The following is a 72,089-nucleotide window of genomic DNA, read 5'->3' as shown; positions in this document are numbered from 1 at the left end:
GATTACTCAATCTTCTTCGACCTTGTGTAACTGACGTATTACGAACATAAAATACATTTCTTCCGGATTTTCGAAGGGCCAACGACAGGAATTCTACACGTGACTCCTTGCATTATATGAAATGGCTTCATTATCCTGTTCATCACATTTTGCTAGAACAAATTTTAATAATCCACCCGCCTACACAAGCTTAATTAACAACTTAAAAATAAACTTCAATAATTCCCACGTGTTTTCCCACTGTTTAATTATCCTTCAAAGTTAGTACAATGCTTTTCACTTGTTTCCAACCAGCTTTGTGATCCAAAAGGTCAATATAAAGTTACATCGCGTTCATGTTAATAAAGCTGGCCCATTTCGTGCAGCTTCGCTACTAGGACATAGACGTGTGAAAGACACGAAGGCAAGAGCTCTCCGCCGAAGGCTCTTAAGATAGATGCAATTTGCTGCCAGCCTCTATACCACTTAGCTCATGCTTGGGCTAATCTGAATATACTCTAAAGCACGCTTCACATCGTGATGTGAACTGCCCTTTATAAATAAGTAACGTTACAGTTATTCGGACTTAAAATAACGGAGTCTATACTTACCTAGTGTAACTAGAAAACTCTAGTCGTTTTACAGACTGTACGAGTATAATAGAGTAAGTTCTGTACCTCAGTTGGGAGAAACAGAAACATTATAGGTTTACATTGCTATCTGTCTGTCTGTCCGTACGTCAGTCAAGACCCTTTTTCTCAGGAACGCGTGAAGCTATTTTAAATTTACCTTATCTCGTGGTTACCCTACTTCTTACGTTGTACGATCATAGACTCTTTGTATTTGCTGGATGAAAACAGTACAAATCCGAGTACTTTAATTTACCGAACTTGTCATGTAGAAAAGGGTGACCATTAGATTGGTAACAATAATTAATACAAGTTAATCAATATTAACCAATATTAATCAATTCAATTATCAATTATTAATCAATTACAGCTAACGCACTCAATTTGCCTATAAATGCGTTAGAAACTATAACCTGTGTTTACCTCTTAGGAGTCAGTACGTATAACCATTTCAATAATTTCATGTAAGCAATAGTGATGGGAAAGTACTTCATGAAGTTAGAGCACTGATCGTGCTTCAACCAGCCCCGTCGTGAAAGTGCATTGTAATAATAAATTAATGACTGATCCATCGATACGCAAAGTGACACGTCGTGCACGGACACGCGACAGACCGACGCGAGCCACGATTTATGGCCACCATTTAGTGCACGTCACGTGGACTGACTAGCGAGTGATTTTTACTTTTTTTTTTACAGAAAATGGAGACTATGGTATTTGTACTGAGGCTACGTTGCAGAACCGCATGTAGGTATTTTAAAATAGGACATACCTATGTTATACCTATGTTGGAAAAAATGTTTCTGATCTCAAGTGATATTTGATGTTCCTTTATTAAGTTAAGTTATTGTAAGATTAATGAATTAATATAGGCACAGAAATTAGATATTGTAAAATAAAAGATTTTAAAATAGTAAATAGATAATAACAATTATAACAACAAATGCTATACCCTACCAGGGTTCATGTTAACTTTAAGAGCTTATGTTACATGTATGCTATGCAATAAATAAACCCTACTAATATTGTACATGCGAAAATTTGAATGTGTGTGTGATTATTGATCTTTCGTGCTATAATAGCTGAATCGATTTCAATGAAATTAGGTATGTTGCTAGTTGATCTCTGGAATATTAAACCCTCGTATGCGGGAACTAAAAAAATACCATTCAAGTCTCACTCTGTTTTTAATAAGCACAAATTCTGCTGATTTAAATACTTAATCAAAACAAAAAAAAAGATAGCCTTGAATTTGGCATGGATCTGCGTCCTAAGCATACTTGCTAGTCAGTTTAATGACAATATTGTTGACGTCTGTACTGTACAAGACGTACATCAAACAAACTGTCAATCTGACAGTTGCACGCTATACGCCGATGCGAGCGGTCATACGAACCTATTTGTATTATTTAGTGGAATACAGACATTTAAAAATAATAATTAACATATGTTTTATTGTGCCGAAACATATAATGGTCCTTCGAGCATTTTTGTGGGCCCTCGCGGAAGTTCAGTGCAGTGCTTTGGACTAAGTATATCGGTAGTGGCAAGACGGACAAGCGCCATATTGGATGCTACGTTTTCGTTTCGCAGAAGTGTGCAACTCATTTACAAACTTTTATAAACTTTGCACGTTGCAAGGAACTGATTACTGCGCAGTGCGTGTTAGTGTCAATTACACTAGTGATCAACAAATAAAACTTATTTTTCCGTGTGTGTGCAGTGCTCCGCCGGACTTTTTTTTTCTATTCAGTGAATAGGATTCTTCGACTTTTCTAGTATTTCTGACTAATTCTGACACCCGTGGTGTCAGGACTTTATTTACTCGCGTTTGCAGTGCTTACGTGCGTAAACATTTATTACAATTCAGTGGACTTTATTTATCCCGCAAAAACTATCCTTTCGCTGCAAGTTGTAGCATTAATTTTACCCTAATTACCTATGAGCATACAATAGGTAAGGTGAGCCGTGCTCCCTCCTCGACGTTCGGGTGCCAAAATCATTATCAATATTACTTGATTTGTTTTATAACATCGACTTTAAACAGAAAAACAACAACATCCTAAACACTGCTGTATTCAGTGATTGCAGCATCAAGACATTTCATCGACGCATTCAACTGTGATCTATAGCTACCACATTTTTTTTTGTGCTATTCGCAATTTATTTTGTAAAAAATAATAATAAAATATACCTACAATTTCTCATTTGTGATAAAAGCTGTGGTGCAAGCCAGGAAATCATTCAACGATTTTACTTCGGTCAATAGTTCATTCATTGCGTTTTGGTATTATCTTTACTTCATTTAGTACTCTTGTTGTTTGCAAATGCAAAACGCACACGAAACGTCATCTTACGCCGTGCAAGAACGAAACGTCATCGAAGCGCGCAGGCGAGCTGTACATTTGGAGAAACGAAACGCCAGACCAACTTCAAGTCGCTGTCGCTACATCGGCGAATAAGCAAAGCGGACGGAACGTCTTTGACGGAACGGAACGGAACGGAACTGCGCTGCGAGCTGCGATTGCGATCCAAGGCGGCGAGTCACTTCATTCGTTCGTTCTTCGCTTCTCTCCGCCCGCTCCGCCATTTTGTTTGCGCATACGACCATAGAAAGAAACGTGTCTTGTTAAATTAGCTTGTTTATTTTGTTTGTGTGCTTACGGATAATTTTGTTGTTGAAACGATACAAAGGTTGTTTCTGTTTATTAAGTCATCAATTGCATAAAGAATATAACATAATTGCGTATAAATTTATGTTGGAGTGTACCGCATACGCATACGGTGCATGTTGCATCATCCATATAATATTGAAGGATATTTTGAATTGTTACAGTGTGATACAGGTATCGTAAATGCCAAGTTTTATTAGAGAAAGTGAAAGTAATTAAGTTATTTACAAATTGTACATCGCTTCCATTTATTTTTATAGGTGACACGCATTTGCCGTGCAATTGTTTTCACTACCTAATTTCACAAAATGGACGAGGACTTGAAACGACTAGTAGCAGCCAGGGGGCAACTCAAAGCGTCTATAACGCGCATGATTAATTACAAACGAAGCTTGGGTGATGGGCCGGAGGCAGGTACAGTGGACCCTATAATTATCAAACAAAAAAGAGATCGACTCGCAAAAATTTTTACCGACTACAATGAGTCTAACTTAGAAATTATGATGTTAGATCCAGCTGACACCGAAAACATCCAAGAAATCGAGGACAAGGTGGATGAACTCAATGGGTTCTTCTCAAGCATCATTGATAACGCGATGTCGAACTCTTCGCCGCGTTTTTCCGATTCTGTGCCTTCCTCTCGTGATTCTGCTCCATCTGCCCGAAATGGAGTAGGATTTCGCCTTCCGCGCATCCAATTGCACAAATTTAATGGCGAGGTAGGTGGTTACCAGAGCTTTATTTCACTTTTTATCAGTGTCATTGATACTGACAAAAATTTAAGCAGTTGTGAAAAGCTTTATTATTTAAAGGCACATTTAGAAGGTGAAGCCTTAACGCTCATTAACTATTTGCCACTTACGGCAGAGAGCTATTCTATCGCCCTTGATCTTTTAAAGCAACGCTATGATAATAAAAGGCAATTGATAAATCATCACATTTCCTCGATCATTGAATCACCTCCCATGCAAAGAACTTCTGCTGCTTGCATCCGCAATCTGGTTTCTAGCGTTAAACAGCATCTGGGTGCTTTGACAAATTTAGGTGCTCCAACTTCGCACTGGGATTTAGTTATTATTGCAATTTTAAGTAAAAAGATTGACCAGTACACACTGAGAGCTTACCATTTGGAGAACCAGAATAATAGTGAATTGCCTCAACTTAATGACTTCTTAACCTTTTTAGAAAACCGTGCCGCAGCTCTGGAAGCCTTGGGAGAGAGTTCACCTGTAAAGCGTCGTTCTAGTTTAGTTTCAATTAACAATCCTAAGCCTGTCAAAACTATTAAATGTAAGTACTGTCAATCTCAGCAGCATAAGCTGCATCAATGCTCAAGTTTTAAGCTTGCTGACCCACAAAAAAGGCAACAATTTGTAATTACAAATAGTTTATGTAACATTTGTTTAAATGAGCACTCTGGACGAAAATGCCTCTTCTCATTTAAGTGTTCAATATGCAAAGGTAAACATAATACTCTGCTACATGAGGAAGTTCCTCAAGAAAAGGTGACTGTGTCATCTGAAGAATCGGGTCACAGTAAAAGTGCTGGGCAAATTAGCCTCTTAACAAATAGCAGCGACAATGTGCTGTTGCCTACCATAAAGGCAAAATTATATGATAAGAATGGACAGGTTTTCTATGTACGCTGTCTCTTAGACTCGGGAAGCCAGGTTTCTTTTGTACTGTCTGAAATTGCAGACCGCCTGGGTTGTAAGTTACATAATAGTGAGTCTATAATCACCGGTGTGTGTGATGGCGTTAAAATGACAACACAAAAGACTACATTGAATATACATGCTACTGCTACCAATTTTAGCATCCCTGTGACCTGCCATGTTGTGAAAAACATCACTTGTAATATGCCACAGTTTTATGTGAAAAATGAAGTTATAAATTTCCCTTCAAATATTGAGTTAGCTGACAACAACTTTTATGTGTGTGACCAGATAGGTATACTCCTAGGTGCCGATGTATTCTTCCAGGTCTTGCTTCGCGAGCAACTGCCGGTATCACCAGGCGGGCTCGTCCTACAAAACACCCGTTTCGGGTACATAGCTGCCGGGAAGCTTCCTGACAGTGGAAGCAGAGCGTCCGCACTTCTAGCTTCAAACTTCTGTTGTGAACAACAAATTCAAAATGACGGTATAAGTCGTTTGGAGCAGGATGTCACACAGTTTTGGCAGGTGGAAAAGGTACCTGAGGTTTATACAGAAGCAAATACTGAACAAGAACTTGCTGAAAAAATATTTCAAGAAACGGTAATATTGGAGGACAATAAATTTCAGGTGTCTTTACCTCTTAAACAGAATATAGAAGCCTTGCATTTAGGAAATTCCTTAGCATGTGCATTAAAGCGATTCTTAAACTTAGAATCTAGATTCAAAAAAGACAAAGAGTTATTCTTAAAATATAAGGCATTCATTGATGAATATGTTCAATTGGGCCATGCTAAGTATGTTGATATTTCTGAATATAAACTTGAAAAGGCAGTGTTCTTCTTGCCTCATCACCCTGTTTTCAATGAGAACAGTCAGACAACTGGTTTAAGAGTAGTGTTTGATGGTAGCATGCGAACATTAGAAAAAATTTCATTAAATGACGTTTTATTGAATGGGTCTGTTGTCCAAAATGATTTATTTAGTATATTGATACTGTTTAGGTTATTTCGGTATATTTTAAATTGCGACATTCGCAAGATGTTTAGATGCATTGATTTAACGCCATCACACCGCCCTTTGCAAAATATTTTGTGGAGACCGGCTCCAAACGCTGACATTCAATGTCTTCAACTTCAAACAGTGACGTATGGCCTTCGAAGCTCCTCCTTTTTGGCAACACGTTGTTTGCTCGAGTTAGTAAAAAGGTATGGACAAAGTTTTCCCCTGGCAGCTGATGCGTTATTGCACCACACTTATGTTGATGATGTAAATTTAGTAAATAATAATGCTAGTGACCTGTTAGAAGCAAAAAACCAGTTAATAAATTTATTGAACATGGGTGGATTTCAGTTGCACAAATGGTGCACAAATCTTAAACAATTGTTGGAAGGCATACCAAATGAGCATCAGGCAAAAGGCATTGTACATTTTACAGATAATAAAGATTCTGTTGTAAAAACTTTAGGCATAAAATGTGACCTTGAATCAGATACACTAATAATTAGTGCTCCTCAGCAATCACTTCGAGATGTTTACACAAAGAGAGATATATTGTCATTTGTGAGCAAAATTTTTGATCCGTTAGGATTGGTCGGACCTGTGGTTGTTAGCGCAAAATTATTAGTGCAAGGCGCTTGGTTGGAAAAAACCAGTTGGGATAATCCTTTGTCACCAGACCTCAATAACAAGTTCAAAAGGTTTGCTCAAAGTCTGAATGATATGAAAAATATTGTCATTAAACGAAATTTAGACACTTATAGAGCCAAGTCTATCGATATTATTGGCTATGCCGATGCCAGTAGTAAAGCTCATGGATGTTGTGTGTATCTAAGAATTATTGATGACAAAGATAATATAAGTGTTGACTTATTGTGTTCAAAGTCGCGTGTTAATCCAACAACGCAGTTAACGACGCCTCGTTTAGAGTTAAACAGTGCATTGCTGTTAGCCAAGTTAGTGAGGAGAGTGTCGAAATTATTATGCCAAAGTTTGATGTGAAGGTTTACTTATTCCTCGACTCACAAGTAGTACTTGCTTGGCTGACAACAAATCCACTAAAGCTCAGTGTATATGTAGCTAATAGAATAAAATGTATTAGTGAATTAACACGGGAATTCTCTTGGCATTATGTGAACACCTCTGAAAATCCAGCCGACTGCCTATCGCGTGGCGTCGAGCCACATTTATTGCAGAGTAATAAACTATGGTTCCATGGACCAGCAGGCCTAAAGAGCCTAGATTTTCAGCCCATAGATGGCTTCAAGATGCCAAGTGAAATACCTGAATTAAAATCTCATGTTGTGATAAATGAGCCTGAGGAGCTGGCATTGTTTACTCAGTGTTCCAACATTAATAAAATGAAACGTGTAGTTGCATATATTTACAGATTTCTGCACAATTGTAAACGTAGTTTGCAAAACAGACGCCTTGGAAATTTAATGCCTGAAGAACTGGATTATTCTTTAAAGATTATATTGAGATGTGAACAAATTAAATTCTTCAGTCAAGAAATTAAGTGCTTAAATTCAAAATTGCCTATAAAGTCAAATCTTCAGGCGTTGAATCCATTCTTGGACGTCATGGGTATTATGCGCGTAGGTGGTCGTTTGCAGCATGCTGATATTCCATATGCTACTAAGCACCCTATTATTCTGCCTAAGGGCTCAAAAATAGTTCACTACTTGATAGAGAAAGAGCATAGGGCATTAATGCATGCTGGCGCAAAGCTAGTACTATCTAATTTAAGTCAGACATACCATATTATGAATGGTATTAGAGAAGTTAAACACGTTTTATATAAATGTATTATTTGTTTTAAGTTAAAGAAAAAACATACAGAACAATTAATGGGTTCGCTCCCTTATGACAGAATCACCCCTTGTCGTGTATTCGAAAAAGTGGGCATGGATTATGGTGGGCCTTTTAATGTTAAAATGTTAAGAGTCAGAAAGCCTGTCATACAAAAGGCATACATTTTACTATTTGTTTGTTTCACGACAAAGGCTGTTCATATCGAACTAGTCACTGATCTAACTACTGAATGTTTTTTAAATGCCTTAAAGAGGTTTATAGCTCGCAGAAACAAACCTTCGGTGATTTATTGTGATAATGCAAGTACTTATAAGGGAGCCCATAATCAGTTAAATAAATTGTATCAATTACAGTCTACCACTGACCATCAGAATGCTGTTGAATATTTCACTGCTGATGTGGGAATAACTTTTAAATTCATACCAAGTTATTCTGCTGTATTCGCTGGTTTGTGGGAGGCCGGGATTAAGAGCGTAAAACACCACTTAAAAAGAGTTGTGGGTGAAACTGTCATGACATATGAGGAATTGAACACGGTTCTAGTTCAAATTGAGGGAATTTTAAACTCACGGCCTTTGACAGCTTTACCGACAACAGATAATCATGAGATGCCATATTTAACCCCAGGACATTTTTTAACAGGTGCACCTCTCACATCTTACCCTGAGAAGGATTGTATAAATGCACCAATTAGTCGTATTAAATTTTGGGATCAGTGTAATAAAATGGTCCAACTGTTCTGGAAACAGTGGCATAAGCAATACCTCGTTCAATTGCAAAATAGACCGAAGTGGCGCTATTCTCATGAAAATGTTAAAGTAGGAACTTTAGTTCTTCTTAAGAATGACAATGTTACACCTTTGAGGTGGCCTATGGCTCGCGTTGTAGAAGTTTTTCCGGGGGCAGATGGCAAAGTAAGAGCACTTTCCATCAGGACACCTAAAGGGTCTATCATTAGAACAAGTATTCATAAAATATGTGTACTACCAATAGATATTAATTAAGTTCAGTACTTAATGTACTTTTTTTTTGCGTTTTGTTTGTTTATTTTTTTGTTTTTTCCCTGGTTGGGAATATGTACAAGACGTACATCAAACAAACTGTCAATCTGACAGTTGCACGCTATACGCCGATGCGAGCGGTCATACGAACCTATTTGTATTATTTAGTGGAATACAGACATTTAAAAATAATAATTAACATATGTTTTATTGTGCCGAAACATGTACTTCGAGTATGTATTCGTATCACTCGGCTAATTTATTTTTCTTTAGTGACAATGACTTGACATTCCCGTAGTGGTGGTGATACAGTTACTTTACTACGTAAAATAATGAAAAACCGGTAGTCAAAAAAAAAACAAGGAATCTAGAAAATTGACAAAATAAAGCTTAAATACATTATAAATATTCTAATTTATTTACCAGAAAACCTTATGTTCATGGACAGTAACTGTCTAAAAAAAATTATATAAAGCAGTTGGCTTATCCACATAATAACTAGTAAACTCATTTCTCCGGTTTGTTATTTAACGGTCTCAAGCATTTAATCACTGGCTAATATAAACAACTCTGCCAGCGGAAACTCCCAGGATTAAGAGAAGATAAATAAATGAGGACACACGTTCCTTTTTTAACGAAATCTAAAAGCGGACCCATCTCGCCGCAAAAAATACATACTATAATATGAGTTACCAGATATTTGGGAACCTGGTGAGTAGTATTTTAGTTAAAAGTTGCAGTTTAAAGTAACATATAAAAGGTTTTTAGGCTATTTGCATTGTATAAAAACATTTGTTTTTTGTGAATTTTATAAATGCGAAAGTTTGTACATAAGTGCACTTGCGTGCGGTTTGGTACTCCTTAACGCTAAACGGCTGGACGGATTTGGATGAAATTTGGTATGTAGATAGCTGCACATCTCGATTAACATAGAAACTACTTTTTATTCCAATATTTTCACAGGATAGGGATAAAATTCCGCCTTTGTACTTAACACTTTACTTTTATTTATGTAACCTTTTTGTTTTTCCTTTTTGTACAATAAAGAGTATAAACAAACAAACAAACAAAATGCCAAAATCCCAACTCCTGGCATTAGAGACATGAAATTAGGTGAGGTTGATTTTTATGCAACATCAACGAAATCCTTGATGTAATTTTTGGAAATTCCTACTTGTATAAAATTCCGGATTTTTTTTTAACTGCTCAACGAAAGCTCAACGTAATGATTTACTCGTGCAAAGCCGCGGGTGAAGGGTAGTGTATAATAATATATGGGAATAATATGTGGAATTGCTAAAGGGAAGCAAAAATTATGAAAGAGTCAGCCGTGAAATCAGCCCACATCCACCCACTGCTGAGTAAAATACGGAAAAATAATGGCCAACAAAAAGCACATGCAAAAGCTAGCCTCACCGATCGTGTATCTCTGACTCTCTAATTTAAGTCCTCGCTCTTACCATTCACTTCTCATAAATCTCTTCCAATCATTCTATATCCAAATTGGGTATCAAAAATATACATATAAATAAACAGCGTCGCTAGCAATTTACACGTCTGTCCCCTAAAGTGCTCGAATCTACATGGGCGACCCTATACAAACACCGTAGAAAGAGAAAATCAAATCTCATAATACTTTTTTTACCTGACAGACGTTAAAAAAACACGAATTAGCTCTCAGGAGTCTGAATTTCTCGAGGAAACAATTATTATTCTGAAATAAAATAAACCGCCACCGCCACTTTATTTATGCATAAATTAATAAGAATGAAGCCAGTAAATAGACTGGCTAAAGCAACTAACTCAATTCTTCATTGAATACGAATTGACAACACCCTAAAAATAGTCCTCACTTCTGCGTCATTAATGTGAAATTTTCATTTATTTTCATTGTCGCGATATCAATCGACGCAGAGATATTGAAAGCGAGTTAATTCAAGATTGTTTCGAGGCCGCCATGCCCGGTCGAGAGGAGGCAATTCTGTTATCGCGAGCGATCACAAAGCAAGTCGTTTTTGAGCGAGTAGCCGAACGACGCCTCCACTGACCCCGGATTTTTGGCACAGTACCGAGAAAAGGAACAGTATAACATCTTCATCATAAAAGCCGTGGTGGCCTAGTGGTTTGACCTATCGCCTCTCAAGCAGAGGGTCGTGGGTTCAAACCCCGGCTCGCACCTCTGAGTTTTTCGAAATTCATGTGCGGAAATTACATTTGAAATTTACCACGAGCTTTGCGGTGAAGGAAAACATCGTGAGGAAACCTGCACAAACCTGCGAAGCAATTCAATGGTGTGTGTGAAGTTCCCAATCCGCACTGGGCCCGCTTGGGAACTATGGCCGAAGCCCTCTTGTTCTGAGAGGAGGCCTGTGCCCAGCAGTGGGACGTATATAGGCTGGGATGATGATGATGATAACATCTTCATATAAACGGCCGGAACGCGAGTTATACCTACCTACGCGCCACGAATTCTCAGCATATGTACCTCAGCAACCATAAGTCGCGAGTGCTCCGCGGTTACGTACGGACTCACGCGCATTTATTACATACTTACCTAAATATGTCACGACGATATTAAACAGTATTGTTCGGTGTACGGATGTTTAAATTCATCTAATATAAAGTCAAAAGTCAAAGTCAAAATATCTTTATTCAATATAGACTTGTAACATGGCAAACCTCCGCGGTGCGCAACTGGCCGCTTACAGAAGAAAAAAAAATCTAAATTCTAAATTATTGATACTCTTTTGTTTTTTTCCTGTCATTGGCTCTACTATTTGGCAAGGCGTAAGCCGAAATTTGATTTTCTTTACAAGAAAATATTAATTATTTACTCGGTGATAGCTATTTCACTGACTACTACTTGTAATATAAGGGCTGCCACTATTGCAGGTATTGTAAATATTATTATATCTACTTCTAACATTTATTTCTTGTGTACATTTTGTAAAACCTAATCCAAGTCTCGTTTAGCTCTCTTTCGCTGGTCCGACACTAAAACGAGGCTTGGATGGGTGCTGCAAGCAAGCAGTAAAGCAGGGTGTTTCATTCCAGCCCTTCCTTTTCCTGCTGAATCCGAACCATCATCTCCACTTCCTCTCCGTTCTGCTGCCTCGGAGCAGATCGCCGGCGCGACTGGACGCTTCGAGGCTACCTCAACACCCTGTTTTCCTACCTGTCCTACAAGTCTCAGGCCAGTGTTTTTTTAAATTTACCTACAAGAGCAGTGCTGACTGAAATAATTGTATATATTTTTCTTTTGTATTATATTTTATTTTGTAACCACACGCCTTTCATTTCTCCGACCGGCTAGCCGGTTACAGACTATAATAAAAACGTATCTAATGAAGTTATTTATCAGAATGCGAATTTTTATACTCTTAAATCCATATTCATACTTATATTATAAATGCGAAAGTGTGTGTATGTTTGTATGTTTGTCCGTCTTTCACGTCGAAACGGAGCGATGGATCGACGTGATTTTTGACATAGAGATAGTTTATGGGCCAGAGAGTGACATAGGCTCCTTTTAATCCCGGAAAAATGCAAAGTTCTCGAGGGAACAGCAGGCGATAACCGAATTCCACGCGGGCAAAGCCGCGGGCAAAAGCTAGTTCAACAATAAAGCTTTTCGCACATACCAGAAGAGGCGCAAATACTTCTCCGTCATGGGTAATTTGTAGGTAGGTAACAAATATACGTAGTGATGAAGCTAAGTGAAACCATTTTTCTACTCCTATACTGTAATCTGTGATTTACTCGTACTTAATCACGAACAGTAATATAACAGCATACATAACAAGATTCTGGAAAAGTCTATATTGTCTATTCCCCATAACAGCACTGTATCTTAATGTTGCTTAAACTATACTGCAACCACTTACTTTTTTTTTTCTTAATTGGTACGTTCGGACCGGCTAAGGTGCAGCCAGTTACATATTTTTACGGTTTTTATACAGAATAAAAACTTTCCGAACATAATCCATAGCCTGCTAACATAAGTAACGCGTATTTTTAATATCGTCACAAGCAAGTAAACGTTAATCAAAAACAAAATTTCACATTGACAATTTTTTTTTTTTAAGACAAATTTTGTCATTTTCATATTTCTCACCTGTTTATTGTTGTTTACCTTCTCTTTGAGTTTGCCATACTTTTTACTAATGCATGGAAACGTTTAAAGTTTACTAATTATCTAATTTTGTATTGTAATTAATAAGTACCCAGTCGAAGAAAAAGTGTTGTATGCTCCTAATCCTTTCCCTACTTTAAATTTCATGTTTCATTATCAAATCAAATACATAACTGAAGAGTGACAGTTAGTAGGCAGACCTATCGCGCGCGCGTTTGTGTACCGAGCCGTCGTAGGTAATAATATCAAGGACGCAGCCGAGACATTATACTGTTACTTTTTTATGTACTGTGTTTTTGGTGACATAAAAGAAGCTGTTGCTGCAGTGCGGCTGATGAAATTTCGTATGCCGATAAGTCAGCCATAATGACGTTTGGGATAAAAAGTGCTTATTTATACAATACCGTTGAACCTTCAATCATCGTCATCATCATGTCAGCCGAAAGACGTCCACTGCTGAACAGAGGCCTCACCCAAGTCTCTCCACTTAGACCGGTCTTGTGTGCTTACCGCATCCACCGCGATCCCGCAATCTTAACCAGGTCGTCGCTGCATCTTGTTGGAGGCCTACCAAAACCTTCAATAACTGCGTGTAAATACATTTTGAGATCAGGAAAACAGCTGCTAGATATTATTTACTCACATTTATTCAAAAGTTTAAACAAGCTAAACTTTGCTTGAGAATTATTAGTAGTTTTACTCATAGCAGCCTAAGGTATAAAATATACCTAAACTTGTACGAAATCCTTAGAAAAATATTACTTAATTTTTTCGTAATGGCTACGGAACCCTATTTTGGGCGTGTCCGACACGCTCTTGGCCGGTTTTTTTCTGGTTTACAAACACTAAGCGTTTGCTCGGTTGCCAAGGTAGGTAGGTACTGTAGCATTATAAAAGTAAACATTTATTAATAAATTGTGATTAGTACATAAGTAGGTATAAATCCTGGGTGCGTAGTATGCGAACAGCGGTACGAGTAGCTATCTATTGATACATAGTTAATACGTACCTATAGTAGATCTATGCGTAGGTTCGTTCGAGCTTCCATCACGTGGAATAATTAAAAGCAAACAAACTGCCACGTCCACGGGCGATTCGAATAGTTAAATTCATTTTTTATATTTTCCTATACCTTCAATCAATTTTGTTTTATGAGAATTGAAAAATTATAATGTAATGCTATCATGACACATATTTTTATTTTAACATTTGTATTAGGAGTCGATTTTTTTTATCTGTAATAGGCAATTTTGCCTTTTTTTAAGTCATCATAACTAAGTATGTAAGAAAGAAAGAAAGAAGATCACATGAAAATAGTAAAATATGCACAATATAAAATGTAAGTTAAATACATATTACTTTTTTAAATAAAATACAAATAATGTAGGTAATAAAGTAGGGTTTTTTTCGTTTACTTCGCGAACGAAGTTGCAAGCAAAAGTATTGATTCGATTAAATTATGAACTAGCAGCCATCCAATTAGCTTTAACCGTAAGTCTATTATTGTTTCAAATTTAGATATTGTTTGCATTATAGCGGGTGTCCGTAGCTTAATTAAATGAGTATTTGGCGCCCGGGCCAACAGTAACGGGTAACAGCACATTGTCACCACTTGCCACCGACCACACTGTTATTAGATTTTACTGGTAGTGAAACTAACGCAACTTAACAAGAGGCTATGCACTAATAGTATACTGTAAACAAAGATAATAACCGCGCCCTGCCAATTCTGTCTAGTTAACATCGCTGAGACAAAATCCTTTAGTTTTGGAGCAAGCTAGAGAATTGGGCAAAAGTTAAACCTGGCGGGGTGTGCCCGTCGTATCGCATAATGTTGATTGTCCTAAAAAATGTTGGCCGAGAATGTTTGGTATAATGCCGAATGATATAATATTCATTTATGCTGTTTATTTTTCGCGTACTTACATAGGTATTTAAAAGTCCTAAGGCATGTTTGTGCTAATATTGATAACATGAACATCAACATTTCTAATACTTATTATCCAATTATAATAAAAAAAATTGCATGTGATTAAAATGACTACAATTACAGCACCTCTAAACTATTTTATTCCTAAATTTCTAATTAAAAATTTAATTAGTTTAGGTTAGGGGAGCTAGAAAAGGGGGGACGGAGAAGGCAAAGTCCTCCACAAGGAGGGCTCACGGGGTGGATGCCCCCCTCAGTAAAAAAAAACAAATAATCGTTAATAACTATGAAACAACTTATTTTGACGTAACGATTCGTTATGTCAAAACAAGTACGTTTTAAGAAATGAAATTTTATTTTGTGTAAATGTAGTACTTACATTATAGTTATATGATGTTATAGGTTTTAGGTATTTATACGTAATGAAATTAATGCCGTCAAAAGATTTTTGGAATATTAGGACAAACAATATAATTAGGAACAACAATTTCGGCAAAAAAAGTTTGCTACAAAGTCAATGCCATACATTATTAAGAGTTAAGTAGTTATGTAACAAAAACATTAAAAGTCCTCCTAAGTCCCGACTATTACTAAGTGATGGATATTTATTACTCCATATCCACATTTATAAAATAAACACGTCATGTCAGGTAATTATAAAAAATACACAAAAGGATCGTCATTTGTATAGAAAGAAAGAAAAAAAGCCGTGGTGGCCTAGTGGTTTGACCTATCGCCTCTCAAACAGAAGGTCGTGGGTTCAAACCCCGGCTCGCACCTCTGAGTTTTTCGAAATTCATGTGCGGAATTACATTTGAAATTTACCACGAGCTTTGCGGTGAAGGAAAACATCGTGAGGAAACCTGCACTAACCTGCGAAGCAATTCAATGGTGCGTGTGAAGTTCCCAATCCGCACTGGGCCCGCGTGGGAACTATGGCCCAAGCCCTCTTGTTCTGAGAGGAGGCCTGTGCCCAGCAGTGGGACGTATTTAGGCTGGGATGATGATGATGATGTATAGAAATAAAATGATGTAGGTATAAAAGTCGAAATACAATAAAATTTAGCCATAATAAATTAAAAAAAAAGGAACTATTGGCTGTGTGGTGAAAATCCAGATGAAAATCATAAGTTTTGCATTTTTGGAAATTAGTTAAGCATTGTTTAAAGTTCCATTATTCATTAAATAGGTGAATACTTAATATGGAACTTCAATAGTCCATTTATTCTTATACTAGCTTATGCCCGCGACTTCGTCTGTGCGGATCTAGGTTATCGCGCGGTGGCGCCTTCTACCGGAATAAAAGGTATCCTATGTTGATCCTTGGGGTTCAAACTACCTCTAATCAAATTCAAAGCTTACTAACTAAAAGCGTCGTTGATCATTTAAATTCCAAAGCGCTAAATTGGGTTGCAACTGTATACTGATCATTGCAAAATAGTAATTCCGTTCTGTATAATTTATTTCCTTTCATCAGATACTTACAAATTCATAGTCCACTATTTCATGCCCGTTGTCTATTTGGCTCATATTTTACCATAATCCCTGGCTTAACCCTTATAAAAGAAAGCGCTACGAAAAGTATTTGTTTTAACAACACAAGTGGAAAGGATAAATTCTATCTTATTTTCACTGCTGCAGGATTTACAGTAACGGACGAATTTTCACTGAAAGAGATCCCGCAGTTAACCCTTCATACTTTTCAAATGCAAATAAGCGTAGTATTTTTAAAAGGGTACGGGGACCCTCCTGTCCTATTTCGCTCAATACAGGAAATTTTAAATAAATCATTTATTATAAATAACATGTGTGCTTATGTAACTGGTTTTAAATTTTAAATAGCTTTAGAATGTAGTTAGTGGTAGTTATAAGTCAAAAAGCTTTTAAAATTAAGCTTTTATATTCGTATTCAGGATACCTACAAAATGTACCGACAAAAAAAACAGACAGCTAACCTTGTTTTTCTTTTTAGTTTTTACTAGCTTTTGCCTGCGGCTTCGCCCGCATGGAATTCGGTTATCGCGCGCTGTTCCCTCGGGAACTGTGCATTTTTCCGGGATAAAAAGTAGCCTATGTCACTCTCGGGCCCATAGACTATCTCTATGCCAAAAATGACGTCGATCCGTCGCTCCGTTTCGACGTGATAGACGGACAAACATGCAAACACACAAACACACACACTTTCGCATTTATAATATTAGTATGTACTTTAGTTGGTATGAACAAGTTTTATTTGGTTTGTAGTTTCCTCGGACATTGCTTCGGCTCTACTAATATTCAGTGTAGCATATTAGCCCCGTAATGCGGTTGCCGGTCACCGACGACCCGAGCTTTCCCAAGTGCTCCACCGCTTATTCAAAACATGCAGATTTTCTCGTTATTTCCGAGCCACACAGCTTCATTCATCCTTTCAAATCTATCTCACTTGGCGTGTATCTAACGTGTCCTTGGTATTTTCTGTCTGCCTTCAATGTATTTTTTTGCTGAAAATAAACGAAACATTTTGCTAAAATAAATGAAAACCCCTACACAAGTGCTTTCATTTCTGTAACAGATACTCATCACAATATTAAAGGGACGACCCTTCTTCGGTCATTAGTGTCTCGAAAAAGCAGAAAAGAGAAGGTGCCTTTTCAGGGAAGTGTTACCTTACACACTTACACTACCGTGAAGACAGTCCGGGTGCGCTATCTGCAAGTACCCACGTTTATTCTTAAGTGGCGGGTTGTTCTAGTTTTCTTATTATAAATTTACCACAGCACATTCCGCGGCCTGCTATACGAAAATGGCTTAGCGTTCATTTTAGAAAACAGGTTCTCCGAGGGCATATATAGAATCTAACCGACTTCATAAGCTTCGCTTTGAATTTTAAACTGAAAACTACATTGAATATGAGCAGAAAGGCGAGCGCTGTGTAAACACTGCGCTGCCGCTGTTTCCGCGAGTAATATCTGAAAAAAGTGACTCTGAAAGGACGCTACTCTGAATGTGGAAATAAAATGGTTGTGTATTAGATTGTACTCACCTCGGCCTCGCTGCACTATCGGTATTACCTGGTTGGATACTGTCTAACCTCAATAATTGATTAGCTATTCAAAGTTAAATTAACCTGCATGCTCTGAAACGTTTGTTAAGCTTACATAATATATTAACTTAACACTTGTTTGTTGTCATTGCCGCCTTTGATATTTGCTTTTGCTAGACACAAGTGAAACGTAAATTTGCTATAGGTAATAGGTGAATTGAGTAATTTATTGAATCAGCCGTTACTTTGCAGAAGTCCACATTATCAATGAACTGAAACAAGTACTTTAAGCCGTAACGTTTCGTGTGCTCTGCCTACCCCATTTGAGAATACAGGCGTGATGTTTGTGTGTGTGTGTGTGTGTGTGTGTGTGTGTGTGTGTGTGTGTGTGTGTGTGTGTGTGTGTGTTCTTTATATAAGTGGGTTTGGTCTGTAGTTTTCATGCAGACCAAGTGTGGGATAGGAGTGTTCGATAGGGAAGTTGATACGGAGTATGCTCCGTATCATTGAACTGCATTGCAGGTGTGTATAAATATGCTTATTGCTTGCAATGTTTGCCATCGTCAAAAAAACTCAGATGTCCAAGCCCGTGTTCAATCCCACGCCTACCCGCTAAACCTTCTATACTACCAAGGCTATTCAAATTAGAATTCATATAAAATACTAGCCGTTGCCCGCGACTGCGTCCGCGTAGTATTCGTTTATCGCTATCCCGCGGGAACTACGCAATTTTTTCGGGATAAAAACTATCCCATGTCCTTCCCCGGGACTCAAACTATATCGAATTATATCGAATTTCATCTAAATCGGTTCAGCAGTTTAGGCGTGATGAAGTAACAATCACACAGACTTACAAACTTTCGCATTTATAATATTATAAGTGAGATTAGTGGCATTCATTGAAATATAAAATATTCATTGAAATATTCAAAATACAAACATTCCTCCTCCGTTGTTTTTGCGGCGTTTAGCTACAGGCGGTAGGTATCGCTAAAGGGACGGCTACTGATAAGAAAATTGCCGTAGGCTCCATCGGACCACCAGCGACAAAGGGCTTACCTATATAGTTGTTTGTCCGCAAAACCAGAGCCAACCGTACCTAAGCAAAGTACACAATACATATAGGTAAGTCGCTGAAAAAACACAAATTACATCAAAGCGATATTCCTTCTACAACCCCAAATTATCCCCGAAAAGGAAGGTCCTCCTATATTAAGAATCGTACTTATTTTGCTGTAATAAACAGCAGCGTTTGTATTGCACAAACGGTCGGAAACAAGTATACTTTCTTAAGCGGGTTTCACTGGGAGCAATTTATCTTACCCCGTATCCGCAGTTATTTATTATAAATTATCATTTTTAAACCGCTGCATGATTAATGTGTTGTCTATCTCCGATTGCGAATGATCGATTTTCTTTTTCCTTGGTTAATAATATCTTCTTGCGTGTAATGTTGGGTAATTTATATAATTTCCTTTAGCAGTCAAAGTCAGTCAAATGTGACTTCTTGCGTATACAAGGGGTTCTTTAGTGAAAATAATGTCCTAACAACTTGGCCCGGCACTCCGGCTATCGCTGTTTTATTGCAAGGGCTTTTCCTCAATTCCTCCTAAACGCGGAAAAGGTTGTATCACTATACTTCGCCGATGCGATCATCAAAGTTTTCTTATCGCCGAATTATCTGTGGCGGGTTTGAAATATTGATGCCACCTTTTTTACTGTTCACAAAATCTATAATGTATATTGCGTGCCGTATCTGAGCATAACATGCCGTTTTTTGAGTGAATTTGTAACAAAAGAATTTCAAGCATTTTCCTTTGTCCTTGCTTCAAAAATAACTTTATTGTTGTCTGATTTTCAAGACACATTTAACGTAAAATACTCATAAAAGGATTGTTAATCAGTTTCCAGCACTTTTAAGAAGTCGCGATCTGTCTTCGTGCGGTAAGTTTCTCACAGGGGTATGCAGCACTCCTCGATACCTAGCAGTTGTATTTAAAACATGGATCTAGATTTATTCGACCACGTTATAAAAGTTTCATTACTATGAAACCTGCGACTCTTTGCAAACGGCTCGTTATCATTATTAAGCGCAGAGTTTTACCTCAGACATAATTACGTGTTTTAATAGCCGTAATCCAACGGAGATTGTAACAGCCATTCCTGCGCATTTTAAGAAATTGAGATTGTTAATTTCCCTTCAGATGTTTTTGTGCCAAGGAAGTGTTATTTTTTTCTTATTTATTTTATGGCTTTGCGTTGCTGATGGGAACAGCCGTTTTTTTTTGCATTGTATTTATGTTATTTTTATTTCAGTGTCGCAAAAGATGCGACACAGTTATTGTCACACTTCTACTCGACCTATATACGTCCACACCGGCCTCCTCTCGGAACGTGAGAGCTAGAGCTTTAGTTCCCACGCGAGCCCATTTCAGATTGAGAACTTCATACACACCCCTGAATTTCTTAGAAGGTGTACGCAGGCTTCCATGTTTTCCTTTACCATATTATTTTCATGTTAAATTTCAATTAGTATAATAATTTGCACATAAATTCCGAAAAACTCAGAAGTTTGAGAGGCCATAAGTCAAATTTCTAGGCTACCACGACTGTCGCACTTAGGGTCGTTAAATAGGTATGTACCTAATCGTATATTACCAACGACAGAAAACAAAAAGGAACGAGTTTAATACCTAATACAGATAATTAACATCTCTGAGTCTGATTGTGACAGATGCGATGTTAAAATAAATGAAATGTTTTCTACTTTTCGAATAAGCTAGTCTCAGAATACGCATTGCATTACATGTCGTGTTTATGATTGTTTTTATAAAATAGTAAACTACCATGAAACTAATTAACATAATACGACAAATCAAAACTGTCATGCGATTATTTGATATATCAAATAATATATTAATAGGTGAGTGGTACATAGTATTGCATTAATTATATTTTATACAATTTATGCAACTTGATACAGCTTGAGTATGTCTGTAAACAATAATTCCTGATCGCGGCAAGTTTTATTTAAAAAGTTCCTGTTTGCCAAACATTGCTTCTCTGATTTATGCCAATTACGCTATAGCAAGGAAATAAATAAGAAAAGATCAAATAACAGTTTATCCTATTGCAGAACAATTTCCTGTAAATAAGTGGAGATTACGAACAACAGAGAAACCTTGCAATTCTCTACTCGGATCCCACACTAGCCGATACCCCATGTAGACACAGCTTTTAATGACCGTGGCTTAAAAAAAATATAGCCATGTCAATAATTATGTACGTGTACTTTGCACGTTAATTGTAACGAATATTTTACGGCAAGTTACGAATTTAGGTTGATGGCTAAGTATATTATCTTGATGTCCACGGCATGTCTTTTGACCAAGCTAGATTAAAGAAAACAGGCTTGTATTAACGTCATAACGGTAGCATATTAGTTATTCTGTGGTCATAACATCATTCGTACCTACACCTTATTAAGCAATTTCCAAAAATGTGTTTTAATTAAACAAATAAATACCATGACTTTAAAGGGCTTTGTTACACCGCTATGAGTAGGTACAAGTAACATGTCTCATGTATTGATTTTATTACTCTTAAAAGTAAATAGCCACATAACAGTACACCTGTCTATTTCTGCGTAGTTGTATGAAGCTTTGCCTCGGTAAATATTTACTTATGTGTCCAATACGGCAAACTTGTTTTATTTATTAAGGGAGGTATATACGTCTTAGCCGCTACTAAGGGAATTGGGTGGATACTTGTGTCTTCTAATTTCATTGTTATTGCTAGCGCTAAAATGGAGCAGTTAAGCATTATACTGGATACAAAATTTAGAAGGGTAGTTCTACGGTCGTCTCAACCACTATCAGTATCCTGCGCATATACAACGTGTATCTACCCTCTGGACAAAGACGAAGAGAACATATTGACTAGGTTATTTCTAACCTGTGTCCAAAGCCTCATATCAAACGCCATAATAATAATGGAGAAATTACTGATTAACGATTTAATACTTCGGAACAGCCTACTATGTATGTAGATACATAACAAAAAAAAAATTATTTCTCTAATGAAATAGTTTACAACAAACATGTGAAGGAACTCTACCCGGGATTTCAGTCATTGTCCAGAGAGTAATGACTAGTGTAGGGTTGCTATACGTCCCGGTACGCCGGGACATGTCCCGGTGTGAAGCATGGTGTCCCGGCGTCCCGGCCGATAAGCAAATTGTCCCGGTTTGAAAATCATAGATATTTAGTAGGGGACTGGACTTGGTAAATAATAATACCTACAATATATAACTATCCAATCTATAACATAGCCGATAACGTGCATTTTCCACTTTCTAGCGAAAAGCAAGTACGAACAGAGAACCCACCCGTTGTTTTGTGTTTAGGCAAGAACTAAACCTTTAAAGTTACCTATTGTTGTAATAAAATATCTCTTTTTTCTACCTTTACTATTTTTCTTCAAATGTCCCGGTCTGCGTCTCCACACTTATGGCAACCCTAGACTAGTGTTGTAAATATACCGTATAAAGGTGCGACCAAACCGCTGCTTAAAAAACGGTGACGGCACGGAATCGCAGTGACGCACCGTATGCGCACCGTTTTTATCGCGTGCTCTCCACACCGCTGCTTATATAAAATACGGAATCGCAGTGACGTGTCGTAAACTTCAGGTCTTTACCGAACAAAAGTCGTGACGTGTACGACACGTCACTGCAATTCCGCACCGTTTGCGTATTTTAAGCAGCGGTGTGGAAAGCATGCAAAAAAACGGTGCGCATACGATGCGTCAGTGCGATTCCGTATCGTCACCGTTTTTTAAGCAGCGGTTTGGCTGCACCTTAATAGAGTAAAATACCAAAAGATCATGTATTATACTGGTATTATACAATGACCTACAGCATTTCTCGTATTTTATGTTTTAATACATAAATAAAATTTTCTTCGATTTTCACACGTCATTGGTGACTTTTAACTAAATTGACAAAAATGGAAAAACATACTGTAGGTGATGGTGATCAATATTATGCTTCAATATTAATAAAAACAATCTTTATTTATTACACTAGCGACCCGGTAGCAATGCACGGCAAGATCACACGAAGCACAAAGTAGCATAAACGCGCATGGCACACAGAAATTTTAAATAACATCCCGTAATAATATTAGGGCTTGTCAAGTACGTAAAAATAGTATTCCGCTTTTTTTAAACACATGACATTTCCTTTTGTTGATAAAAATCGATTATAATAATAAGGAACGATACATTTAAAACCAAAATAATATGTCAATAAGTAAAATGAAATAAAATGTAAAAAAGATTAAGTAATTAATAATACATACGAACAAACCATGAAGGTGCTTTTACCTTGTAGTTTAGGAAATCGTTATTGATTTCTGACCGAAAAATGATGACTGTAAAAAATTGTTTGTCAAATGTCCTGTTTGTCGAAGTTTCTCGTTATTGCCGTGGCTGCGTATTCTTCGCTGATGTTGTTTTAAAAAGATAGGTAAGTATGTAGGTATAACTAGAGTTTGGCTAATGAAAGATGAACCCAGCTATTATTTGAGTGGCAACATTATTCAAATGTCATGGGCAAACAGACCAAAGAGTATAAGAAAACAGTGTGTTACAATAGAGTTTTTTGGAAATTTACTGCTGAAACATGGGTGGAACAATCAAAATTGGTGTGCGACAGATTATTTTTACCATGATAAGCAAATTCAAACAAAAACAAGCATAGAGGGAAGCATTGTACAAACATAAAAAAATTTAGCTTACTAGGCATGGCAAAATATTTTGATACTAATCCCTTTCAGAACTTAACTGTAATTCCTATAAGATTCACTTTTTCTCAAAAATTCGTATTAACCTTTTTATGTACAACATATCGTTTTCAATTGGCATGCGATAGACAGAGAAACTTCTTTATTGCTTGTGGCTAATTACACCTGATTGCCTTGGTCTTAGACGAAGATTTTACTTTATGCACTAGAACGTAAAAAGTTATTTTATGTCGCCTAGATCCAGCATAAACACTTAGTTTACGAGCATGAGAAGTGAAAAAGCTTTTAAATTTGCCGCGAGTCATAAATACTAAAACTTTAAAAGGACCCGTTTTCATTTTTCATGAAAAAATAGAACATGATTAACCTTTAAGTAATCATTAGATGAGTAGGAGTTATTGGAATTCCATTTTTAATTACAGCGAGACTAATTTTGCTTATATTAAACAACCACCTACTTTTTATTTTGAGCCAGTTTTTAAAATTGTCATTTACGGGCGCAAAATAATTTGTCACCGGATTGTTTATTTCAGTTTAATTACAGAAAACTGTTTGCTTTTCCTGCTCAAGTGTTGAATAAAATTTAGTTACAAAGATAACACTTTAAGCGCATGTGCACAGCGCGCATCAAACAAGCAAAAGTCCGTTTTCCGCCAAAACGGTGACCGCCACAGTCGCTCTACGAGCCCGCGCGCGCTCGCACGTAGCACCGCTACGAGCCTGGCTACGAACTTCCCAAACGCTACGAGCGCTACGCCCTGTACTATGTCACACCGAAAGTGAACTTTCCCTCGCTACGCTGCGATGTGACTTGAATAATGTTGTTGGGAAAACTTTTGTTCTGTATACACTTTGGACTCGTCTTCCATGTTGTGATTTGTTTTAAGGATACCGCTGGTAAGTATGGAGTGGCATTGTGCGAGATAACCGACTCTTTGTTTACGACACGGCTCGACGATTGCTAACCGAAATTGTGTAATGAATTTTCGTTTACAAAGTATTTAAACAATAAAATATACGTAATACATCTTCTGCTATATAAAATTCTCGTGTCACAGTGTTTGGAATCAAACTACTCCGGAACGGCTTGACTGATTTCTATGATTTTTTTTGTCTATATTCGGTAGGTCTGAGAATAGGACGTAAACTATTTTTAATACTTCTACACGGACGGAGTTGCCGGCAACAGCTAGTCTAATATATAAAATTCTCGTGTCACAATTTTTATGACCAAACTCCTCCGAACGGCTTGATTTTTATCAAATATTTTGTGTATATTCGGTAGGACGTAAACTATTTTTCGTTCTTCTACGCGGACGGAATCGCAGTTAATAGCTAGTTTTATATAAATTCAAGTTGGGATATTGAAATACATTTATTGTTACACTTCAATTTGTTTGTCCCGTTGTTGAATACGAGTAAATTTTTTGGTATTAATTAAATACATTAAATGAATACTTCCTAATCCAGTAAGTCTAAATTACTCGTAATGTATGAATAGAACTTAAAGTATGCGTGTACGTTTTATGTATATATTATTTTATTTAACATAAAGAATATATTGTAATAACCATGAAAGCCCAATGTTTTCACTAATTATGTCCGAAATTGAATCTGAAAATTATTTCGACGAGCTTTTTATTAAGCTTTTTCATTTTGAGAGAAAGCCTGCTACCGGTAACAGCACGTAAATAGGCTGAAAATTAAATATAATTGCTTAACGGTAAGCAATCCATTTTTCACTTGAAGCTCCCTAAACTATATTCAAGTATGATATCAGAAAAAAAGGTTTTTCAAAGCACTGAATACGAGTAACTGTTCTAAGAAAATAAAATGCTCAACCCTATATTTTTGCAGGAAGTCGTTTGTTATCCGGTAGAACATTGCATGTAAATTGGCGCAGTAAATTTGCATACTAAGATTTACCTTTAGCCATACAAATTAGTATATGAGACTGCAATGAATCCTTCAATTACTGGTTTAGTACATACCTACTATAGTTACCTGGCCCCTTGTTTCTACATTTTTTTATTTAATTTCTACACAGGAATAAAAACAACCGTTTATCTAATGGTCATATGGCATTTTTTCAGAACACAAACGTTCTCTTATAATAGTCCAAAGTCATGTATTAGGCAATAGCCAATAGGCCTTACTTGCATCAAAATAAATAGTCGCTGCATACACGTCTTCGAATAACTTCGCAAACATCTCTCATAAAGTTTTCCTTCCGCTAAATGCTAATGATAAACTTGAAATTACATTCCACATAGTCATCTCCCAAACACGTCGAAACCAATTATTAATGGATATATGTACATTCCGCATAATAACATAACTTCCTGCTTTGGCAGTCCCTGGAAACAACGCTAAATTAATTTCTAATTTTAGTTCATGAATGAATTCAATTTATAATGGAATAAGTGTATAAGAGAAACTCATGTCCAATATTACAAAAGCAACTCTCGGCAACAATAAAAGAAATAAGACAAACATTTCTCAAACTCTCAAAAAAGCAAGGTCGTTGTCTTCTGTAATTACTTCAATTACTATCAAAATAATAGTCTATTTCAATTTCTGACTCAATAAAATGTAGTAATTGAAACGATTAAAATGACAAGTTTATAATTAAGTTCACTGTTATACAATATAAAACACGATCGCTACCCATATTCTGACAGAAACAATAGGAAATAGCATTGAAATAATACCCTCATCAAAGAAAAACCCTAGCAATCTCAGATCTTAGCCCTATTACCTTTCAACACACACACACTCGAATAATTAAGTTCCTAAAAGTAATTACGTACCTCCGCCCAGCATACGCCTGATCAATGCGAATTACAAAATCAGCCTGTATCGGTGTATCACAATAAAATAGTTGGGTAATAACATTAAATTTGATTGATTTATCTATATCGAAAATACAAACTGAGACATGGATGCACAGAAAAACCAGAAAAAGAGACTCATCAAGCGAGAGACGTCACATTCTTTCGGAACCAACCGGAATTCTTTCGGAACATAGATGTCGCTAGTGCTGCTGCATAAGTAGCGTAGTAGAAATAAGCAACCTGAGATATGTACGCATAGGAAAAATTCGTGTCTAGATTCCTGTCCAGCGGTGGTGTAGGGGTTATAGCACGCAGCACGGATTGCTGAGGACCTGGGTTCGATTCCCAGCGCTGGTCTCTTTTTCTGGTTTTTCTGTGCATCCATGTCTCAGTTTGTATTTTCGATATGGTTTCACGGGATACCCGTAAAAGTAACCAATTTGGAGTTGAAATAAAAAACTACAAAAATACTCCAAAAAACCAATCATGATTAATCTATGTTTAGTTTTTGTTACATATTTTATATTGTTAGATAAACAGCTGTGATACACAAAATATAATGAAGATAAAACCGCTTTATTTTTCGAAGTTGATCAAAAATATTTTATCATACTTCCTGGCGGTGACATGGTGTCGCATGGAATTTAAACTTACATCTTTACAATTATACACAATTATACAAGTTCATAATGAACTTCGCAATCATGAATCATTTCGGTCCGACTATCAATAAAAAAAAAAGTAAAATTGGTTCTGTTGGTAGGACGAAGATCCATACACCCACTTACATATAGACAAGCCGAGAAACGTAGGTTTTAAACTTAAAACACAATTTGCGTCGGGACAAAAAACGCTCTTTACCTTTTTAAAGGAAAATTATTCTGAAGTTAAAAGTTATACGAAACAAACTCACTGCCGCATTTATGACATTAGTAAAAGACCGAACAAACATACTTTTACGATAAATTTCCGAGCGCCCCCGATACATATAGCATCTATCACCATGACAAATTATTATCCTGTATATATTAATATCCTTCCCCGATCGAGAGAAGAATGGATGAAGGAACATTCTTCTTTAGACCGCGATTGGGAAAACAAAAACAGGCAAACAGCCTATGTTTTATAACCGCAGTCATCAACATCATCTCGGCCTATATAAGTCTCACTACAGGAGCCAGCTCCTCTTAAAATTGAGAGGATCACAGGATGAATCACATAAATCTTCAACCTTAAATTCTATCATCTCATAATTATTGACTGTAGCGCTCTTTTTTGTACTTGTAAAAGAATAACGTGAGTGACAGACAATGCACAGACTAAATAAACCACCGGAGCTGGAGAATTTAAATTTCGTAGATATATTCCTTGATATCATAGAGATCAATCCTCACGGAAAAAGCTGTTTTTTTTTACTCATTCATTACTACCGGCGAAGTTAGTTAAAAATATTATATCATATTCTTTGTCATCGGCGCTACACATGCCATCACAATAAGCGAATTTTGATTCAAGTCTATTCGGACTTGCAAGGTTTCGCTAGAAGGTACAAATAAATTACTAAGCTCATGGACTCTGGTGCTTTGAATGAACGCTAGTAAAACATTAACACCATTTACTTCTACACTGTTTCTTCACGTCTACTCATGCACTCTCCACTCTCTAATTTTATCAACATGAACAATATCTACGTATCTCTCTTTTGGCTACCACCGTACTAAACGCGTTGACTCATCAGTCAGTCAAATGAATATAAACATCGAAGAAAGAAAAGTAAATTGTACGCTGGCACTGTTGATATCTATTCTAATATATTAAAATTGTCCACGTTTTTGTTGTTTTGATCTCTTCAATCAAGTAAGCAATTTCAAAATCTTTTCACTGATAGAAAGTTAGACTGTTCCAGATTAACATACTTTTTGCCCTGCAAAAATAATAAAAAATACTGTGGGACACTTCGAATTCGCGGGCAATATCTGTACTAATAATGTACCCATTATGACAATATTATATTATGTCAAATATCATTGAAAGTTTCAAAATATAAAGTAACATTATTTTTTTGATTTGAATACGGGTTTTGTTCCGCGTACCTTGATTTTCTTTTGTCGTCTCGTGATCATGGCGCATGCAACTGTGCCGAAATATCGAGCTTCTCTAAAATCAAGGTACGCGGAACAAAACCCGAATTTAAATCATAGAATTAGTAATGACCACGATAGTCTAAAACAATGTGTTATTATGTAATATGTTTTTTCCTAAAGGCAATTTCTAAGAAATTCTTTCTTGCTAATATAAATTTTCGCTAGCTATCGTATCCAGTAATAGTTCATGCTACATCACAAAACGTAGCCTTGGCCGTCCACGAACATACGGCTATAATCAAATTGTCACTCCGAATACAATGTAAACCTGACCTACGGAGTAAGTCGTCTACTTCATATACTTACCTAATGTCGTTCACCTACTTAAACTAACACTGGAAGCCTTCTTTCGTTTTATTACGAAACTCCGTTTTACTGTTCTCAGTTAAAACACCTGGGTACAATTTTCTCTGAGATTAACCCTCTGAGGCCGTCTTACCCTATAATCCTAGAGAAAGAGATGAGATCTTATGAATATAAAATAGTTTGATTGTAGTATATATCATTTTTGCACCCGTTTGCTGGTTTTGGTGAAGCCAGCTTGGACCATAATTAAGGTACCAGTTTTTTCGTCATATAATTTTAAACAGAACTCGGCTAAATTCGACATATGTCATTTCGTCAAGGAAACTGACGTTAATATGCTTAATTAAGACAGTAGGTACCTACAAGATTTTAGCAAACCACCCTGGAGTATATTTGTATTTTAAATCTCTGCAAGTGACTTTAAGCTATCATCGTATTCATCGTGTTTTCTGTCTTTTCATTATGAAAATACACGTGTAAAGTATTTTACAAGAATGTTTCATTGTTTATAGCTTAAATAAACCGCGAAGGTTAACAATTATATTTTTTTTATTCGACTGGATGGCACACGAGCAAGTGGATCACCTGATGGTAAGAGATTACCACCGCCCATAGACACCTGCAACACCACGGGGATTGCAGATGCGTTGCCAACCTAGAGGCCTAAGATGGGATACCTCAAGTGCCAGTAATTTCACCGGCTGTCTTACTCTCCACGCCGAAACACAACAATGCAAGCACTGCTATTTCACGGCAGGATTAGCGAGCAAGATGGTGGTAACTACGTAATAAATATTAATAATGTCAAAGATTATGATAGATTCACGTTAGAGTTTGTTATAATAGTAGATTGTGCTTCAAGTCCACAAAACGCGTTATTTTACTCGTCACTTTGTATCTGTTGGCGGCCGATCGTAAAATCCACCAGATCACGAAATTCCTAGGCATATCATGAAATGGCGCCATTTCAAGCCAGGAGTGATTAGTATGAATTGTTACCACAACGCACGAGCCGAGCAAGCGAAGCGAGCGTGCCGCGGCAGCGGCCGGCGAAGTGGCAGAACCGATATGAAAGCGTTTCATGATATGCCTAGGAATTTCATGATCTGCCTTAACGTCACTAGGCAAATCGGTAAAAGGTGAGTTTTTAACGATATGCCGGATGTCTGTTAGCCAATTCATGAAATGGGGCCATTTCACGATATGCGTAGAAATATCGTGATTTGGCGAATTTTACGATAGGCCGCCGACATATCCACTCGAGCCCGCGAGGGAGGGTTGATGAGAAGTCGAGGGTAAAATGGGTTTTATGAATACATTCTATATTTTGTTTTTCACTTCAACTGCAAAACAGCGACATTGCAAGTAAATGTTCAGTTCCAAAATTTTATTTTCCATATATGACTGTTTCTATAATAACTCATTAGAATCACTTACTTTTATTAACTCCGCAGTTTAAAATACTGATTATAATAAAAACTACTAAAATAAAATAGAAACTTTATATATAGGTATCTGCTGACGCTCGATTGCCATGGTTTTAGACAAAGATTTAACTTTATGCACTAGAGCATAAAAAGTAATTTTATCGTACATTCAGCGTAAATACGAATTTTACGAACATAAAACGCAAAATATTTTTGACAATTTTAAATTATTTTTTCTTACAACACATATAAACATTTGTTTCGTTTTTAATAAACATACTAAATTAAGCTTTAGATTGTTAATTAATGTCTAACAGCCTTATTCATAAAAAATCCTTAATTGAGGTTTGATCGGCCTGTTACTTAGCAGACTGATTAAGCTTGTTAGACGGTTGTCAAGAAGTATGATTCATAAACGCTTGCTAGCAGTCTGCTAGTTGTTGAGCTGCTGATAGACGGATTAGACGCGTTATGTTGGCCACCTTGACAAATCAAAGACAAAAAATGGCCTAATCGATAATTAAAAAAAAAATTGACAGCAGTGGCAGCAAATTACCAGGAAAAAAAATAAAAAGCGAGATGTTTGTTTTCCCGCCATTTCGGATCCGCATGTTTATGTTGTGCAAAAAGCCATAATTATGTTAATCATCCTTATTTTTTTTTTTCATATTTATTGTTAATTTATTGTTGCTAATTTAGAGGATTTTTAAATACAAATTCCTGAAAATAATTTTTCCTGTTTTTTTTTTAATCTGCGTTGCCCTGCCTTCACTATAAATATCTTCGGTACCTATGGTTTTTTGCTCTAGTCAAAGTCAGCTGTTCAAACTTGTGGCGGCCATTTTGTGACTTAGCAGAGAGATAAAGGAGGGTCTACGGTCCTCTAACTTTAGCAGAGCCTTGATCGACTGATTAGCGCTAACAGACGTTTATGAATCATGTTTTTTAGCATCGGGCCTTCAAGGAGCCTTCAAGGAGGCTCTAACTTTTTATGAATAAGGCTGTATGTTTTTATGTAAAGAGGTGAAAACTGTTTTTTTATGAAAGTTTAATTATTTCATGGATATATTGAGCTGATAAAAGAAAAATAATTAATAGAAAGTTACACTAAATAGGTCAAATTGCCAAAGGCTACTTTTAACTTTGGCAAAGTACAAAGTTCCCGCGAGGTCGTCCCTAGTAAGAAATAACGTAAATTTTTCTTTGAATTCATTAATGTAACAAACGAATCAGAAACTTTATTAAAATATTTTTTCGCCCAAGTTATGACAGAAGCCAGAAGTTTCATTAAGTATAGGGAAATCTGTTTATTAAGTTAAACTATTCAGCGTGAGGAAAGTGATTAAACAAAACAGTTTTGTGCTCTGTATCCCGCCCTGCGGTATAGCCCAAGGCATGCAGGGTCCCGAGGGACACTTTATTTTCCCCTTTATAAGAGCATCTGTTATTTTAGGCTTCCATTTATCTCATGTATCTGTGTCGAGGCTTATTAAAGAGTTCTAATTATGAGAATGTTTTCTTAAATTACCACACACATTAATAAGACTGGAAATACACATGCCTGAAATACACATGTCAATCTTCATACAAATATATGACACGCGTGCAAGCTACTTGCATGAAAATGTACCTACGAGCTACAGGAATGTGTATTCCCGGCTTAAATTAAATCACGCGTTATGCTCTAAAACGACGTTTGACATTGCCCGAGTTATCTTAAATCAAATCTTCTTTTTGATCAATTAAAATCATAGTTTAAGCGAGCGCTCTTGATTATTTAACGGTTGAAAACAGTATTCATTAAAATTTTGCTCTATCAAAAAGAATCCCTAAATAGGTAAATCGGTTCTTTTATTAGTTTTTGTTTAAGTTTATTTGCAAAAAAAAGATAATGACATTTAAATAGAAGATTGTACAACAAGAGCATAAAACGAGCTATTTTACCCGAAATGTTCATATAGCCACCGAATTGTTCACTTACCTACTAGGTATATTTTATTTTTCATGCATCGCTATAAGTAGGTATAATTATAGATTTTTAGTTTTATTGATTTATGTCACGGGTGAGCAAAGGTATTGTTTCAGTTCATTGACATGGACCTCCACAAAGTAACGCCTGATTCAATAAATGATTTATTTTGATTGATTATTGATTTTCAATTTTATGTAAATTAAAAATTATTAAAAAATTATACATTTACCTATAGAAATTTTTGTTTTGTGGCTGTTGACATGATTGCCTTTAGACAAAGATTTTACTTTATGGACTTGAGCATAAAACGTCATTTTGTGTTGCCTAGATCCAATATAAATATGAGAAGTGTGTCACCATGAGAAGTGAAAAGCATATAATAACGATAAACTGCCTCAAAATACCAATTTTTAAATAAAATCTATCAATATCATTGCGCGGGTGGGAGAGTTCTCTGTGAACATTTCTCCGTCCGTATAACTTGAAGTCTGACACACTCAGAATCCTAATCGACTTCACCATTTCTTTCTATCACACGTTATGCGTGTAGAAAGAGATGGTGAATGCGATCGCGAGCACCTGCGTGTTAGACAACACGGCCTCTGTAGCCGAAATGTGTTAAAACTGTTGTGGTATAAAAGCGGTTATCATAGGTAGTTTTATGTCACAGCGAATAATGAAGATTGCTGTCAACTTACTATCACAAAGAAAGGATACCTACGTGCTTGCTGCACAAAAACATGATAGGCCTAGCCACTTGCGTGTAAAGTGTTTAAGTGTGTGCGTGCTTTGCGTTTATGTAACAAATGCGAAGATTTGTGTGTGTGTGTGTGTGTGTGTGTGTTCTTTTAATTTAAAAAATACATTATATGGTAAAACTAGCTGTTGCACGCGGCTCCGCGAACTATGAAATTTTTCGGGAATAGACCTATCCTTATCCTTTTCCGGGACTCAATCTAGATAGGTACACAGATGTGTAGCTACCGAATTTCATCTAAATCGGTTCAGTAGATCCCGAGATTTCCCCCTACAACCTTACAAACTTTACCACTTTATAATCAAAATGTTCTAGTCCTTACCTTTTCAAATTTCGAACTCTACGTCTCAATGAGGCCGTAACCTAAAATTGCATAACTTCTCTAAAGCTTAGAAACCTTCAAATCCGGTTTTAATGGTGATTTTGGAGATATTCCAATTTTAAAGAGTATTTGCATTGCTCCAAGCTTTTATGTGAGTTCAAACTTTTTTGAATAAAATCTAATTGAGTTTTCAAACATATGTCAAAATAAATTGTAATTTCTGTAATTTAAATCAAAAGCACTAAGGAGTATTGATATCAACCTCGAAGCAAATCACCACCAAAATAACTTTCTACCCCCTTTTAACCGCGTTAGGGGATGAATTTCAATAAAAATCGAAACACGTCTTCCATCAGTTCTCTTAATGAATGTTTATGCAAAATTTGAAGTAGATTGGACCAAGGAATCACGGTGTCTCATACAAACTTTGCCCCCCTTTTTAAGGGGGTGGGATTTCGGAAAATCCTTTCTTATCGGTTGCCTACGTTATACAAAGATCACACCCTCCAAGTTCCAAGGTCTCTACGATCTGCGGTTTAGGTTGTGCGTTGATCCATCAGTCAGTCATTCAGGACATAACATTTTATATGTATAGAAGATGATATTCGGAAGATTTTTTAGAAGAAAAGCAAGTTTACAATTTTCTGTATCTTTTTGTAAGGAAATGGAGGGCATCCCGCGCGTTTTTCGCTTTGATTTTAGATAGGTACTGTCACGGTATGCAAATATCGCAACGTGGCTTCTGGGTTATTCTTTGTATACAAAAAAGCTACTATACATCTATGGAACGAAGGATAGAGTACTTTTGTTATGTACGTTAAAAAGACCTTTGCTAAGCCAGTATGAGAGCATTAACAGACTAACCATTGTCTGATATTTTAATTCCTCTAGTTCATTGTCTTCACTTTCATCTATTGTGTACTTATCAAAGTCTCATAAACCAACGAACTTTGCAACTAGCGCCATAACACTTCTAACGCTGCTTTCTCATCAAAAGAAGGCCGTCGTTTTTTGACAAGATAAAACAAAAGCTGTTTCTCTGTATTACCATAATCACCGTTAAAGTCTAAACCGCTCATAATTTTGATCATACAAAGTGCGGCCGGGAGGTAAATCGTTATATTCAGCCTATTTTTTTCTTGAAAGAGATACGAGAACATATCTCCCGTTTTCTTTGGCCTTCTGACCACAAACTAGGCAGTTTATCTTCATGAAACGGATAGTTTACCATTCGCAAAAGGTGCTATTTTCGACGCCTATTGTAACTCAAAGAGCGTGACGTGGCTGTTAGAGCGAAAGGAATATCGTACAACTTTCTAACGCAAACAGAAACAAAACGCACACGCTAGAAATTACAACTTTTGTATGTAATGGAGCATTGAATATTTTAGCATAATCTTGATGTACGAAAGCATTGATGAAATGTTTACAGTAAATGAAGGTATTTTAAAAGGTTTTATTTGTGTGTGTCGTGCCGTGTGGTGTCGGGTTAGAATTACACCTCTCCATTTCTTCCGTGGATGTCGTAAGAAGCGACTGTGGATTATAGGTTAAGGGGCTACCCGAGGTTTTCATCGATTTTTGAGAAGTTTTGAATCGTATCTCCTACTTTTGCACTACAGATAGAATTATAAGTCATACGGTTATCGGTTCTCCATTTTTGACTACCGGATTTTGAAAAAAATTAATACTTAATTTTGTATGATTTTTTTAAACATTGTCTAAAAAAACACTTATTTCATATCTCTATTGACGTGAAAGATCTAACATATACGAATTCTACATATTTGGGTTCGTCTTTGACGTCTCTAAAAACTGGTCGAGGGTTTTCATTTGAAACTAATTAACACAAAAGTTATGGCCAGAAAACCAGTTATTTGGCCTAAAATTGTTCAACTTTGATGCCAAATATCTCGAAAACAATGAACTTTGAAGTAAATATGGGATACTATATTGCTTAAAGCCGTTGTTGTTAATATAATAAGCTACAAAAACATTAGAAAACTAAGGAATTCAGATCGAAGCTCATTGGGGCAAGGGATCCCTTTAAGGTATACCATAGGCGACAGGCTAGCAACCTGTCACTATTGTACCGTTTTTGCCAAACTTAAAACCTAAAATTCCTTGGTCGCAGGCTGCTAGATTTGTATACGTATTTTAGATAAGTAAGTAGACAGATTTGTGGTAGACATTTGTTTCGAGTTCTGTGTAAGAGAATCCGTGCGCAGGTTTGCCACCCTGTGTGTGGCAGGGGATCCGGTGGTATGGTTTGGAGGACATGTCATGTCCCTCTTGTCATCATTTAAATCGTATGGCTGTTGTGGTGTTTAATTATAGTTGAGGCTTTTGGGAACTAATAAATAAAGATTAAAAAAAAAAACCTTAAAGTCTGAAAGTGGCTCCGAAGCGGTAACGTTTCGTGTGCTCTGCCTATCACATTTGGGAATACAGGCGTGATATTTGTGTCTGTGTGTGTGTGTGTGTGTGTGTGTGTGTGTGTGTGTGTGTGTGTGTGTGTGTGTGTGTGTGTGTGTGTGTGTGTGTGTGTTATTTTTAAAACAAACAAAAGTTTAGAGATAATTCTAAACTTTCCTTTTTATGTTTTATTTTTACAGGTAACTATTATTTTACTGCTTACTAAAATATTTTTGGTAGCCGCTGTTGAATTTTATTGATCTACAGCCTACACGTAGATCTCGCAGCTTGTGAGTGGGCTTAATATTTGATACTGGGAACAGATTTAAGTAGGTACCTATCTATTTACTTAAAAAAAAGTAAAGTTAAGAAGGTAAGTAAATGAAATTCGAGTTGCTAATTTGAAGAGAATTTATGTATACCTATACCTATATATACAGGGTCATTCGACGTATTCCCGTTAGGAAGTGATAGAGGTGACTATTTGCGATAACATTAACCCCCATATGCATTACACAAAAGTGAACCATTTTTGAGTTATCATGTTTTTTAGCTTTTTCAAAATAAGTCAAAAATGCAACATCAAAAATGTATTAAAAAAAACTATCACTTAAATTTATTTTTTTCTTTGGATTTATAAAAACGATTAAACACTGGTTATTAATCAATATTAAAACGACAATTATCGATTCAAATTAAAAAATGCGAGATCTCTCGTAGATCGTCCGCGTCAAACTGAACAACATTAGTTCAGCTACTTTTAAAAATAATGGACTCTTTTAATTTTCCTTTTTTCATACAAATTAAATACTGCTATCAATGTACGCCATCCTAGAACACAGCTGACGTCGCCTGTCACGCTACAAACATCAAGCAGTTTGCTTTACATTGCTTCTTCGAATAAACTTAAAAGTGTAATAAAAAATAAAAAAATAATTATTTTTGAAAGTCGCTGAACTAATGTTGTTCAGTTTGACGAGTATGATCCATGTTTTAATTATTTGCTCATATTACAGGCCACACCCGTTATATATTTTTTTTCGTGTATCAGTTTTTTTTGTATTGTTTCCTATATGTCATGCAATCAAGAGTCATTGTGTAACAGCACATACATAAGGTTATTCATGTAACATAGATCTCATAAAAATATGCTAAGTATAACCCTAAGAAGGTAATTGCCACTGGGCCGTCTAGCTTTTTGGCCATAAAATAAGCACTTTACGAAAACCACCCGCGAATGTTGTTTAAGGTATCTAGATGACAATGTCGTGTCGTGACATTTATATTCTGGCATTGCCCTTGAAGTCCTCCCGGCTACTATAAAACGTTTTAGTTCTAAATAAAGGCCGAATTGTTGGAATATAGCTTGTAAAATTATTAAGAAAGACGTTACGGTTACAGGTTAATAATAAAAATTACGTCGTAGTTTGTTGACGCTTAATTATGTTGTATGTACGCAACCGTTTATGATGTCATAAGACTAAGATAATTTTATTTTTACTTTAGTTTTTCCTTTTGAGGTACAAAGAGAAAATAATTATCTTCTGTTTTTGTAATACGAGGACCTACTATGTACTCGTATACACGTAGGTATACCTATCATACCTTACTTACTTCATACGTTACTTCATCACGTCTAAACCACTGAACCGATTTAGATGAAATTCTGTATACTTACAGATAGTTTGAATCCCGGAGACGGACATTTTACCCCGGAAAATTGCATAGTTCCCGCGGGATAGCAATAAACGAATTTTGGGTGGACGGAGTCGCGGGTAACAGCTAGTCTCGTATATAATTTTGTCTAATAAACGATGTCGAATAAACTTTTGAAACGGGAACGTACAAATTGGTTACGGAAGAAGACGTGGATTATGTGTCTCATTCATTAGTACAATTATGTAACCAAAAGCATGCATTATTATAATGAAGCATCTTGTATTTATGATATAGGTGATAGAAATGTTGACATCGTAAATAAATTATTATTTTTTCTTTAAAAAAATATTCTGATCGCCATGACGTCATGAAAAAATATATATCAAATCAAATCATTTATTTCGTGTTACAAAGACACATATGAATTAACAATGCATGAAGCTCGACAACCTGTTTGATTATAACTAGCACAGTTAAATACAATACTATTATTGCTACTACTTTGATTGCTAACTATTTCTGGTGTACAATAAATAAATAGTCTTTATATTGTATTGTATTGTACAATGGCTCTTTACTGAACCATAGTAGAGCAATACAGGAAACAAGTACAGAGAAAACTCACAAAATAAACAATATGCGTCATCGATCTCTTCCAGGCAGGCTCGTGCTGAGGCACTGACTTCAAACTGGTAAAAAAATATTCCCAATTTATTTCAATCGGTTAAAATTTTTAACAACCTTTTGATATAGGCATTCAGAATACACGTTACGAGACTGTTGACCCATGAAATGGTTTATTACCTAATGACAATATTTACCATGAGAACGTAATACTTGGCGGTTGTGATGGTATCTAAGTTCGTACGTAAGTACGTATCCTAAATGTAACTTGTGACCTAAGTTTACATATATTCTGCGTACCTTCATAAATAGTGTAATGCTAGGCCTCTCGTTAATACATTTCCAACCAGGTATGATCCCGGTCCTGGCCGTACAATTGTTTTCGCAGCCGAGTAGTCGGTTGTTACGAGCAGAGACAGGGTGACGAGTATCTGCGAATTGTTGTTGCAAACCCGCCGCCCGACTAAGCCGGCTTAGCAGCTTGAGCCGCCATGCACATGCCTCGTCTCACCTCGTACAGGGTACACAGCGATTTAGAAAAGCCCTGTAACTGAAAACAACTGAACAAAATACCTCCTAACCGTTCAATGCTCGAACAAAGGGAACGCGAGCTACTCTTTTAATATTGATGACTATTTGTGGTTTAGCTTTTCTGATGTATATCCGAATAAACAAATGAGACATGGTAAATTGTGGAGGAATCTTTGCAATTTTAATGTAGATATGAGAATACTGGAACTGGCTTAATTCATATGGGAATTGCCGGATAATCGTAAACAAAATGTACCTACTTTTTACTGTTCATATTTTAATGTCATAAAAGTTATTCTTTCGAATTTTATCTCGACGGCATATGTCTTCGACAATAACAACATCAACGCTAAGTGTGTGATGGGATAAACAATGGCAACTCTTGACATGTGCTCAAGAAGTTTGTAAGTTCCCCACATGGTTGGATCTTATTAATAATTGGATAATAATTGTACGGAAGGAGCGGCCCCTCCCATCCGGTCACGTCCCCAAAACTTCCGGCTAGCCATTAAATTAAGAGCAACTAAACTTCATTTATCTCGGCTTGTTACTTCTACGGGCGATAAGGTTCGGAAACACGGCTGAAAAGTTGCCGCAACTTGCGGCTAACTTGCGCGAAAAGTTGCGAATCACGCCGATCGCTCGCAAATTTGTTACTTACTCAATATTTTAAATAGTCCGCTTCACGTCACGTCTTATCTGAACAACTTTCTTAACGGAAATCACTTACTCATGTACTTAAGACGCAGTCAGTAGAAAACGAATGCAACCTTCCAGCAGGGATCTGCTAAATTTTGTAGCCTATTTAAGTATATATAAACTAATTTTGTAGTGCTACTCAGACAATGTCCCAATTTTCGGTTATTCTGCACTTTATAATTGGTTTTTAATTTTGGAGTAAATTATTTCTGGGTTATATTTTGCAGAAAAGGCATCGATCGAGGCATAGGAGGCATTGGAGGAATAAACTTCTTACACTGAGCCGGGAGGTCGCGTGACGCGCGCTGAGAGGCAGCCGCGTCGCGATACGCTAATATTTATTTCACCCTCGGCACAAGTCATTGCCTGAAAGCGTTGCCTTGTTGTACTGTCATTGTAAAGAGAAAATATTGCCCGCCCATATAATTCCCCGCGGAGTCACGGAAATTGTTCGCGATGCAGCGCCTTCGAAGGGTATTGCCTTAATAAATTGAGATTAATCGTAACAGAATCGGTACGATCACGATATCTGGATGTACTACAAGCTCGGCAACATCAATCAATCGACGGAGTCTCAACTTTGAATTTGTGTATCAAATTTAATTTACGTAAACGTAATTGCTTGTGATTTTCAGTGTAATTCATGGGGCGTAATTGATTGTCTAAGACTTGCTCACCCCTCTATTATAACAAGTTAAGACGAACACTCCATTATTCGCTAGATCCAAATAAGCTAGCACTCTCCGTTACTTGAAACTTATTGTATCTGCATAGAGTAGGTAGGTACTTACCAAGAAATAGGACGCTGCTAATAATGGGCAAATTTACTTAGCATTATCGCTAGGCAAGTAAAATAAAATCGCAAGAATGTTTATTCGAGTACAAATATGTCCATGAATATGTTTTATTCATTTCCACGCTCAAGCAAAAAATATGTGTTGCATGTAAAATATTGTTGAGCTTTTCTTTGCAGGATTTTATTTAGCTGATAGATAGGGCTTCAAGAAATCTATAGAGACGTTCACATACTAGCGCGACAGGTTGACAGGCCAGCCGTGCTCTAAAAGCTCATCATTACGATTCAATAAATATTTAATAACACAGCTAGGTAGTAAAGAATAATATGGTGGAGATAAAGCACCCGAAATCTTACTCAAATAAAACGCACCTACTAAAATGAAAATCGACTTTTATCAGACGGAATTTTTGTGTCATTTTAAGAGTTTTGTATGCAAAATGGAAATGACGGACCCCTTATAGTTTCGCTATGTCCGGCGCTTTGTCTATTCATGGCTTAGCTCAGAGACTCTTAGTAATAGAAAGCTGTAATTCGGCATGGATGTATATCTGTGGACAAGACAGTACCCCCGTCAAGTCGAGTGCATGGTAAACTACCGCGCCTGCTTTTCTCGAACCAGATCGACGTGTTTTCATACCTCTGTCTTGCAGCACTAGGATGTAGAGGAAGGCTGAAATTCTATTTATTTATTAATCTAATTTCAAAATTATAGTTTCATTAATTTAGAAGTCATAGGGTTGCATGTTACGCAAATTTGATACTGACTGACTGACCAACTGATCAAGAATCATCAAAGTGAACTATAATACTTTTACAATATCTAGAGAGCTTTGATCTAGAGAATGGATCATATGGATACGCCAATAGAGGTGTGTGGTGACATCGATCACAACTACTATAAGTCACGACTCCTACGTTCCAAATTAATTAGAAATGAAACACCACTTTTACTATTAGAGGTACAAAATACTGTCATATAAATGGTAAAACACTTAGTCGACTATACATCATCCCAGCCTATATACGTCCCACTGCTGGGCACAGGCCTCCTCTCAGAACAAGAGGGTTTGGGCTATAGTTCCCACGCGGGCCCAGTGCGGATTGGGAACTTCACACGCACCATTGAATTGCTTCGCAGATTTGTGCAGGTTTCCTCACGATGTTTTCCTTCACCGCAAAGCTCGTGGTAAATTTCAAATGTAATTCCGCACATGAATTTGGAAAAACTCAGAGGTGCGAGCCGGGGTTTGAACCCACGACCCTCTGTTTGAGAGGCGATAGGTCAAACCACTAGGCCACCACGGCTCTAAAAAACCGGGTGTTAGGATAAAATACCTAGTCTAGAGTTATTTACTTTCATTGGCAGTCCTGAACTTAGAAAAACTTTCATAGTTCTCGGGCATATCACACGTGTTGTAAAATGAAACTAAATATTTTGCATTTTGCATAGACGCTAGCGCCATGCCGCCGTCATGTAACTAATATATTTTTTGGCATTCCTTGGTACCCTATCACAAAAAACAGGCCAAATCGAGTCATTTGGTGTATGGGAGCCCCCGTTAAATATTTATTTTATTCTGTTTTTAGTATTTGTAATACATAATCTGTGAAAATTTCAAGTGTCTGACTATTACGACTCAAGAGATAGAGCCCTGTAACAGACGGAACCCTGCACTGCTTTCGTGCGTCGACTATACAACCAGCAGATAAATATCGCAATTATTATAATAGGGTTGAGTTATTTGATACCAAGAGTAAATCGAGCATATTGCGCTACATTAATAACATATTGTATTAACGGACAGGTACCCAAAGATACACGAACGAAGCAAAGAAGGAAAATCATTATAATATGATACTGGAAAACCTGAAGATGATTTAAAGATACTGGAAAACCGTAGACGAATTTATAGTTGTTCCTCTCGAAACAAAAGAATTGCTTGACTAACATCTCAACGTTTAGTAGTTCATACAAAGCTCACGTAACCAATATAAAACTCAAAGACCCCATATTTGGATATCCCGAGTTAAGAAAACTGAATCCACGCCAAATCGCAGACCTTTGCGAATACACAACTAGATCGCACCCATATTAAGATCTGCCTCGCTACTCCGCTAGATTTCCAATAAGGCACGAAATATAAACCCATATAGCTCTGAGACCATGAAGCCTCTATTTTGCAATAGCAGCGCAAAGTAGCCACATAATTCAAGCCTCCAGCGGTCTAAGAATGCGTTTTTATAAAAAAATATGAATGACGAAGTTATAAAAATGTTATGTGACGGGTGACCGGACATGGTTGAAGCACCGACATAAAGCATTTTAAACTTTCTTTTAGAGACGCCAAGGAGAGGTAATATTCCAACATAAATTGTCCCAAGAGGTTCAGACATAAAATGATAAAGATCATCTTTTGTAGCTTCTGTCTGTGCTATAAATCATTCAATTGTGCATTATGTGGGCTTAAAAGTTGTTATGAAATTTATTAGCTTCCCGGCTATCTAAATCTTATGCCGTTTTTATATGCGCGGTAACTTTACTCGTATATCCTCCGAAAGCATTGTTCCGTCCATAAAACAAACGACTATCAAAACAGTTTATTTCGCCTAATGGGTAGAATTATTGCCATCGGTATCGATTTCCTGTAAACCTTAGGATTATGTCGTAAAGACTTATTTAGCTCAACTAAGCCTCACACATGCACAATTTGATTACATTATGCGACAGTAAAAATTTAGTGCTAAGAGGAGGCATGGCAGCGAAGGCTACTAAAGCGTTAGCCTTTATTACACCTTTAGTAAATTGACTTCTCGGAATACAGAGAAAACGTTCATTACAGCACCCCTGGGTCCGTTCACTTGGATATTGCGACCCGCAAGCAAATTTGCTTTAGGCACAATAAATGCTTAGGATTGTACGTGCGTGAGCACGATACGGTGTCAGCAATATCGTCTCTCTAATCGAGTCGTGCACTCCGAGGAGCCAACACTTCGATTGTTCGAACGAACTAGACTGAATATACGATTTGGTGTCTATTTTCAGCCAGACCTAACGGGCAGTGATATTCAGATGAATAAATTATTATTTATATTATAAATGTATCACAGTAAAATTATGAGTTTTATTTGAAAGCACAACGGAATAAGCTAATTAAATTCGACAAGTGCCGCATAAAATGCCGTTTAGATTATTACCAATTTTCTTATGTATTAAAAAAGCCGTGATAGATTAATGGTTTGACCTAACCTCTCAAGCAGAGGGTCGTGGGTTCGAGCTCAAACTTGCATCTTTGGTCAGAATTTATGTGCAAAATTACACTTGAAATTTACTATGAACTTTACGGTGAAGGAAAAATCGTGAGAAAACCTGCGTACACCTGGAAGACAATTCAATGGTGTGTACTTATGAAGTTTCTGATCCTCACTAGATTCGCATGGGAACTACGGCCCAATTCCTCTTATTTGAGAAAAAGCCTGTGCCCAACAGTGGGAATTATAATTGAATCATGATGATGCTGATATATATTTTCAAACTTATTCTGTAAATGTAGGTAGGTACCGTGCATATATGAACACTAATAAAATCCATAAAAAAAGTTAATTAACTAACTAGAGGACTAAAAGACTTTTTTTAAAATTTCTCAAGCTTGGTATTTTACGGAGTCACTGAAATAAAACTAAATAAGACGAGTCGTAAACTAGCTAAGTCCCCGAAATTAACCAATTCTCGTCCAACGTACGAGGCCATATTTTTTGCATGATACGGCATTGTGTGTTGTGTCGTATCGCAGTGATCTGCGCGGCGGGCACCTAACCCCGTACGAAACGCTTTTGACAGGAGCCTAATTAAAAATGGTGGAAGATACATACGCCCAAGAGACAGAGATGAAGAGCGTTAGCTTGTGATAATTTATATTCCAAGTAACTACACTGGGTTTAAATTTTCTACATGCAAAAGTTTATAACCTACTTGTGTCTCTACGAAACGAAGAAGACGAGACAGAGAAAGGTCAAGATTGACCTATTTTGATCAGGTGAAGGAGAAAGTGGTGTTGTGTCTTATCAGAAAGTCAAACAGCTGCCTGAACCGTACGGAGTTAGGCCGCTTGTAGACAGACGTCCGGTACCGGACACTAGTCCGGCGACGCAGCCATACAACACCGCAAAAAATGGTCCGTTGTCCGGTGAAAACAAGGGACGTCTACATAAGCGGCCTTGCGGTTACTCCAACGACAAAAGCATAGCTCTTAAATTTAAAAAGAAGAAGTGTCGCTATATAAATTTAGTTGTATTCCAATGCAAAAGGTCGTATGTTTTAGAAAAGAACTTGCGCTTGCGCCTGACGGGTTTTGAACCCGATCTCTTAGCTATCCGTGCTGAGTATGCCACCAATTGCACCACGCCGTTCCTTACCGACCCAGTCGAAAACATACATCGCTTCCATATGTCAATAGTGCAGTACACACAAAAAAATTGTTTTTCGAAATCTAAACTTTTGTTCAGCATTACTTTTTGCTAATAAAATCACATCGTAAATTTTGACACATATAGGTATACGAGTATCAGTGACAAAACTGAGGAACTTTAACATGTAATAGTTCTAAACATTAACAAGCTTCTGGCGAATACATCACTCACCTTCGGTTTGCCGACGAGTTCGTGGTCATGGCAAAGTCGATGGAGGAACTCAGCACGATGCTCGAAGGTCTCAATCGAGTCTCCCAACGGGTAGGCCTCAGTATGGACAGGGACAAGACAAAGGTCATGACGAATGTCCATGTGGTGCCTACCCTTGTTATAGTTGAGAATTCGGTTCTTGAAGTTGTTGACGCGTATGTATACTTAGGACAAATCGTCCAATTAGGTAATTCCAACTTCGAGAAGGAGGTCAATCGTCGAATCCAACTCGGATGGGCAGCGTTTGGGAAACTCCGCAATGTGTTTTCGTACAAAATTCCACAGTGCCTTAAGACGAAAGTCTTTAACCAATGTGTGTTGCCAATGATGACATATGGATCCGAGACGTGGTGTTACTATAGGCCTTATAAATAGGCTCAGAGTTGCTCAACGAGCTATGGAGAGAGCTATGCTTTCCGTTTCTCTACGGGATCGAATCAGAAATGAGGAGATACGTAGAAGAACAAGGGTCACCGACATAGCCATAAGCGAATTAGCTCGTTGAAGTAGCAATGGGCAGGCCATATAGCACGGAGAACAGATGGCCGTTGGCGCCGAAAAGTTCTCGAGTGGAGGCTGCGGATCGGCAAACGCAGCGTAGGACGTCCGCCAATGAGATGGACGGGTGACCTGGTTACAGCCGCGGGTTCACGGTGGATGCAAGCCGCTGCCAGCCGAAGCAACTGGAGGTCTGTGGGGCAGGCCTATGTCCAACAGTGGACGTCCTACGGCTGTGATGATGATGATGAGTTCTTAACCTACATGTTCAAGTTGAATATTATTGATAATATATCTAACTCCCATTAGACCCTATACCTATAGTTACCTAACTGAAAATTCAGAGCTCTAGCTTTAGCTATAACAAAATTATGGGAGGTTCAAAATAGCCTGAATGACTTCGAGAAAAGTATATGGTACGGCCGTTCCTTTTATTTTGCTTTGCTCGACTTGGCGGGGGTTCTACCGTGCCCACAGATAAATTCAAAAGTGAGTTTGGTTGTTTGTTCCACTTTCACGCCATTACTCCTGAACCGATATATCATATTTTTAGAAGACCTTAATGTTCTCGAAGGTGCTCGATGAACGAATTATTTGCAAACAAAGTCGCGCACAAAAGCTAGTAATTTATATACCCGTATAACATAAGTAAATAAATAAACAGTTTTTGTATATACATATTTTAATATGGGTATCTTGATATTTTATTGGCCTTACGAGCAAAATTCGTAAATTTGCCGTATTCGTCTCAATAAATTGGCTGTGCTCCATTAATTGCGATTAAATATAAATATTAGCTTTAAGTAAAAAAAAAATACAAAGCTCAACAAATCCTTGACCTGTTCCAAGTTCATTCCATATTTTTTAGCAAAAAAAAAACACTTGTTTTCGTATCGGCTTTTGTTAATATACCCGCGCTGTTACTGTTAAATTGAATGTAAATATTTCTTCAGTTTGTAATTAGCAGGCAAACAGAGATCGAGTCGTTTGCAATTTGTTGTTCCCACTTTATTACCAGCCTAATAAACCTTATTTAATACTTGCCATGTTTTTTCCAACTTTGTAAATCCCGCACTCCTTAATTCCATTTAAGAATCTATCTTTCTTAAGGAAAGTCTGTGTAATTGCTGTTGGGATGGAAGCCAAATAACTTTTAGATACAGATGAGAAAATTTAAGTCATTTTCTTATTTGATTTATGTACTTTAGGTCATTTTAGGGGTCCGCAACCAAACGGTGCCCAAAAGGACACTTCTAAACCTACACTTTCTGTCTGTCCGTCCATCACAGGGATGTGGTTTGATCTGCTAAGATCGAGTTATACATAGGTAGATACCTACACTTTATATTTTGACAAAGTATGAATTACTATGGGCACCTTGACTCAAATAGGTATTATGAATAAAAATAAAATGCAAAAATAGAAATAAAACAAACTAGTTAAAACTAAAGGGAATTTCCATACATTAATGATGTTTTTTTGTCGTGATTTGCTCGATCTTAACAATGTCAATAGACACGAGTAAACAAGTGAAATTTTCCTACTTCCTACTTATTGTGTAGGTACCATTGATACAAAAAATAAAGAAAATACTTAATAAAGAATCGAAGGGTGCTGTTATACAGTACGGAACCCTTTGTGTTCGAGTCCGAAATGCACTTGGCTAATTCTTTTTGAAAAAAATATTACAGACCCTAAATGTTTTAATATCACAACTGTTGAAATGAAAACGAGTAAAAAATAAAAGTGTATTTTTATTACTACAGAGATCCCGCGCTTTGAAGATAGCCTCAACAACTTGACTGTGTCATTGGGCAGAGAGGCAGTCTTCACTTGTGTTGTCAATGACCTCGGCTCTTACAGGGTAAGTACTTAAATTAAAGCCGAGTTAACAAAACGATTAAATCATCTGAATAGCTATACATTGCAGGGCTACCGAACCAGTAACGATGTGATGGATTATAAGACTGACCATAATTAGTAGTGGATACCGGGGACAAAAGTAACAGCGGGTTGAAAGTAACAACAGCTTTGTAGAGTTATGCAGTGATCAAAATACCACATGCAGCCGTCCAGAGCTGGCAAACATAATATCTCTGCTTGTAACCAAGTATCAATCCTATATCTCAACCTCAAGTAAAATTACAGGTACCCACATGATTTTACATCTCTGAAGTAAGATTTTAAGATTGTTCTATTTGGCGCTTATTTGTCATAAGGGCTATAATATCAAAATGACTACAACTAATTGTAATTCTTTATTACATTGCTTATAGAGCCTTTTAAGTTATTTTTATGCAAAACATTTAGTTTTTTTGCTAAGGACGTTAAAATGAGAAATCTGGGATGGGTACAAAAGTTACATAACGCCTGGGCTGGACCAAAAAACCTAACAAATTGCATTGAGGTCATAAGGTACGCCGAAAATCATTAACTTACACTCAATTCTCCCTCTAAATGTTCATATGGATCGAGTTTAAATGGCGCTTAGGATTATTAAGAGCAAAAAGCATTATTTTGCAGAAAAAATTAGACGTCGTAAATTCCAATCATTAAAGTACCCAAACTTACATGAAACAGAAAGAAGTGATCATAGGTTATGTAGATCACTTCAGTAAAGTGGTGTTTCATTGGTTTTACTTTTGATTCGAACCATGTTACTTTCGTCCTACCCCTAGAGGACAAAAGTAACAATCGTCAATTATTTTTCAAAGTCTTGTAACTATAAAAAAATCGAACTCTATATTTAATAAAAATTTACGCATATATATAGAGTATAAAGAAAAGTTTTATATACCTAGCTATGTATATTCATTTGAGCAAATACATAATAGATAGCAAGTAATCGGAGCACAAATGCCAAATGTTACTTTTGTCCCCGATCTCCCCTATGTAGGTACCACTAGTTTCATGTTTTAACACTAAGACTCATTAAGGGAACTATAGGTCTGTTTATATTTCTTTGTCTTCAATTTCATGTTTATTTATGACTGTTTGTTTCTCAATAAATAAATAAATTTAAAATAAAAAACACGTTGAGTTTTAATACAGTCTTTGTACGTGGCACAAAGCATTACTAATAGCGAAATTTTAACAAGTAACGTAAATTAGGTATTCTCTATTGAAATTAGTTTTATTTTTGAACTGTTCTCCTCTGTTGCTGCTCTGCAGTTAGCTAACTAAAAAAACAAAGTAGGATTGGTAGGGTGTTAGTACTGTATCTCTCTCTCTCTCTCTTCAAGTGCCTCTCCAACTAGTGAAGGTTGTCAGTCAGCTCCGCATATCTGATTCGGTCTTTTGCCAGTCTAAAAAGCTCTGCGGCGCTCTTAACTCCCGTTCATTCCCGGATATTGCGTAGCCATGATTTCATCCTACGACCCACTGCTCTTTTGCCTGCCACTTTGCCCATCATTATCAGTTGCAAGTGTTCGTATCTATCGTATCTTAATATGTGACCCAGATAGGCAACTTTCCTTTTTTTGATGTGTCCTCCCAGCACGGCGAAGCACTACAACGTTGGTCACTCGATGTGTCCAGTTAATGGGCAACATGCGTCTATAGGCCCACATTTCAAATGCTTCGATACGTTTCCGGAAATCCTCTTTAATTGTCCAAGCCTCACATCCGTAAAGAAGTATAGGCCATATATAACATTGAAGTAGGCGAGTGCGCAATGATATTTTAAGGCTGCGGCTGCAGAGAACCTTTCTCATCTCATTGAAGGCACTACGGGCGATTTCAATGCGGGTCCTTATTTCACAATCACTGTCCTAGTCTTCATTCACCCAAGTGCCCAGATACTTATATTTACGCACCCGCTCCAGCCTCTTGCCTGCCACAGAAACCACGGGATCTACGAGTATAATAGTCTCCTTCTTAGTGATTACCATGACCTTCGTCTTGGAGACATTCATTCGGAGACCCGCCCTTAGACTGCACTCATTGACCCGGTTAACCATAGTACTGTACTGTATGGAGATCCATTTTTACACGAAATTAAAATTAAAAAAATTGTACCTAAGTACAGGTTTTGACTGCAGTTTTGTGTTGCGTTTGCGTTGCGTTCTTTTCCAAGCGGAGAGTGGATGAGAAAAAAAAATAACTGCATGGCTAAAAATATCGCAATATTCAACGCAAACTGTATTTGTACCATAAGTTTACAGTGACCGTACTCGATAGCGACGGCGTAAATTATTTATTGAGGCGCTGTAAAATTCTCAATACAAATAATTTACGCCGTCGCTATCGAGTACGGTCACTGTAAACTCATGGTAGTGGTACTGCCCGAGTTAAAGAATTAGAAAACTAAATCACAGTTGTTTACCTCCATATCTTTGATAAAATCGCAACCTTGGCTTTAAATAAGGCAAATAGGGCACTTGTTTGAGTTGAATGAAGCTTGCCCGCTTACAGAAGAACCTTCCTTAGGTAAATCAATTACCGATATTATAATTGAGAATTATTCATGAAATTTGAAATCCGAAGTACATTTCAAAGTGATCAGATGAAATAACACATTCAAAAAGTTCTTAGTTATTTGCCAATATATTTGATGTATTACTGTACATTATAATTAAAGAGCCTGAGGGCGTAGAATAACAGTTTATTGCTTGAATAAAGCATCTTATTTTAGTTAGAAACGTTAGATAGAAGATATATCAGTGATATGATAATCCTGTAAAGTTATGGCCTAGAGATTGGTGAAAAATAACTCCACAATAAAAAATCCCTTCTGACCCATCGCACCACCGACCATAAGGTGGCATTGAATGCGTTAATGAGTACATTGTAATAAAATAATTGATAATAAATTATAGATACATAAATTGTAATCGCAATCCGTGTCGAGACCGTGAGCTTCATTAAGAATTTCAGGGACCAGTGTTCAAAATAATTTGCATGATCACTTAGGCGTAAAAAACAATATCTCACGCTGGATACCACATTTAATTAGTGAAGACCAAAAAATGGCTCGAGTTAGATGGGGTCGCAAAACCTGCGGCAAATCAACCGAGGAGACTCTAAACACGTTTATTACATGATCAGTGGTGATGAATCTTGGATATATGCCTACAATCGGGATTCTAAACAGCATTCGACTGTTTGGGTGTTCCATCCAAGATGAGCCAAAACCGACCAAAGTATTACGCTCACGGAGCACTTCGAAAAAAATGGACGCCACGTTTGTAGCGAAATATGACCACGTTGCCACTATCGTGCTGGAAGACCGTAAAACAGTTAAAATGCTGACTGGTATACCACTGTTTGTTTACCTGAAGTTATCGGCGAGTTCCGAAAAAATAAGTCGTAGTACCATGATAATGCGAGCTCGCGCACCGCCCGGCAGACAATTGCGTTTTTAAAAGAGCAAAACGTCGAAAATCTCCAAAACCTGCCGTACAGCCCAAACTTAAGCCCTAATGATTTCTTCACTTTTCCAAAAATCAAGCAACGACTTCGTAGTCAACGGTACCGGGACGCCTGAAGAAACGGTTGAGGTATACAAAACGGCCATTTTGAAGACCCCGACTTCGGACTGGCATAAATGCTTCGAAAACTGGTTCGATCGAATGAAAAAGTGTATTATATATCACGGGATTACTTTGAAAAACAATAAATACCATTTAACTCTTAAATTGTCTTTAGTTTTTCCAAACGAAACAACTTAAAAGGCAACCCTCTTAGACGAAAACGTATATCGCTATGTGAGCGACCAGCGTGACATATTTAGTCATGATTATATTTCGCTGTGATTTTTTGTAACTGTAACAACAGTCACGGCGAAAGGATAGTAACGCCCATTTCTATCTGACCTCGATGTATTGGTACCAGGCCAGACTGAAGGAGTTTTGTTTGCAAGGTGGCGTGGCTACGTGTGGACACGCAGACGATCCTGACGATTGCCACCCACGTGATCACCAAGAACCACCGCATCGCCGTGAACCACAGCGACCGGCGTGTCTGGTTCCTCCACATCCACGACGTGAGACAGGCCGACCGCGGCTGGTACATGTGTCAGCTCAACACTGATCCTATGAAGAGCCAAACGGCTTACCTAGATGTCGTTGGTGAGTAGAAATTAAAAGCTAAAAGCAAAATATTGATTAATATAAGCAGAAGAAATGCTGGTAAATTGTAAAATTAAGCTTACATATTTTGTTGAAATTTCTTCATATACAAAAGTAATACACGAATACCAAGATTTTAAACTGAGACGTACGAACTATATAACTAACTAAGCACTAAGTATGTTCACATTATAACTTTCAAGATGATGTGATGCAGGAATTTCCACCAAAATAATGTATGCTTTACATATTATTGCACGTAGGTAACTGTACAGATAAAAACGAATTCTACACGCCCATCCACACATGCAGTTGAGTTTTTATTTAATTCTGATTTATCTGCAAGTCCATTAGCTACTTCCTTAGCAATTCGTGCGTGCTAAAACTTCTGTATCAATTTACACGCCTAAAGTTAGTTACGTAGGTACGTATTGAATTTATTAGTAGGTCAAAGTTTTCACAGCCTGGGGTGAAGTTAAAAATTTGTTGAGCGTTCGCGGTCGAGTGGTCTCCGAAGGTTGATGAAATTTATGAATTTTGGATGTGTTTTAGTGCCGCCAGATATATTGGACCACCCGACGAGTAGTGACCAGGTGGCTCGAGAGGGGGCCAACGTGACGCTCCGCTGTGCGGCACACGGGGTGCCCACTCCACACGTGGTGTGGCGACGAGAGGCCGGGGACTTGCTGCCTGCCACAAACATCAGCGACACACAGAGTAAGTTGTATGGCATAAGAAACAGACGTTGTAAATGCAGAAGTAACGTTACAATATTCGGCATGTTGGGTAACATGTCACACAGTTTTAATACGTATATCCCTATTTACTTCAAGGAAGATAATTATTTTATTTTACCTAGCCTTGATAACCTTATTTACAACATTTTTAAAAAAAATGCGTTACCGTGACTAGGTCATTTAAATCTTGGTGATATTTGAAAAATAGTGTTTTTTTTAGTAATGTCTTGTAATCAAATGGCACAGTAATTTCATTCCAGAAAGTCCACGACAAGCGTAACTTTTTATTTGTGGCCTGAATGTGACATAACTTTGAAACGTGAATAACCTTAATCGTATACAATTTAACGGTTATACTTAATTCATAAAATGAATGCAAAGCGCATAAAATTCAAACAACATCTTAAACTTTATACAAGAGTCCAGTATTAAAAGTATGGAGATTTTATGTATTTGAATCACAAAAATCTTGACTTTTATCTCAAATGCTCTTTTCTTGAGGAAATATTTTAAGTAGGTATTACGAATTTTTATGCTTCCTCCTTCCTTCTTTACCGATAATTATAAATGCTAAAGTGAGTATATTTCTGCCCGTTTCAGAGCTTAGCTTTCATTAACCGATTCTTCGTTCGCTTTCATCTCAAATCATTGTTTCAAATGTAACATTATTTCTGTGTTTTTAACGTTTACTGGTCAGAGTACGAAATCAAATCCTACAGAAATCAGCAAAAAGCTAATCAATCGAACGGCATCGAATATTTTTAATTTCGATACATGCGGGATAACATTTTTTTTTATTCGACTGGATGGCAAACGAGCAAGTGGGTCTCCTGATGGTAAGAGATCACCACCGCCCATAAACATCTGCAACACCACGGGTATTGCAGACGCGTTGCCAACCTAGAGGCCTAAGATGGGATACCTCACGTGCCAGTAATTTCACCGGCTGTCTTACTCTCCACGCCGAAACACAACAGTGCAAGCTCTGCTGCTTCACGGCAGGATTAGCGAGCAAGATAGTGGTAGCAATCCGGGCGGACCTTGCACAAGGCCCTACCACATAATATGATTATTTTAAGCTAAAATGCCTCATTCATTATATTATTTATTTTATCCGATTTTATGTTTGTGTTCATCTTGAGAGCTTATCCATAGATTGATAAAATATATACCTAATATATTTTGAGTTCATTGGTTGTGAATGAACCCACCTTTAAACAGTTTGTACCTACGGTAGAGTTCTACTTATTATACCTACACAACGCCAGAGCCGGATACTACTGAAATAATAAAGGGTCTTTAATTTCGGAACGAATAAACGTGTACTTTATAAGCTTCTCGAAAGGCTGTTTTATATTTGCGTAATTAAATTTTAAAAATTATCTTTTTGTAAAAAGCTTAAATTGGAGAAAGATATCCTTTTCCCAAAGCTGTCTCGTTAGTGTGGGCCCCGGCGCGTGAATATTGTGTTCGGGCTCGTCTTACAACATAGTTTGAGACTTCACTCCGACTCCCGCTTTCTTCTTGAAGTCTGCGGATTCAGATTAACTTGTTGTTTGATGACATTCCCGTTTCAAATTAAGTTTGAACATCTCTGTTTTAGAGAACAAAGTCTTCGCGGTTTCTGCCAACCAAGTTCGATTCCACTTTAATATTTAACGCACCAAACAATTGAGTTTTGTTACTTTGCTATTAACATTGTTTGAAATTCGTTATTCATAATAGTTAAACCAATATAATGAAAAATGACGAATTCTATCGAATGATTTTCAGTGGAAAAAATAATTGCAAACGTTTGCTTTTCATGACATTTTTACAAGCTTTTATTTGACTTGCAATGTTCGTGTGTATGTATGCTAGTTAAATAAAAGCTATTTACTAATACTCATACTGGTGAAAAAACGATGAATGCAAGATTATGTACCAGGGTGCAACTTTTTATAATTAATTTCACTGTGATTCCTTTGTCAACGGAATTGACAAAGGAATCACAGTGAAATTAATCATCTTGACCATTCCATAATGGTCAAGATGACATTAGTAGCACAAAGAATCCACCCTAGTAGGTACACGATTCAGTTTCTTTGACCGTACATGTAGAATTTAAAAATTGACCTCATATGTAACAAGTCAAATTTCACTCACTTTTTGTAATCGAATTGATTGAATTTTCTAGTATGTATGTATTTTCGACGACATTTACAAGTACAGCAAACTGGCTGACTGCGCTTTTAGTCAACAAAAAAATTATATTATGATTTTAACTTTCACCTAGCATACATGATATTGAAAATAATTTAATTTTATCGCTCTTGAGCAAATTTTAATGACCATCATGCCGAAAAATTGGGTATATTTTTATTTAGGTAATAACATAACATATTCACAATTCAGCAATAAGTAATTTAAGTCAATAACACGTAAAGGCAATAACAAGCAATGCAATACTATATATTTCCAGGTATAAAACTATCAGGTATTTAGCATTTGTCCTGACAGTCGTACGTATCTTGTTACTTCAGACAGAATAAGTACAACTTTTTACCCGCGAGCATTCGCGTATAAAGTAACAAATTGTAACTTTACTTGTAAAATAATTTCACCAATCGCAAGGCATTTGACGTAATACTCGGTCGGTACAAAATTAATGTTCAAAACGCAGTTATAAAAATCGTACGTTTTAAAATTCAGATTCTAGTTAACAGTTTCTTTATAAGGATAAATATAACAATACAGAGTAAAAATGGCGCCTTACTAAAATCCAATTTAACGTAACAGTAACAGTAGTTACTAAGCTTTGAATATTGAAATATTTTGTTTGAGGATCTCTTAATGGGTTTGTTAAGGAAAAAAAAAGGTGTACCTATTGGGTGGAAATCGAACCAATTATTTCTTCATCAGTATACTCGTTTACCTATATAGTGCTACTAGAGTTACCTACTAGTGAGAGGTCTAAATTTGACTGATATAGGCTGTTAATAGTATACTGTTAGTTTTACGGGATGACCGTAAAAGTAAAAATTTGGAATTGAAATATAAAAAAAAAAAGATTCCAAAAAACCAATCTTAATGTTAATAGTATATTACTGCAAATTTTCCAGAAATTTGAATCGCGTGCCGGGATGGACTTTTTCACAAGCAATTTCACGATGACTTATTTAGTAGAAGTCAGATTGACATTCGCTTTACCTTGGTAAGCAAGAGCAAGTCAATTTCTCCGACCCAACTCTAATAATTATTGCCGTCTAGTCTTCGTCGGTGGTCTAATGCAGATTTTATCCACACACAGATTCGTCGGTGAGCGGCGCGGTGCTGCACTTGGTCAAAGTGTCGCGGCTGCACATGGGTGCATATTTGTGCATCGCGAGCAACGGAGTGCCGCCGTCGGTCAGCAAACGCGTCATGCTCGTCGTGCACTGTGAGTTCCATAGAATCAAATAATACGAAGAATGGAAATATCACTTTTCCTGCTATTAAGGCACAAACTTTTTTTTTTCGATTTTCCACATTTTACTAAAGTATGGTAGGTAGGTTGACTCACCAATGAAGTGAAATACATATACAGGGTGGAAAGTTGAGATGGGGCAGCAAGGGCAGCTACTAGATCCCTTGCTGCTATATACGCGAAAATGCTCTTAGGAGACCTTTACTAACTTTTTGAGATGACAATCAACATTCACAGATTTCTGATAAAATGTACAGTCAGCGAGAAAATCGTCAGATTTGTTTTTTTTAACGCCAATCGGTCCCATTTATATCAAGGATTAAAACACTCTTTGAGACCACCTAAGGTTAGAGTACTAGAAAACCCACAAATCAAAGAAACTTTTTCCATACAGTTCATAAGGTACTAATTTGCAAAGTGAAACTTTCGCAGGTTGTTTTTTTTTCGAATATGAATCCTTTATGCTTAAAGAAAATTAAACAGTACGTAGACAACTAAAAACTGAACATTTTAACTAAAGTTAGTGTCTTAACCCAGTATTGCTGCCCCATCTCAACTTTACATCCTGTACGTATAATAGGTAGTAGTTTATTGATTAATTTTGTCTGCACAGTGTTGTGTTGGTAATTTTCCGTGTAAGTTATATTAGATGTAACTAGGTAACTTTGCGTATTTAAAATTGATACCATTGTTTGTCATTATGCGTATAGGTGATTGCGCGTATAAAGGGTAAATGGTTTTGGATGCAATTGGTCTAAAGAAGTAACATGTGAATCTAAAAAGTTCCCTGAATGTGTAATCGGTCTCCGCTCGGCTACTTTCTGGTTCATCAATTTTACTTCTATGACCCAAAGCCTAACCCGGGAAGTCTATAACGATATAATTGATACGTATACAGCTTTTTAGCCATATATTTGAGTGCCACGCTCTTTCAATTCGTGTGGAATTTCTATTATTCTTATTAGCTCTGTGGTGAGTTCTGTACACACTACACATTCCAAGTACGGAAAAATGTTAGAAGGATTTTGCAAAATGGAGGATTTGAACGTGACTGTTATCTTTTCACTGTGCACGGATACCGTCCTTGCTTGCTGAACACTTCTGAAGTAAGCGGCGCTTTCTTAAACTGTAAAGATACGCGCCTTTACACTAAAGGCACTAAAATACCGAGTCTAGCATTGCTAACAATAAAATAATAAAAAAACCTTCAGGAAGCTAAGACCGATTTTTTAATGTTACGCTCGGGTTTGTTAGCAAAGGTAATTTGTTGTTATAAAGAATTAAACATCTGAATAACTGAATTGTCCTCACACTCTTTGTATTGTGAAACTAATTGAACGGTAGTGTAGTTTAGAATAGGTATATAGTTATTTAGGTCAATTGATGTCAAGTGTCCCATGATATTTATTTATTTAAGTATATCAAATAAATCGGGCAACTGTTTATATTTACGAGTAGTGACGAGTTTTTCCTCGATAGATTTTACTGTATCGCGAAAAGCAGAACAGAGAGATAACGTATTCGGTACAAATAACACACTTAAAAGAAAATGGAGCGGGGCATATCATGTTCACTATTTTTAGCAGCTGGCGGCGATACTTTCGGTCCCGCGTTCTTCGCGTGACCAGTAAACGACACAACTTTTACTGCCATACCATTCGCTATTAGCGATTAGTAGAATGTGTTTTATCAATGAGTGTTTAACATATACAAACTTCTCTACATATATACAATGGTGTTAATGTACTTACGGTCACTTTTCCTTAAATGACAAATTATAAATGACTGAATATAGTTACTGCAGTTAAAACACTTCCACATTGTACTGTTCTTTACAAAACAGCTGTAAATAATTAAATCTCTCCATCTATATCTAATCTATATTCTATATCGATTATTCTATTATTATATAAATAAAAATGAATTGCCAAAATGTATGTACGCGCATAAATTCCAAACGACGGTACCGAAATAGATAATTATTGTTTTGTAGTGTTCGTTATTGTCAGGACTAGGTTTGTGTGTAACAAAATAAAAATAAAAATGAAACGGGGGCAAAGCCGCGGGCAACAGCTAGTAAGTAATATATGCAAACGGTCTGTTTTCTTTTCCATAATCTGACGCAGCTTTGTCACCACTGCATATATTAAGGCGCTCCTTTTTTTGCGTTTTCCATGATTTTAGTGAACAACAATCTGTACAAGAACCCATCTTCAAAACAATTAACTTCGTTACAGCTGAGCTTGGAAAACAAATGCAGAGTGTATTTTTGTTATAACCGCAAAATTTGAGGGTCCTCTAACTACTGGGCTGTTGGCCTTAAGATATGTATCCTCAATAATCTAGGTTTTACCATTCAAAAATTAACTTCAGCTTTTGTTCCAGTTCCACCAATTATGACAATACAAAACCAGTTGGTAGGTGCAAAGGACGGTGACACTGTGCACCTAGACTGTCATTCAGAAGCTTTCCCTAGATCTATTAACTATTGGACGATAAACGATCAAATCATATCACAGTGTAAGTATCTTTTTTCTTTTGTCTCTCATCAAAAACACAGGGATATTTAAAGCCATCCCGTGCGCACGTGGCATACGAAGGTGTATAAGTACAGTGATTTGTAAAAAAATATTTTGTTATCTTTAACACAAAAAAGCCGTTTCCAAATTGAGAATGCCTCTTTGTTCACATTTAAACATGGACGAAGTCCCATGAAACGTATCATACATTCATAGCTACATTTTACGCTAACATATTTATCTACAATACACGTATCTACTTATTGTAATTTAAATGCGCGCTTTAAGTATGCTGTAATGAACTCTAAGTTGGTATGCACATGACTAACAGTTCAACACACAATTATAGCATTTGTTTTCAATCGTTACTCGATAAGTTTGTACAGTCGAGGTCAAAAATATCTATTACCTACACGTCATACCCTGTTACTGTGTGCTTTCTGACAATTTTATACAAAAATTCAAACACGAATTGACAGCGACAAGGGAGTAAATCGTAAACATATCTTTGAATTCGACTGTACTCGTTATATTTTCATATCGTATTTTGTAACATTGGGTATATTGAATATACCTTTTTTTTCATTAACTAAACTGTTTGTACATCTTTTCTTTTCTAGCCAGGTTTTAATGTACCTTTTATATCTACACAGCGGACAAAAGATTTGAGATCACCGCCGTGGAGAGAGGCTACGAAGTAGACATGCGGTTGAAGATCAAGAAGGTGATCCGATCCACATTCGGCACTTACAGTTGCATATCGAAGAACTCGCTCGGCGACACAGACGGGACAATAAAATTGTACTGTAAGTTTTAAAGCATCTATTTTACTAGTACTTGCATTGGCTACAATCACACCTGATGTGAGTTTTACACACCAATCCAAAGACCCCCTTGCCATTTGCATAAATTTGTTTACGTTATCTCGCTCTTTTGCTATAGTCATTCCCAATAGTTATCTTTTATTCTCTTCCCTGAATGTTCGTAGGGCTCTTGCAGCTGAAATGCCAGATATTATTTACTTATAGTCCAATCAAGGAATATTTAAAGATAAATAAAAAAAAAATAAACAAACGAATGGCCGAAACGAATAAAAGAAATGGTATGACTGAAACATAGATAAAAACGACAAAACACACAATAAAAACAATAGAAGAAATTGGCAATCGAATAGCAGGAAAACAATGTTTGGAATTAAAACACCGTACCTATACACGTGTCCATTATGTGATTGATTTCTCGTGCCCGAATTCACGACTACATTTAACTGTATATTTTATACCCTCGAGGCGACTTGGTCCATTCGTTACGCTGCCCAAAAGATAATGGACGTTGAAATTTCCGTTTCGATTCATTGAACCATTGCGATCGCCGTTTTCTTCTTGAAAAACAGGAGAACGTTTTAATCTACGAGTATGCATGTCTGATGAACACCTTAAATTATCGAACGCCAACGCCCATGCGACTGCTCTTCCCCTCTTTTCTTTAAAGTGTAACCAAATAAAAACTTGGTTATCAAAATAAAAGCGCAGTTTAGAACCGGGTTTATAGTTACAATTTCCTTGTTTTACATAGATAAAGTCCTTGCTATTTTTAGTTCTTATTGCACAATTTACATTGTTGCCACAATAACAAAAAATTAACGACCAGATAGAGATTGCAAAAAGGTCACAAGCTCTATGCAATTAACTGACTTTCGTCATAAATAAATTACAATACGTTACCTTTTTATTTAAACTATCTTATAAGCGATTAGTACAAAAATATAATGAAGACACTTTACAAGTTACGTAATAGGCAACAGAAACAACACAACAAAAAGAAAAAAGGAATAGATTAAAAAAAACAGGTGGAGAATAATTTACAACACATTTTCCGAGTGTTAACAAAAATTATAAAATAACTCATTCTTAAAAATATGGCCAACAATTTGGCTCGCCTACACTTTACTATATTTTATTTAATTTATTTACTAATCTGGTGTGGTGTGGTGTTGTGCTACTAGGTAAAGTCTTCTCTTGACATTCATCAATCCCGATCTGGCGAAATTTCAGGCCAGGTGGGCTACTAGGAAAATCGAAGTTCGTAACGTTATGTCCCTTTCACTCTCGTATAAAATAGTATTAGCGTCAGCGGGATGGCAAGATACGAAGTTCTAATTGTGCACTTCGTAACATAGGGCCAGTTTCTTGCACATGCGTTTAAATTGGCCCGCCATCTCCTTCTGAGTCTGCCTCGTCCTCGATGGCCGTTCCCCGGTACTTAATTTTATAGCTAAGGTTATTTTCTAAGCCTTATTTTGTTTCAACAGCGTTGTCGGGCAAGTTCGATGAGGCACAATACAACGAGGTGGGCGAGGACGAAGCCCCCGACGTGAGCGAGCTGGAGGCGCTAAAGCGCAGCGGCGCCGGCGCAACCTTCGGCGCTAGGACCCTACTCCTGCTGCTGCTTCTCGCGTTATAATGCTACTTTGTATATACCAAATATATTGTTACTGTAATATTTTTTCCGTTGTTTCATTTACAATACGGTATTTGACAACTTCTGAATTTGCCATATCTTAATATTATTATGAAAATATAGATATACAGACTGTTTAGTAAAGAAAAATCTTAAATCGGTTGAAAATTGAATTTAAAGCGATTTTTTGAAAAATCTATATACCTGTCTCTTTCTCAAACGCTTTTCTCCATGCAGCAAGTATGGCGGTACTGGCGTTTGACGTCACTTGCCAGTATGTCTTACTCTTTCTAATCTTGAATTTTAAACCTTTATAATTTTGTTATTTGTAAAGGTAGCTTAAAAATTGTTTCTCTATTCGATAACAGGTATTGTGTAGTTTTAATTTATAAAACAAATACAAAATAGTCAAATACCGTATTATTGGGATGGCCTAGGTCCAACAGTTGACGTCCTACGATGGGAGAGGCCTATGTCCAAGTTCAATAGTGGACATCTTACGGCTGAAATCATGATTACGATGCCTAATATTTGTTTTTCTATAATTTTTGCAAGAAAATATGTTATCGTTTTTTTTAACGCAAGCAAAATTAAAAAGGTGAAAGACTTAAAAAAAATTAAAACTTCTTACACTTGTTTGGGTAGCTTTAGTAACCCAAAATCAACTCGTTTAATCTACAAGTAAGCCCCAAAACGGCTCTTTTACATGTCACTTTTTTAAACTACCAGTCAAGTCTAATAAGAAACAGGCTGTAATTTACCTATGTTGGACAAATACATATTTGAATTTGAATTTGATGTCAACCCGGTCAAGTTAGCCCAAAAAATAGGGGTATGGTTCATTGAATCAGGCGTTACTTTGCAGAGGTCCATAACAATGACCTAAAAGAATTTCTTTGCTCACCCGCGACCTTATGATAGCTCTAAGTTTATGCAAAATATAAGTGTTCATGCAGTACCTTCACCTCCACACTGTAAGAACACACACAAATGACACAAACCCATCTATCACCACCAACCTACACTGACGCGGTTCGAACTCAACCAGAGCTCATCTTCAGAGCAACACAACCGTACACCATGCTACCAGATGTTAGACAGTCTAACATCTACACACACACGCACGCATGCACGCACACACACACACACACACACACACACACACACACACACACACACACACACACACACACACACACACACACACACACACACACACACACACACACACACACACACACACGCGCGCGCGCGCGCGCGCAAGTCTAGATGTCTAGCATCCTGTAGCATGGTGTACGGTTGTGTTGCTCTGAAGATGAGCTCTGGTTGAGTTCAAAACGCGTCAGTGTAGTGTGGTGGTAGTGATAGATGGGTTTGTGTGATTTGTGAGTGTTCTTACAGTGTGGAGGTGGAGGAACTACATGAACACGCATATTTTGCATAAAGTGAGCTATCATAAGGTCACGGGTGCGCAAATAAATTCTTTAAGTTCATTGGTATATGGGGTATAGTTACAAAAATTTGCATAGACCTAAAAATTGGTACAAAGTTCACAAATATTAGTTTCTCGTGTTTTTCAGCCAAACGGTGAGTTAATGAAAATAAAGAAAAACTTGAAAAATCACGAAAAAGTTTTGCTTTTCCTTATCTAGAGTGAACTTACAACATTCTTGTTCACGTGTCCATTTTTCTTTACAAACAATCAATCTTTTTACTTACTCATAGCCTTGCTGGGAGTACTTAATGTAAGTAAGAAAATAGACATAGCTGACAAGTTTGACATATTAAATAAGAGAGCCCAATTTATTCCCAAGGTAATGAATAACGGCCTAAAACTCTAATCAAACACATCACGTTAAATGACATTTAGGGTTCCTGCACACGCGATATTTCAAGTCACGATACCACATCGATACCAAAAATATCGCGTGTACGGCAGCCCTTAAAGTTAAGTTACCATTTTCATTTCGTTTTGTCTTATAATGTGACACAAACAGATTTTCTAAATACAGAGACGTTGAGTCGCCGCGGAGCCGTCACTATAGTCGTATATCATGTTGAGTTCCGCTTCTATATTTCATGTACGTCGTTGACGCCGGGAAGGCCAGCACCTGCGTCCGGGCTCCACTACACTGCTTCCCGAGGTTTCGCGAGTTGAATGTAAATTTGTCACATGCTATCCAGCGGTGTCACGTGACGACCGTTATCTCACTTATAGTGCTGTTATAGAGCTGTTCCTGCCGTGACTGGCTGACTCGCGGTAAGGCAGCATTTACTTTATAAGGTATAAAGATAGGTTTATTACGTTGGTAGAGGACTGTTCCTAGGAAATTGATTATTTGGTCTTAAGAGTTCACAAAATGTGCCACTGAAATGGACTGCTCAAAGACTTCAATTTAAGAAAGCATTTATTTATGTATCTGCTGAGTACAACCGTTATTGTGAAAATAAACTTATTTATTGACTTTCGCAGAATGTGTTCATTCGTTATACCGGCGGAATCATGAAATTTTCCAGGATAAAGAGAACATTCTATGTGTTAATCTGGGTTATAAACTATGTCTGTACCAAATTTCATCCAAATTCGTTAAGCTGTTTTTGCATGATGGAGTAACAAACATCCAGATATCTCAACATTCTACTACAAAACCATTAAAATTTTCGCATTTACAATATTACTTACTATAATTCAGTATTTACTAAACACACTGCGAATGTTCATATTTTATTAATGAACTACCTACAACGTTCAACATTGCTGTTCTACTGGGTCAAAAATTAAGAACGCGGGTAATTAAAACGTGACTGCCGTAAATATATATATATTTGTATATACGAGGTATATTTTCATAAATGCTCTAATAGATGCTCGAGGTAACATTCCACCCCAGGGCGTAGCGTTAATAAACACTTCCTTCATAAGAGGCCAACACTTGACTCGAGATTAATGTAATGAACGGTACGACTCCGTATCAAGGGGTATCTGTAGTATGGCTATTGGGCGCGATTACATGCAATGATACGGATGGGACGTCCCTATCTACGATGATACTTGCCGAATGTGGACTATAGTATTCTTTATCAAAATGAACACATTTATCAATGTGAACTCTTTGTACTATTGAAATACAAATATTTAGTTTATAAGTGAACGATTATTAAATTCTAACGTATAAATGTAATAAAATCAGTTTTTATTTAAATTTTGAATTTCATAACCATTCAAATTTCCTGCTTGTTTCTCCCTACGATCTATATTTACGATTCATACCGTATCCTCCTTTATCTCTATAAAAACAAATTTATCGCACTAAAATAGGAAAATGATTATGTTTGCTCACAGTCGAATATGACTAATAATACGTGAATGTGGAAACCAAAGGAAACATTGTATTTTCTGAAGAGAACTGATTTATTACTGACTATCTTGAAAGCGAAAACCATATTTACTACATGTGGATATGAGATCGTATAAAACTTGAGGTAGATGTTAAAACCCTTGGTTGAAAATCTTAGGACTGTCACGACATTAAAAGAAGGTGATGATATGTAAAGAAAGGTAATTTATTGAATAAATATTTCTATCAATAATATTGATAGAAGTAGAAGGCACCCTGTTACAATACAATGCATATATAAAAACTTAAGTAAGTAAATATTACAGTTTATAATATTAGGTTTTAAAATTTGACTGTGCCTTCAAGATTAGAGTATGGAAGTGAATAATTTGGTATACCTACACTTATTGCACTGCACAAGCTACGAGTATAATAGCTAGGTAAGATTGACAACTAAAAATTCTAGATTTATTTAGGTACTAAATTGAAACCTGTATGTCGCAGAGGTTAAAAGATTACCTAATGCAGTTTCCAGATAAAACAACAGTACTTAAAATAGAACGACTAGAAAGTTTTAATTTTGAATTTATAACTTTTAAAAAAATCATGAGCTTGCAAAATATAACTGGAAGACTAAACTACCTACTCTTTATTAGCCTCGTTACAAGACTACATGAATACCTACTAATTGATTGATTAAGGCGCTTAGCGGGGGTTCATATCAATGAAGTGCGCATTTTTTCACATAACTTTTAAGTCTCATTATCCGAACTTCGATTTTTTTTCTCATACCATTTTAAATCATAATGAGCACTTCATATTTTTTTTTAATACTAACGATCAAAACCCATAATCATCAGAATTCATAATAATCACTAATCGACACCTCGTTCATAATAATATTTGTTTTCATCATCATCATCATCTCGGCCGTAGGACGTCCACTGTTGTACATTGGCCTCCCCCACAGACCTCCAGTTGCTTCGGTTGGCAGCGCCCTGCATCCACCGTGAACCCGCGGCTTGCGCGGGTTTGTTTTCATATATCATTCTAATTCATAACGCCAATATTCATAAATTTGTTTTATACTAATATTTGTTCTCATATAATTTCTTAATCATAAGTGTCATTTATCCGTATTATTGACGCGCATGGGCTTGGAAAATTTTCGTTGGTGTGAAATGATGTATTTAAGGAAGGATTCCGTTAGGTACGACGACGACGAGTGAAGCGAAGAGGAGTGTTAGGTAGAAGTGCGACTCTGCAGCGCGCGAGCCGAGCGAGCGAAGCGACCGTGACGCAGTAGCGGCCGGTGAAGCGCCAGGACCGAACATATTTTTTTAACCAATACTTATAATAGAAATAATTAACGATAAGAGTAAATTTTGAACATGAAACTACCGTGAGACTCACTCATATTAAATATAATGACCCATATGATGAATGATGATTTAAGACGTGAGTTATCCGGGTTATATATACATTATATTTGATAAGAGTAAATCTTCTTCGTGAACACAAATCGGTAGTAAAATAAAAAATAGGAATAAGAATTTTATGAGATACGCATCCCTCCGTAACTGCAGCCAGACGACGCAATGTTGTCACCGACTCATCATCATCATTATCAACTACGCTGTTATGGACTTATAGCTAAATAAAATGTTTTTTTTTTAAACTCCATTTGAATCCATTTTATCTATTTGAAATGGTTATAGAACCTGGCTGTGAATCTTAAGATCCCGGGTTCAGTCCCCGGTCGGGGCAGATATTTGTATGAATAATATGAATGTTGCTCTCGAATATTCTTGTACGTTTAATATGTATGTACGTATGTATTCGTCTATATTAGTATGTTATTCGTTGTAGAACGCATGGCTAGCTTTGTGATTGGTTTTCGGACTAGGTCACTCTTGGGTGTCAATTGTCACATGATATTCGGACATGTCATCTGTGCTTAGCCATTGCTCTTTTATACGTTCATCGACGTTGAACAAGTTTTCTGCTCGCAGTTGTAGTTTTCCGAAGGCGGCGGTGAGTTCATCAATATGCGACTCTAAATTGGCTTCAAATTCGGTTTTGGCTTTCGTGAAGAGCCTCCGAGCGATACTTCGCTATTTTCTTAAGGTTTCCATACTATTTAACGGTCGCCAGATGATAAAAACCACAAGAAAATCTTAATACAGAGGAAAACCAATGTTTACGATTCACCATTTATTTTAGAGTGACACAGAACGGTAAAAAAATACAAAGTTCAATTAGATGTCATCGCACAGCACCGTAGAGGTTTCTAACAATTACATTTTTAATACGATACGAGTACCTACTATTAGATATACATGATTCCGTAAATCATTTTGTTTTATATTTTTTGACAAAAAGTTACTTACTGTTTTCTTTAAAATTCCGTGTCGGATCTTTTTGATTACTAAATTTTGGGAAAGTGTGCGATTTGGGAAAAGTAGGTACATACAATGAAGACGTTAAACCCACTTCTTAGCGCATACCTATCACCAAAATAGAGACGTAGGAAATGACCTTTGAAAATTGTAGCAAGCCTCAGACAGGTGGACAGAGAAGCGAAGGGTTCTGTCACGAACCAAGGGTCCGGATGCACCTCCCTGGAGCACAAACGGGCATTCACTTTGAATCAGACACGGTCCCTCCGTGATCTGAAATCTAACACCTTAGAGAAACGAACGAACCCTAGTAATTGGAGGTTAATGAAAACCAACTCGCTTGTTGATCTAAACAGAGGTAAACTCGAGATCTTTGTCTTAGGAAGTTGAAGCCGCAACTTTTTGTTTGGCTTCGCAACAACCAACGAGGAGAGCGGAATACGACTGGATAAGGTTATTCCAAAGCAAATACGGATTTAAAAGTAAGGAGATACTTTTGTGCACTTTATTTAACTTAAGTACTTACCTATACAAGACTACTTAGATGCTTTATTTTTTGTACGCTTTCTTAGAAATCTTTTAATGATGTAAATGCCTACCTCTTTCTGTATAGGTGACACAATTCAAATGCGCCAATGATGACGATAAACATAAAATATTAGCGATTACATTTCACATTAATAAAAGATAACCTACTTATAAGCCGTTGTTTGGACACAAAATCATTATACTATGCCGTGGTAGACACATAGAAAAAAATAATTGTGTATGCGCCATCTCTACATAAAGCGTATTATTCTCATTTTTAGTATCTAGCTCCAGTTTGACAAGGTTTTATTAATTTGTGTAAACGCGATTGTTTTCCATATGGCTAGAAGCTGCATTCTTTTTTCAGCTTTTGCTACTTACAAATACCTACTTAAGTACAGTCACCAGCATTAATATCTGCCACAGCGGAGCGAGCAAAAATATCTGACACGTCCTTCCGGCCCTAGAAATAGAGTCGTATCAGATATTTATGCAAGCTTGTTGTGTCAGATATTGGTGCTGGTGACTGTACCTACTTATTTAAAAGAGAAAACAAAAAACTCCTCTTTTATCGCTTTTAGGGTTCCGCAGCCAAAATGGCAAAAACGGAACCCTTATAGTTTCGCCATGTCTGTCTGTCTGTCTGTCCGTCCGCGGTTTTGCTCAGGGACTATTAATGCTAGAAAGCTGTAATTTAACACGAATATATATGTAAACTATGCCAACAAAATGGTACAATAAAAATCGTCCTCCCCACTCTAAAATCTAAACCGGTGGGTGGAAAAACTTGAAAAAATTCAGGATGATAGTAAGTGTATCAAACTCACAAGGAAAACTATAACGGTTAAGTTTTCTTGAGGAATACTAGTAGTTTAAGAGTAAATAGCGGCCTAAGGTATAAAATATACCTAAACTTGGAATTGGAATATTCCGTACAAAATAGGAAATCCTTAGAAAAATATTACATATGGCTGCGGAATCCTGTTTCGGGCGTGTCCGACACGCTCTTGGCCGGTTTTCAAATAAGAAGTCGTCAAAGAACTGCAATGAAATTTTAACGCTCCGATTAAGCTTAAAATTTTATCTTCCATCTTTCAGACTAGTTTTCGATTTACTTTACAAATATGAGCGAAAATCGTTTAAGTTCGAGAACAGTTGGCGAAAAGTCTCGAAATGTCTTGTCTCATACTGCGAAATTACCTACTACTCGATATTTTATGTCAATTTAAAAAAGCTAGTTTATATTTTGTTCGAACACGTACGTACTCGTAACTGGTGCTAATAAGATTACTGTGAGCGATATGATATTTTGTAACTCGTTAACATCACGATTTCAATTTTATATGGCACCGACGCGTGGAAATTAACGGCAAACCGTCGGTTATTTGACTAAATCGTTACAATTTGGCGACGCCATTAACCTCCCAACACTTAATGAAATTATATTGGACACGCACGAACACCAACTAGGTAACCCGTCAGGAGCCCCCAGGTAAAACCGAAAGAGAAGTTGAAGAATAAACTGGCTTTCTATAACTCGGGATTATAAGGTAAGTAATAAAATTGATCAACAGCGTTGTCTCCGCCACCTACTCTGTATGAGGCTACAGCATAAATTAATCTAGTAGCATGGTGATAGTTGGGTTTTGTGATCGGGATTAATCTAGTCATATGATAACTTGCATCCGTTGCTCGCCAAGCAACGTGGATGGAGACCACGACACATTTTTTCGGAATTCTTACTGGGATTTTGTTGAATCCCGGAATTTCAATTCAACTTCTATAGTCCTTACCTACCGTCCTCGGTTTTTGAATAGATGGACCCTGTCTTCCCGTGAGTGTCGTAAAAGGCGACTAAGGGGCCTATTATGAAAGTGGGCAGTAGCACTCTCCAACCATGAACTCTGGACTCCAGTACTGCGGTTGCTAGGGAAGGGGAAACCACGTTTTTCTTCCAAGAAAGTCGTCATGAAGGTTTACCACTGATCTTTAACCACTGACCACGACCAATCTGTCAAAGTGTAGTGACTTAGAAGAGAGTAAGGCCGCTTAAAGAATTCGTTGCTTCACCGGACAACGGACCGTTTTTTTTGCCGGACTTGCGGTGGTGTATGGCTAAGTCGCCGGACAAGTGTCCAGAGCATGTACACGCATTCATTTTAAGCCATACAAAACCGCAACTCCGGCAAAAAAATGGTCCATTGTTATCCGGTGAAAACAATGGACGTCTACAAACGGCCTAATATCTACTAGTTCACGCATGCAAAGTCGCAGATAAAGGCTAGTCAAAATTATATTTAAAACTTCTAACAATCAATGTTAGATGTAGTGGTCTGAGACCTTTTACGTACGTAGGTATTGTTCCTTAAGTTAGCTTAACTTTTATTTTTACTTCGCAAAACAATGGACCTTAAGAGATTCAAGTTTTTATTTACTTGGTTAACCGACTACAATGCGTCTGCGTTCAAAATTGGATTCGATAAAGCATTTAGTTTCAAACTTTCCTCAGATTAATTGTGGAATAATAAGTACGATCTTTCACTCTGAAGTTACTATTTTACTTTTAAGATTCCGTACCACAAAGAGAAAAGGAATTCTTTTAGGATCACTTCGTTGTTCATCGTCAGTTTATCTGTCAAGACCCTTTTCTTCGGGAGGGCGTGAAGTAATCAAATTTAAATTAATAACAGTTTAAATATCGAAGTCTCTAGTCACTTAGAGATGTGTAAAATTAGGTAAACGTTCACGCCAACAAAAGCTAAAACACGCTAAAACTTTTCGAAAATGGATTTTATACAGACACAACTATTTGACATAGATTTACGTAATTTCACAATGTCTCGCAGTACAGATAAAGAAAAAAGTTAAACTACTGATTCGCAAAGAATAAATATTTTTGCTATGAAGTACGAACTTATTTTTTTTCTGGCTTTCAAATGAAAAGGAATCCTCAGAACACAGGTCCGACTCGCACTTCGTCAGAATCTTAACGAATATAAAACTTGTAAAATTTAAATCTAGCTCACAATGGCAAGCGCTGTTGGTACAAAACTGCAAAATATTCGTGCTAAGAATTCGTAGAGAGTCGCTTTAACATTTCATGTGCTGACTAGATGTGAGCCACTAGCGAACAGACGAGACTATTTTGTTTACAAAGTGTGGAAATTTTCCGGAAAGTAATATATTACTTTATTACTTTCAAGCAGCGCCTTGGGACTAGTTTCTATAAAGATCTATGGAAGCTAATAAACTTTTACAATATAAATAAAGCGATCATAAGGACCACTCCGCTTATCGGACTTTATGAAAGATCTTTAAAAATGTTCCGGGGTAGTAAGTACCTGCTATATTTATTGGATTGTTTGAGCAGAATCTTTATTGGAAATAAATTTAATCTACCGGAAGACTATTTGATTCTTTTGTTTTAATTAATGAACTACTAATTAACGCGAATCGGTATTCTTTTAGGAGTAAATATAGACTAAAGAGCGTTGGTAGATTAAAAATAAAACAATAAGCAGCACGTAACGAACGAAACGCCTTAAGAATTGGTAGAACGTCAATTTAGCCATTTCTACGGAACCTAACAACAGTAGAGTCATGTGGGGTAAACGTAAGCAGTACTTACATGTACGTGAAATGTATGGGATTGCGTACACTTATCCACTGCGTACGTTTACCCCACATGACCCTAATGAATATTATGCGTATTTTAATTCAGTAAGGAAGTTCTACGAGTATATTTTTTACATGAGACTGACCCGTGATTAATCCCTATCTCACCTGATGAAAAGTGCAGATGAGGCCAAAGGCAGCTCGAGCCTGAAAGAGTCCTAGGTTATATCTACCTAACAATACAAACGATGAGAGCAAATTCAAAGATTCAAGATTCAAAGAATTTTATTTGCTCAGAATACAGTTGTGCAGATGTTACATTGTTCATTTTAAATATGTCCGTTGTATTCAGCTTGCATGCAGGCGTGCAGAAATTTGTCGGAGCGATACAATTAAAATAAAATAATGTCATAAATGCCAAAAAAGAATAATACAAAGTAATAACATAATCAATAACAGTCAAATATTTGAAAAATTAAAACTAAAATGTCAGTCACGATTTAAAAAAATATTGATGGTGTAAAAACAACGGTCCATTCCATTCCTTAGCAGTACGCAATTGTAAAGATGAAGCGAACTGCTTTGTATGAGTAATGGAATACCAATTACATAAGGATTATGACTTTACTTATTTTATTGGTACAAATGTCTGGGTATTTATCTGTCACAACAAAGCGTGTATAAAGCCGGGGTTATATTAGAGCCACGCCGCGTGTCGCAACGCTGCCTGACTCAACGGGCTGTGATTATACTACAGTATCGTGTCGCCGCGCGTGCTGATTAATTTGTATAAATGCGCGTAGCCACGTGGTGATTATACTAGCGCGGAGCGAGCCAACGCGTCACTTCCCCTACCACCTAGCCCACGCCGATCGGAATCGAGCGGTCTGCGTGGCGTCAGCTCGCTCAGCGACACGCGGGGCTGTGCTAATGTAACCACGTTCATACGAAATGTATGTAACCGATTGCACTCCCACGCGTTGCGACACGCGGCGTGGCTCTAATATAACCCCGGCTTAATTATCTGTTACGACTCTATTTCTATAATACGGTCGGTAGAACGAGTCGGATATTTTTGCATGCTTCGGTGTGGCAGATGACTGTAAAGTGACTGTAAAGTCGAACAAATTGAATCATGACCCAGGGTGGAACCTTTGTGCTACTAATGTCATGTTGACATCTCATACTTATGTCAAGGAAATCATAGTGAAATTGATTATTAAAAGGTTCCACCCTGGGTCATGATTCAATTTGTTCGACTGTACAATCAACGTATTGAATAAAACTTGGTATAGTGATGGGCATACATGGCAAACCAAAGACTAATCATGTTGTTCTTTTATTTGGGCGAATATTGTGTCTAAGCATCTTTGAATTTAACGCAAAGCTGAGGGTGCGGCAAATAATACCTACCCCGAAAGCAATTCTGAAATTCTGGAGTGAGTAACTAATTCGGTGTACCTATTTCATGTACACTGTATTCATGTCACTTGTCAATGTCAGCTGTCTAATACTTGAACACATGCTTTACATCTTCTGAGGTGATGTCGTGTGGGTGTATGAATGAAATAAAGGCACATTTCCATAAACTCGCAGACAACTAACGATGAAACAGTCGACCGAATGTCTCGGTAATTAAAACTTATTTTCACATTTTGTTCGCGTGCAGTATTCC

At 36.9% G+C, this 72,089-nt stretch overlaps 2 protein-coding genes across 5 annotated transcripts; both read left to right on the top strand.

The window, feature by feature from the left end:
- Positions 1 to 2,851: 2,851 nt before the first annotated feature.
- On the top strand, positions 2,852 to 6,902 carry LOC141434022 (uncharacterized). Of its 4 annotated transcripts, none has more exons than XR_012451995.1 (4): positions 2,852 to 3,454; positions 3,541 to 3,694; positions 3,791 to 3,999; positions 4,466 to 6,902. XR_012451995.1 is itself a non-coding variant. In XM_074096230.1 (3 exons), exons 2-3 carry the CDS (start codon positions 3,589 to 3,591, stop codon positions 4,511 to 4,513), a joined length of 459 nt encoding a protein of 152 aa, XP_073952331.1. In that variant the 5' UTR covers positions 2,852 to 3,454; positions 3,541 to 3,588; the 3' UTR covers positions 4,514 to 6,902. The 4 variants fall into 4 exon arrangements, 2 of the variants coding, with proteins under 2 accessions (XP_073952331.1, XP_073952329.1); XR_012451994.1 differs by having other exon boundaries at positions 3,541 to 3,999; positions 4,466 to 4,570; positions 5,263 to 6,902; XM_074096230.1 differs by having other exon boundaries at positions 3,541 to 3,999.
- A 17,411-nt stretch (positions 6,903 to 24,313) lies between these two features.
- LOC141434370 (lachesin-like) lies at positions 24,314 to 60,580 on the top strand. The gene is made up of 8 exons (XM_074096785.1): positions 24,314 to 24,538; positions 47,072 to 47,169; positions 51,166 to 51,373; positions 51,926 to 52,090; positions 55,400 to 55,528; positions 57,941 to 58,075; positions 58,728 to 58,880; positions 60,386 to 60,580. Exons 1-8 carry the CDS (start codon positions 24,460 to 24,462, stop codon positions 60,535 to 60,537), a joined length of 1,119 nt encoding a protein of 372 aa, XP_073952886.1. The 5' UTR covers positions 24,314 to 24,459; the 3' UTR covers positions 60,538 to 60,580.
- Positions 60,581 to 72,089: the final 11,509 nt, after the last annotated feature.

The sequence above is a fragment of the Choristoneura fumiferana genome, chromosome 13 (genome assembly GCF_025370935.1).
Source record: "Choristoneura fumiferana chromosome 13, NRCan_CFum_1, whole genome shotgun sequence".
Taxonomy (NCBI): domain Eukaryota; kingdom Metazoa; phylum Arthropoda; class Insecta; order Lepidoptera; family Tortricidae; genus Choristoneura; species Choristoneura fumiferana.
This window is presented reverse-complemented; position numbering and strand designations above follow the sequence as displayed.

Excerpts from the sequence above, each read along its gene's own strand:
- LOC141434022 (XM_074096228.1), top strand. The coding sequence starts at position 3,589 with ATGGACGAGGACTTGAAACGACTAGTAGCAGCCAGGGGGCAACTCAAA. Across the intron at positions 4,571-5,262 it reads GCCTGTCAAAACTATTAAAT|GTCTTGCTTCGCGAGCAACT; the intron begins GTAAGTACTGTC and ends GTATTCTTCCAG.
- LOC141434370 (XM_074096785.1), top strand. The coding sequence starts at position 24,460 with ATGTTGTTGGGAAAACTTTTGTTCTGTATACACTTTGGACTCGTCTTC. Across the intron at positions 47,170-51,165 it reads ATGACCTCGGCTCTTACAGG|GTGGCGTGGCTACGTGTGGA; the intron begins GTAAGTACTTAA and ends TTTGTTTGCAAG. Across the intron at positions 58,881-60,385 it reads CGGGACAATAAAATTGTACT|CGTTGTCGGGCAAGTTCGAT; the intron begins GTAAGTTTTAAA and ends TTGTTTCAACAG.